General features: G+C 32.8%; 3 protein-coding genes across 3 annotated transcripts; 1 reads left to right on the top strand and 2 right to left on the bottom strand.

The window, feature by feature from the left end:
• Positions 1 to 8329: 8329 nt before the first annotated feature.
• Positions 8330 to 24327, top strand: LOC106709689 (muscarinic acetylcholine receptor DM1). The gene is made up of 4 exons (XM_045680106.1): positions 8330 to 9159; positions 19428 to 19536; positions 23052 to 23227; positions 23538 to 24327. The coding sequence occupies exons 1-4, from the start codon at positions 8330 to 8332 to the stop codon at positions 24325 to 24327; spliced, it is 1905 nt and encodes a 634-aa protein (XP_045536062.1).
• Positions 24328 to 37256: 12929 nt separating this feature from the next.
• LOC106709721 (cuticle protein 64) lies at positions 37257 to 39226 on the bottom strand. Its single transcript, XM_014501574.2, has 3 exons — positions 39169 to 39226; positions 37946 to 38015; positions 37257 to 37631 (listed from the first exon to the last, which is right to left on the bottom strand). The coding sequence occupies exons 1-3, from the start codon at positions 39184 to 39186 to the stop codon at positions 37318 to 37320; spliced, it is 402 nt and encodes a 133-aa protein (XP_014357060.1). The 5' UTR covers positions 39187 to 39226; the 3' UTR covers positions 37257 to 37317.
• A 6142-nt stretch (positions 39227 to 45368) lies between these two features.
• LOC106709691 lies at positions 45369 to 46758 on the bottom strand. Its single transcript, XM_014501540.2, has 4 exons — positions 46596 to 46758; positions 46022 to 46179; positions 45761 to 45850; positions 45369 to 45446 (listed from the first exon to the last, which is right to left on the bottom strand). The coding sequence occupies exons 1-4, from the start codon at positions 46747 to 46749 to the stop codon at positions 45369 to 45371; spliced, it is 480 nt and encodes a 159-aa protein (XP_014357026.2). The 5' UTR covers positions 46750 to 46758.
• Between the last annotated feature and the right edge of the window lie 21393 nt (positions 46759 to 68151).

Raw genomic sequence — 68151 nt, 5'->3', positions numbered from 1 at the left:
TGATAATACTTGATTAAATCTGAATCTATTATTACATTGACTTGGTGACGGTTTTGCTTTTTCTATCCATTAATTTCTAGAACACGTATTACATGGATTAAGCAAAGTAATTAAAACTTCTATGAATTGTATGAAATAAAAAATTCGCACGCATCGAATATGAAGGTTTTTTTAAACCCGCAATTAAAATTCAACAAGCGTCTTGTAAAACAACTATTACTTAATCCCTATTACTCTTTGATAGAAAACATTATATTTTGATCGAAAACTAGTTCCTTTATTTTTATAGTTTCACCAAATTTAACGATAAAAAATTGTTTTTTATAATACTTTTTATATACCACTAGAAAGGTAGAAGAAGACCAAAGAAACTATGGATAAATTGTGTGAAAAAGGATATGCGTAAGAATGGAGTGAATTCAGATATGACTGCTGATAGAGATGAATAGAAGAGTAGTATAGTAGTATACTGGACCTTCCGTAGCGAAAATTGTAGAACAATTATTACTTTGAGTACCTCCACTCATAGGATAATACGTATCGAACGGAAATTAACTTTAAAAAACAAGTGAACACATACATATATACTCGTACTTACTTATACTTATATACCTCTGATAAACATGTTACTGTGAGTTTCTAAGACTGAAATCCCCATTTAAAACATATTGTTATCTCTGTTTTGTCAAAGATAATGACAGAGACGATATGTTTTATACAAAGATTTTAGCCTCAGAAACCAACGGTAATTCGGACAAAAACTAAAGTAATTGCAAAAACTTATTTAATTAAAGCACAATCCTGATGATAGAACATTATTACTCGAAAAATCCGTCTAGCGTTGTCTCAGATATAATTAATGTTATTAAGCCGGCGACACACCTACACTTTAAACTGCACAGTTTTAACTGAACAGTCGAACTATTCAGTTTTAACTTCGTGTCTAGGCAAAACTGAAAACTTTACAGTATAACTGACGGCTAGAATTTGATATATAACTTCAAACTTTCGTGGTTTTTACTAATATACTGTTGTTTACACATTCCGGCCCGTACCGGTTTTCGATATATAACTTCAAACTTTCGTGGTTTTTACTAATATACTGTTTGTTTACACAGTCCGGCCCGTACCGGTCTTCGATATATAACTTCACTAACCCGTGAACATGGCGCATGCAACTGTGCCGAAATATCGGGAGCTCAAACAGCCTAATCGTGGTAAGAATCCCGTATCTTACGAACAGGCTAGAATTTGGCCTACACAGGTAAGTTTTAACTGTACGGTCCAATTGTTCAGTTAAAACTGTGCAGTTACAAGTAAAGGTGTGTAGCGGGCTTTCACTGTACTGTCCGCCTGTTCATTTAAAACTGTGCAGGTAGAACTGAAGGTGTGTAGCAGGCTTAAGATGCTAATGCAAATTCATTTGTTTTTGTGACAGCTCATGTTTTTGCTCGTGTTTTTCCATAGAAGCCCGTGGTATGACCGTCTCGTTTTGTGTTTCAAATTGAAATCCCAGGTTAACACTGTTTGTAAATATCACTAAAAAAGATAAAACAGGGAAAAATCTGTGATCATAAATCGGTATAGGTTTTATTCGATTTATGTTATAACTTTCGTTCTTTATATTAACTGATTTTATAAAATTGGTCTCATAACAGCACGAAAGAAATAAATAATTTTTAAGTCTAATTTTTTTCCGACCGAAATAAATATTTTTGTGTACTAAAAAAAAGTATTACTTTACTCTAACGTAGGTACTTTTTCAGTCAATTAGCCAATTATTTTTTTGTTATTAAAACTGTTATTAAAATGTTTCTTGTTTACGTTTGTTTTGTTACTTTCGAAAAAGCCATTTGAAGAAATGTTTTTTCGCGGGCAAAGGAAAATAAGACCGGCGACTAAAAACCCGCATTCGTTTGTTTGATGACCAGGGGTCAACTTAGCTTGGTGACAGTTAAATAATTGATTTATACTAGACGAAGTATGGACTGATGTGTATATCTGTAATACCAAGTAAATACTAAACATTTTTTTTAAAATTAGTATAAATTACTTACATAAAATAATGTTAAACTATATATGTTAAAACTTAAAAATCTTGTCATACCAAGAGCAAAGACCAGGGCCCTCCAAAGGCATGGTTTAAAAAGAGGGCGTCATAGAAATATCGCCCAGGGCGTTAGTAAAGCAAAAAACGATACTGGCAGATAATATATTATGTAGTTATTTTCTAATAGCATTATGAATGTCCTTCACAAAATCTTTATGTTCATGCATTAGTTACTGCAGAGCGCATTCCCACACTGCGCGTATTAATAATCTCATTTTCTTAAAAGCTTTCGAATGCGGATTGAAGCTTTGAAAACACCGATATTTCGAATTTTATGCTTTATCATTTCTGTATTTAAGTAGCTCTTATTCCGATGCCTTATACTATCGTTTACTTTTTTATATCATAAGGTGGTAAAAGAATACGCCATAATAGGGCAGCGATCGCTGCCCGCAGACATCCGCAATTCTATATGCGTCGCCTACCTTTAATCGACAGAGAAGGGAATGAACAGAAAGAAGATATATCCGCTTCCTATCCGTCCCCTCCACCGTCAAATCCACTTCCCCTTCCCATTCCTTCCTATAAGAAAAGGGACTAAAATTAGGACTCCGGCACGCACACTCATCAGACGAAACGCGGAATTGCTTCGATTTGACGCCTTTTTTCCGTGCGCTTTCACCGGGCGAGCCGGCCAATTCGTGCAACAGATGTTGTTTTTGCTGTACAATATTTACTTTTAACACTTATAAATATTATAGTTTAAGAGTTAATACATTTGTGTAAATTATATATATCGTATACATAATCTATAGCAATTGCCATTGTCGAATAGATATGATCTTACTTCGATTAAATGAGTTCCATTATCACTGCATTCTTTCAAAATGATTAACTAATGTTAAGTTGTGATGTGATCGAAAAATGGTACGCGCTACTTGAAGAAGTGCCTATTCCCCACCTTTGAGGGAAATCGTAACGCTACTAGATATTTCATATTGTTTTTAAAATATATTTTGTACTAAACTTTATAAAATAACAAATTATTCTTCAATCAGAATTTTAGTATTCCTTCATTTTATTCGGTCTTACCATTTAGAAGTTAATTTTAAAATTAACATTTAAAGCGCAATGAAATTTACAAAATCAACTCTCACTTAAACCGTTCACAGCCAACTGTGGGCCAGAGGTAATTTTTTTTTATACTACGAACGCTCTCTAGTAAAGTTTTCATGAATAAAATACAGAATTCAATGGACCTTTTCCGGGTCATTTCAAGTTGCACTTCGGTCTCACTGGAAATGCATCATTTCGTTATATTTAAAGCACTTTGAATTTTAACTGGTCACTAGTTCGTCTGCTCTGTAAGTAAAACGTATAAAATTGGTTAAATTTTATAAATTTGAATATTTGAATTCTTAAACGAACAAAAAACATTAGTTTACATATTTTATAGATAATTATAAGAAGGAAGACAATACAAACAATAACACGAATCGAAATAAAACCGTTAACTATTATATTAAAATTCAGAAAGAAATTAGCTGTCGCCCGAGACTTCGTCCGCGCGGAGTAAATTTTTTTTAAATACGTAGCCTATGTGTTTTTCCAGACTATGTTCTACATCTATGCCAATTTTCATCAAGATTCCGTTTAGGAGACACCTTTAAACAAACATCCATCTATCCATCCAAACATTCGCATTTATAATATTAGTAAGAAGTAAGATATTCATGATTAAAAAGTTTAATTTTTTTTTATATTACACGATGGCAAACGAGCAAGCAGTCGCCAGAATTTGCCTAAATAGCGAAGAGACCATGGCCCATAGACATCTGTAATTACAGATGCGTTACCTTTAATCGACAGAGGACGATATATAATCGCGGCGACGCACAGTACGAGGAAATTTTACCTTCCTATGCGTCCCCTCCTTCGTTTAATCCACTTTACTTACAAGAAAAGGATAGGAAAGGAACGTGGGCTAAAATTAGGCCATTTACCGGTCGACAGCAAATATTGTTCCAGGATCTACCTCTGGTAATAAATAAAAAATTAAACAAAATGTGATTACTAGGAATATTATGAGGAAATATACGGTAATTTTTACAGAAACGGTGTTGAAAGAATGCTGCTAATAAACATCTACATTCGATTCTGTATTTGCAATATGTGTTCCATTGGGGCCGGGGCTGCAGCCGGAACTTGGCACCTCGCCAGGGTCCAGCCAGGAGCTCGCCAGGGGCCCGTTAGTGCCGCGCGGTAATAACCGGAGATACTAAATCATAGCTCACTACCGCTTCGGATAGAAAACGGATTTCGATTCAAGTTTACAAAGCCGTCCCTTCCGCTGTAATATTTAGTATATTTTGACAATGTAAGGTGATAATTTGAAAGAGATTTTTACCAGCATACTAGTAAGGAAATGTTCATGCTTTATGATTTTTTAAAGGTATATTATTAATTATTTCTAAGGGAATTAAACTTATTTACTTAGATAATACAATAAATGATAAATGTAAATTCATTTTTTTTTAATTTTTTGATGAATTGTAAATTTAAATTACAATAATTTCCAAGAATTTTTGCGAGATATTTTTGTGTTTTTTTTTACGAGAAATAATGTATGCTTAAAAGTCTAATTTCAACTTTCGAAAAACTTGTATAAATACATTCGCAAAACAGTTTGGAAACAGAGATAATGTTTTGACAGTAGGGTTGGACAGGCGGCCTACCGTAAAAAATAAAACTTTAAGTTTTATAAAACCTTGTGTGCCGACCCTCGCAATTGTAATAAGACCAAGGAGGTGATGATAGTGAATATGTTTTGTAAATTTGAGCTATGGAAACTCATAACGTACAAAACAACAAATATAAAAAAAATGTAGGATTTGCAGCAAGTAACAAATTCTCTTCAATAAGATGTAAACAAAAAGATAAAAGAGATTGAGTGTGCAAACAACGAATTCATTTTCAATGACAGACGTTACAGCTGCGAACCGCGGAAATGTGTCAAGGTTTAACTCAATACTGACACTCCCCAAAGCATCGTCTTATATTTTTAAAAGGCACGCATCGTATTTATTTTATTCTTATCTGACTTATTATAGGTTATACGAAGATATTTACAAATCTTACCTAATATTATAATATGCGAATGTTTAGATGGACGGATGTTTATTCAAAGGTATCTCAGGAACGGCTGAACGGATCTTGATGAAGTTTGGCACACATGTAGAATGTAGTCTGGAAGAACACATTTTTTTGATTACTTAAGCGGTGTTCGGTAATTTATTTATACAGCTGTTGTCAGCTATTAATTTTTTTTATGAATTTTCAATTTTCATTTATCACTTTCCAATGATTTAACACCGCAAGGTATTTTATTTTAAACCATTTTAGGCGGACAAAGTCGTTAAAGTTGTTTACTTCGCATCTAAAACTCCTGTAAATTAATTATATAAATTTGGCTTCAAAATTTTGTAAACAAACTTTATCAAACTTTTATTAAGAAGTTTTATCTACGAGGTAACAATGTCGAGGGATTAAGTTACAAATTTATAACAATTTAAGAAAAGTTTTAATACAGAATAATAATTAGGATAAAAAACTTTGTAATACGGTTCATTTTGTTTTTTAAGTGAAACGTTGTCAAACAATAGAGGAGTTAAAGATAATAAAGTAATATTTATTAATTAGTGAACTTATAATTTACTAAATACAAAATAATAATATAACTTTTTAGAGAATTGCAAATAAAATAGAAAATTATAAAATACATAAACAGAAAGGTTTAATTTCAGTAATCACAGTAAATCTTTCGTAGAAATTCCGGCAAAATTATTTCCTAACGGATATTAAATCAAAAAGGGCTTAATTATAATTTTACAAAGCTTAATTTAGTACGCCTCAAAAAATGTTTAGGGATGTTTTTTTGTAGAAAACAATTCGATGTTCAAGATAAAAGTCCTGCGTAAGATGAGCACGAAATAACGCTATTGTTTTCCTCTAGTAAGAAAATGTTTAAAGGGAAAATAAACATTTTATTTTAACAAAAATTTCAAAGTGATAGCATTTGTTTAAGCGTTCCCTATTCCTTATTGGTGAAAAAGGTTTATTTAATTTGGTTATATTGATAGGTGAATGAAATAAAATTGATTAGATTATGTCCCTGGTTTTTGTAGTATAGTACATACATAGTAGAAACGAGCTAGTAGCTACACAAATTCGGTAAAGCAGCAAAGCGACTACTACCCACACATTTGGAGATGCGTAACCTTTATTCGACAAAGAAGGGTACGCACAGCATCTCTGACCTCTCCTACAAGAAAAGTATAGGAAAGGGAAGAAAACCAAAATTATGCCTCTGGTAAGTACATAAGATCGCTTTACATAAAACCTCAGCGTACTTTAATTAAACCACAACGATTCTATCTATTTCATTTCTATATAATATACTCCTCTGTGGTTAGCCTGGCTATTTAATATTCATCAAATTCCACTGCAACAATCTGGCAATAATTACTGAGTAATTAAAATCTATGTTACATAACTAAATACATAAATTGTACATAATATTATTGTTATATACAAATAATTCCTGACTATTTTGTGTTATAATTTAGAAAAGATTTGAAACAGTTTAAAATGTTTATTTTATTTTATGGTCAAAAATATCTTACGTTATTTTTTTTTTGATTATCTATATATTTGTCGACGTTTTTGTAATATCGATGTAATGTTTTCATTTCTTCTTAATTATTCGCTAAGATTACATTTAAATTAAATATTTTCAGTAATTACAACTTCAAAAATAAACATACTTGAGTTCTGTTACATCGGAATATAAAAGATTCTTGTGAATTTACATTTATGTTAGTGAAGTACTTGGGTGTCGTTCGCAAACAGAGCTCGCTTCTCCCCGAAGCGTCGCAAACTGCGCGAGATATCGTTGCAAAGTGTTCCTGATATCGAATTGATTCTATACGATTGGAGTAATATTTGCCGAAGAACGAACACTATTCCCATTTAAACATTTAACTACGTTTATTTAATGTCTACAGCGTATAAAAAAAATAATTACAAATACCATGGATGTATTTTAGAAATCGGCTTTAATTTCTTAGTTAACTAGAAGTTAATTAAAATTATCGTACTTAAAGTTAATGAGTAATTACTTAAGCTTAATCTTTAGACTTTTAATGAATATTAACCTCGACCCTGAGTATGACAGTAACAAACTCTGCCTTCGTATTTTCCGAGAAACATCACAATCTTGTCAGTCTGTCAAAAAGGTTTCGGTTAAACAAATAAGAGAAGATTTTAATTTAAAGTCAGAGCGCAGGTGGTAAGCTGTAAGCGTACGGTTCACCGACGTGTTATATGCGATTACAATAACAGAAAATGAAATACAACATGGCGACACATTTTACGAGAGAGCCAGTACTGAAGCGTTAACTCTACAGATGTTACCCCGTTTGGAGATATCATTTTATTAAACATTTTACTGCTAGAATCTATTTGAGAATATGCATGGTGGACTTTTTAGGGTTCCGTACGAAAAGGTAAAAAAAACGAAACCCTTGTAGGATCACTTTGTTGTTCTTCAGTCTGTATGTCTGTCAAGACCCTTTTTCTTAAGAACGCATGGAGGCATCAAGCTGAAATTTCTACTCAGTTCTACTGTCCACGGGTGATGTGAAAAAAATCAAACTTTTAAGCCAACGTAAAGTCCTCAACTTTGTTACTTTATAATATTACTAATCATATTGTGATATGGGTCCCAATATTTGTGATACACATTGAATTATGTCACACGTGTAAAACAGAAGCGAATCGCGTTTCGGTTTACACGTGTCTGAGCTCGTTTGTACACGGACAGACAAACTACGTTCAGTTTAATGAACAAATATTGTTCCGGTACTGGCACTTGAATCAACCTGAGACTGTCATTTGAAAATACTAGATGCAATTCGAACCGTATGCTAAATGTTTTGGGTTCTATTTCGTCTGTAGTAACGTAGGAAATAGCAAACTCGTGATCTAATAAAGCCTTGGTTTCTATTCAACGAATCTAATGGACACTTCGGAGGCGACAACAAATTGAATTCTAACGAACCTGACAACCTTACTATTGAACTTTATTTTGTTAATAACTTTCATAATTAAGAAAATAATTACTGTAATTGTAAATCAAAACTAATTTCAACATGTCTTCGCTTTTGTAAACTTCAAAGGGTAAAATCATATTAGTATTAATGACCTACAATCAAGAGCGTAATGTCTAAATTTACTGTTGTTTGTCCACAGGCGGTTCGGCTCTGGGTCGGCGTAAGAGCCGGGGCGGAGCGGGGGCCTTGGGCTCGCCGAGTTGACGTCATGCTCAACGACTCCTCCGTGCCAGCCAACCTGACCGAGCTCGCCGCCGCCCTGCCCGCCAGCCCCTACAGCCTGGCGCAGACCATAGTCATCGCCATCGTGGGCAGCGTGCTCTCCGTGCTCACCGTCGTCGGCAACTCCATGGTCATGATCAGCATCAAGATCGACAAGCAGCTGCAGACCATCAGCAACTACTTCCTGTTCTCGCTCGCCGTAGCCGACTTCGCGGTTGGCCTCATATCCATGCCGCTCTTCACCATGTTCACGATCTTCGGCTACTGGCCGCTCGGGCCGCACATCTGCGACACCTGGTTGGCACTCGACTATCTCGCTTCTAACGCCTCCGTGCTCAACCTGCTTATCATAAGTTTCGATAGGTACTTCAGTGTGACACGGCCGCTGACGTACCGCGCCAAAAGGACTACACGTCGTGCCAAGGTGATGATAGGCGGGGCGTGGGGCTTCAGCCTCGTGCTGTGGCCGCCGTGGATATACGCGTGGCCGTACATCGACGGCGAGCGCAAGGTGCCCCCGCACGAGTGCTACATTCAATTCATTGAGACCAATCAGTTCATTACGTTCGGGACCGCAATCGCCGCATTCTATGTGCCCGTTACAGTGATGTGTATATTGTACTATAAGATATGGCGGGAAACGAAGAAACGGCAGAAGGATCTGCCGAACCTCCAGGGCGGCAAGAAACACGACTCATCGAAAAGATCTAATTCGAGGTGAGTGACTCTTTGTACTTCTTTTGTACTGTTATATTAGTAGTAGTCCAGTATTTTATAACAGTCTTCACTCAATCAATTACATACATCAAATACACAATGAATTACTATCATCAGATTAGGATGTTATCTTACTTACTTTAAACGTGCAAGTTCGCATGTAGCTTTCGGCTTCTACATCGAAAGTTGTTGAGATTTTAGACATTAATAGACTGAATCCCGCCTATTTCTCGTCGAGGAATTGTAATGGCAGTTTTTACTTGCTCCCTCTTGACGTGAAAGCGGTTACCAAATGACTTTTGTACGCCGACAATGGTAAATCATTCAAACTTCTAACCCGGAGTATACGAACTCTTACTACCGTAGTATTCTTCTACATCTTGGAAATTTGTAGCTGTAAAAAGGACCTAACCTTAAGTAAAGTTTTTTGTTTTGAGTACGATGTCATTACATCGATTATAATAAACCTTAGCAACACACTGTAGTTTTTATCGTCAGAGAACAAAGGTGCAAATGTATAAGGCACTTGAAATAATTTATCTGGGATTTGTACTTAATTTGCCGGTTAAGTAAATATGTTCTTCATCACCAAATAGGCGACGTAATTCTTAGTTTAGGGCATTAACCTTCTAATGATTATTTCTTTTTTAATAAAGTTCTATTGCGAATAAATTTAAGTTAATTGGTTATAGAGGAGTCTACGCTTCGGCGAAAGTAATTTGCATATAAATTAAGTCGTATTTTTACTCACGGAATACGTATACGTTAAAGTTAGTGAAGTTAACTTTGTCATAGAAGGGGAGGGGGCTTAGAGGGTAAAGTGGGAAGATGTTTGTTCCTTAATTACTGTACGTCGCTCAAGCGCTCGTGTACCGATTCGTTTACGTCGATTTCAAGATGGTTTTATCGTTCATCTGCTCGTTTTAAAAGGTATTTCGTGTAAATCGAAGGTTCATGGAATAAATATATCTAAACATTACTTTGGTTTCTGTATGCTTTATTTGTTTTTCATACGTTTTTTAATGTAAACGCAAGTTTCCACTCCACAAGTACCAAAACATGATTGTCACAGCTTCCATAACGAATGGAAAGATTTCGCTTATTCTTACTAGCTGTTATTATTTTTTGCTAAGTTGTAACTTTTGAGAAATTACTTAACCAATATTATCTTATTTTAATAGGAAATAAATAATAAATTCTTGTAATCCTGGAGATTTGCCAGATGTTATATCTATTGTACTTCCGATTTTTTTTATCGAGTTACTTAATTCTGACATGAATGGAAACTGTCTGTCATTTATAAAGATATTTTACTTGTGGCATTAATAGGATTTTCTTGTATATTCTAGAACTAGGCTAGTTTTTGTTATGTAGTAGTTATCCTTGTTAAGTAGACTAGAACATTAAAATATTATTTTGTTTTTTTTTAATCATACGATGTTTATTATTACAATATTAAATAGACCAATTGTTATGAGACCAAGAAACTAGTTTGAAACATATTCTTATCTTTGTTTATGTCAAAGATAATGACAGAGATGACGGTATGTTTTATACAGAGATTTTGGCCGCAGAAAAAAACGGTAATTCGGACAAAAACTAAAGTGATTGTAAAAACTAAGTTTAATTTCTGAGAGAAACCAACTTTAAGTTAAATTATTTGTTGTTTTTGACTATTTAAATTATTCTACTTCATTCTACATGATGTAGGCATTTTTTATAATCTAAAAGCCTGCAGAAGCCTTATGTCATAACTCTTCAGGCCTTCATACGTATAGAGCAATGTCTCTACTCCGGGCGAGTGGGCCGGTTGCGGAGTGGGGGTGTGAATGTGCCTCAGTAGGGTGGGTATGAAAGGGGGTGAATTTTTAGGAGCTATAAGTGAATGATATTTTTCATTGCTGTCGTTTTAGATGAATGATATTACCTTGTAACTTTTTTATGAGATTTTTTTTTATAAATACATGGAATGTGTGTCTTGTATGTTGAACTTACACGTGTCAGGTATTTCTAAGATATAAGGTAGAAAGTTTATATGAACCTCACATTTTTTCTTTCATCTACAGACTCTTTGGCTACTTGGACTGTTATGTTAAATGACAGTAGTGATTTTTAAATGTAAAAGGTTTATTATTATTTTTTTTTTATTTACAAAAAACAGTGGTCATGAAGGTAGGAACTTCACATTTAGCAGAACAACGGATTCAATATGAATGGTCTGACATATGTAAAACCTTTTTGCGCTATATTCTTCTGTTTTGACATGTCATAGAGTTCCAATTCCAATGACTCAGTTACGGCTTTTTTTATTTTATTGCAGATACTCAAGAAGGCGCCGGAGCTTAGAATAATATAGAATATCGCTGCCTATCTTTGTGAATAAGGTCGTGATGACTTATTACATTTTTTTTGTTTCATCATTCCTCCTTTGAATATTCACCATCATTTGATTAATACCCTTATTCTGTTTTGACAGTTATTAAAGTATTTTTTTTTAAAGCCGGGTATAAAAAACGCTCTGTCATTAAAGTGTACGGGCTTTTTGTTTTATCAAAAGATGCTTTCCCTTATTTGACTCAGCGCAAAATATTTTTAAATACATTTAGATATAAAAGAGCACTTTAGAAATATTTTAAAGGAAAGAGTGAATGCTCGAAACTTGCTATGAATAAAATTCAAGTTGTCTTTAAGTTAATGAAACTCAGCAACTTTAAAAGTACTATGTCTACATAAGTGTTAACTAGGTATTTACCAGATCCTCATAAAAAATATATGATTCAGTTTTGTTTGCAATAGATAAAATTATTCACCATTGGGATTTACCAAATCATTTGCAATTCAAAATTAACGTTATTTATAATTCCACAATGTTTTTTTCGATTTTCGATTTACATTTGAACATTTATCCGACGTTCTTACGTTGAAGGAAAACATCGTGATGCAACCTGCACATAACGGTCATAGTGATTGACTATGGCCTAGTCACCACTAACTTAGTTTAGACTCCGAACCCCCCAGTGGTGACGTATAGTGATGTCTTATACATCTTAGTCAATAAAACAACAATCAATTACGTACACTCAAACTGTTATGGCTTAATAGATGGTTATATGTTCAGTTGCACTTGATGTCATTTATACTGGATACGTAACACTGATCGATGTGACGTGCCATCCGCTTGTGTGCGCCAGTGTACACCCGGGTATTGTGTACAGTCGTGTACATAAACTATATTATTTCAATAGAATTTAGTATACAGTTATGAGGAAATGTTTACTTCAAATATTATATTTGAGGAATAACAATCCATACAATTAATAACATTGAAGTGTTTGTATGCAATCCATCCATTCAGCCTCGTTACACCTACTGCTGAGCATAGGCCTCCCCCAAAGATCGCCACGATGATCGGTCCTGTGCAACCCGCATCCATGAGTATGCCATATCGAAAAAAAAATAAAGTTTTTGTCTGTCTTACTGTAAGTCTGTCTGCAAGTCCGCATTTGTTTCGGGGTAATCTCCGAAACGACTAGGCCTATTTTGATGGGTTTTTGGGAGTAGCTATTTTTACAATCAACATCATCTCCCTGGCCTTATCCCACTTACGTGGGGTCGGCACACAAGGTTTTATGAACCTTAAAGTTTTAGCTTAAGTTTTTACAGCCGGCCGCCTGCCAACCCTACTTGGGAGGAATTTTTAAAATTAAATATAACATAATAGCTAAATAATATAAAAATTAATTCTAAAAATACACCAAAAATAAAAATTAATAATAAAAACTTGTAAATAGAACACAACTTGTCTTGATAATCGTCCTGTGTGTCTTTCAAAACATTATTCACTCCAATAGATGAGGTCGATCTGGTGATTCAAAGTGGCAGCTATTTTTACAATGTATTATAGAAATATTTGAATATTATTCTATGTAGTGATTGTTAGTAAGCCAACTGTAGCTTAATGGCTCAGTAATTATTTGTCTGGTACATTCCTATCCTAATGTTCAATATCTATCGTAACCATTTCACATTGATTCATCCATTCAACTGATGACATATATCTTACGGATCCTTCACTTATACTATTAGCATGCTACAATACTAGTGTTAAGAGAAATTAAGACACAGTGCAGAATTAACTAGGCCTTTTCGTTCAGCACTTGAGACTGGTGGCGACAATTTGTCACGTGTCCACGGCTCTTGCAATTGTGGCTGATTAATGACGCGACGCCATCTTGTTTCGACATTTATTAAAAAGAAAAACACTTTCCACGTCCACCCTTGTTAAGTCAAAAGGCGTCTCGTTAAAATATGCAGAGAGCGAGCGTATTTTTTTTAATGAAAGATGTTTGTTAACCGCTTTGTTGAAATGTAACTTTTTGTGTTCTGGTAATTCTAAGATGCTTATGTCATCATAGATCTATGAACATTTAGACCTCTCGCGTAATCCCTTCACAAACTAAAAAGATGAAATTAATTTCAACATAGAAATCGAATCCTTTGAAGTTTGCATTGGTAAAGAAATTATATCCTTGTAGGAAATTAATAGCATATATGTTAGTGGGCACTGCGCTGGGCGCCATGCCTTGGGAGCAAATTATGCATCTGTCAAAACCAATGTTAACGTGTGGACGTATTCCCACGGCTAGGGTTGTCAACTTGTAAAAATAATTTTCTTAATAAAAATCAACGAATAAAAAAAGTTTGTTGCAAGAAATCTGTGTCATTAGACACTAATAAATTTTATACTAAGCCGAGGTAGTAGTATTCCATTTTGTTTAGTCACTTAGTAAATACTGTATGACTTTTAGTAATGAGTTTTCACGTTCTGACTCATATTTGAGAAATAAATGTGTTGAATAACTTTTTTGTCTGAATAATTTTTACCTTTTTGGTTCGTTCACTTTGTAATAAAGTTAATATATAATTTTTTATTTTATCTATGTCGACAACCCTAACTGAGAGCTTCAGGAAAAATGATATTGCGCCTCAAAAGAATGAGTCTCGAGTACAATTGTAATTTCTCAGAGTTACAACATGCTGTCACTTGTTCAGCATAGACGAGTTTACGTGTACTATATTAGTGTCATTCGTGAATTTAGAGCAGTGCCATACGTGCGAAATACTTTCTTGAACGCATACTTACATTATTTTGATATTTACACGGACTTTAGACTTATGTTTGGCTTAAACTTGACTAAATAAATTATACAAAGGAAAACATAACCCTGATATTTTCTGCAACTCTTTACACAAATTAAAAAAAAATATTTTTTACACCACCAAAGACGCAGACTGAGATGCATACAATGTTGTATTAATTTTTTTTTGTTTTGTTTTTTGTTTGTTTTCTATCAATGTTGTACACCTGTAATTGGATAAAGTATCAGTTTTGTTGTCTTGTTAATTGTATTAATTTTGTGACTGTTGTATAATTTATCTGTGGTGTGCACATGTATAAATTATTAAATAAATAAACTAACTTTTTACTTAAATAACTAACTCTTAAATCTGGCATTGCTTGCAGGCTTCGGCTCATATATGCAAATAAAAATCAATGACTGTCCCTTAAACATAATTCTAAAAGCATAGAACATAATGCAATGACGCTTTGGAATTGTTCCGAAGACGTTAAGAAAGTGTTGTGTCTATCATTTTAAGTTTGTTTTGCGTGTCGTAGGCATAACTTTAGTCCACGTTCTCTTCCCACCCTTTGGTTAAAAGGAAATGTTTGGAAGGGGAAGTGGATTTGGCGATGGAAGGGCATGGGAAGGGGAAATATCATCTTTCGGAGCGTTCCTTTTTCCGTTGATTAAAGGCCACCTCTTAAAATGAAAAAAAAAAAACATGGAATTGCAACGCATTTAGCTAACAATAAAGAAATAGGTATTATTGTTTTAAAGTACACTTTATCAGTAAGCTGTTCGTCTTGCTATTGCTAGAACGTAGAGTTTAAAGATAAACGGACAATACAGATTTGAAGAGGGCCGATAAAACAAAATCCTCAAGCAGGCCGTGAGAGCGATCGAGCACTCGCTTCGAGAGGGTTGTGGAGAGTTTTAAAGACGAGAGTTACATGAAAATTGTTAAACATCGATACTTACGTCCTTGAAATATTTTTAAAGTTTAGCAGTTGAATTTGTTCTTTATCCAGCTATTTATTTAAATTGCGATACATATTTAAAAAAATAAGAGAAAAAGTGACATTAAATCTAAAGTGTCTAATCTAGTGTAATGGTAGAATTAGTCTAAGACACTTACGGTAAACTCAGTGTATAGAAAAATATGTCGCAATTTATGTCGTAGTCTATTAGTATTTTAATTCCGGATGTATGGATTAATTTATTTGAAATTAGATTAACGAATTAATACATAACGCATTTAATAGTTTTAATACAAAAAAGCTACAACCTTTAACATCCAAATATTTTGATTAAAGGTAGGCAATGTATCTGCATTTGCGGATGTCTATGGGCAATGGTCGCCTTCGCTATTTCGACGAATTGGTTCGCTCGTTTGCCACCTTTTGATATAAAAAAAACATGAATTCTGTTAAGCTTAATAATAGTACGTACTAAATAAGATTTTTAGTTTTTACTTTTGTGAAAAAAAGTAATTGAAAAAGTAATTGAAAAAGTAATTGTTGTGTTAAAAGATAGTTATTTTAAATTATACATTTTATAAATAATGGGTCCTATTGGATATTCATTTGCTTATAATCTCTTCCGATTAACGATTTCCTATCACTATCTCTGGAGTATTATTGTCTACCACTGAAAGATTTCTCTGGGAGTGATTTATCAACGTCTCTGTAACGGGTCCATCCGAAATGCGGACAAATGGCTGCAAGAGATGAAGATTGAGTGAAAATTTTTCATTTCAAATGCACGATGAATTCAGTAGTTTTTAACCAAATACACACATAAATATGAGTGTTTTTGATTTAAAATAGGTAAATATGTAGGCTATTGGTGTTATTTAAAAATAAACCCATCAACTTTTAGACAAATTTTCATTTATATATTTTTGTTAAGATTTTTCATTACATAACTCTACTAGCTGTCGCCCGCGACTCTGTCCGCGTTGAATTAAAAAAAATAAAATTACAAGTAGCTTATGTGATCTTCCAGACTATTTTCTACATCTATACCAAATTTCATAGAGATCCGTTCAGCCAATTTGGAGATACCTTCAAACAAACAACCATCCATCCATCCATCTAAACATTCGCATTTATAATATTACTATGATTCACTTCCAATCTCCATATTAGTTGTGAATATATAATATTTAATAAAATCACTATTTATTTCTAAAGAGAAACTGTGAATTGACCAACCAATAAGTAAAAAAGATAGCCAGAAATAAGAAATCTTGAATTAACACAAGAGTAAAAATATCCAATAGATTCACTCCGGAATGCAAAATAAATTTAAACAGGAGATATCTTGTAACGGTTGCTCGACAAACAGGAAATTCCATTGAAATAGGAAAATGGAAATAAAATACGCTCAAAGCATCGGTTCCCGGGGAAACGGGAAATTGTATATACACAGCTAAACCGCACCAAAGTAATTTTCAACGGGACAAAGTTTTTGCACCGACAACTCGGATCCAAAACTGATTTCAGATAACTTCTCGCATCTAAACGTCTTAGATTTATCATAATAAAATCTCGCGTACGTCTGTCCGTTCAAATACAAGCGATGTAATCTAATTCATCCGAGTTGTTTATTTGAGTCATCTCCAAGATATTACATTCAATTTATTCGGCAAGATTCTAAAGAAAATGGTCTGTGATCCGCAAACAAAATTACAAAGGTGCAGAAAGTTAGCTACGGAGAGGTACTTATTGGGTTAGTTGGTATAATCTATATATATAAAAGAAAGTCGTGTTAGTTACACTATTTATAACTCAAGAACGGCTGAATCGATTTGACTGAAAATTCGTGGGCAGGTAGCTTAGAACCAGGAAACGGATAGAGGATAATTTTTACCCCGTTTTCTATATATATTCCGCGCGGACGGAGTCGCGGGTAAAAGCTAGTATTTAATATTATAACATGTGTAAATAATACATATAGCTAGTGAATGACAAAATATATATACACTAGCTTTTACCCGCGACTCCGTCCGCGCGGAATATATATAGAAAACGGGGTAAAAATTATCCTCTATCCGTTTCCTGGTTCTAAGCTACCTGCTCACCAATTTTCAGTCAAATCGATTCAGCCGTTCTTGAGTTATAAATGGTGTAACTAACACAACTTTCTTTTATATATATAGATTTATAAATAGAAACATTCCATTACTAGTATAAAACGTATCACATGTTCACAAAGCCCGCCATATCTATTGACATCTGTTCCCCATTCAATGCTCTGAAACTGTCACTTCGATACGATCAGCTGGTCCATTGTGGCCAACGGAAGAACGTGTCATCGAGAGGGACGGCATTATGCCGTTGTCACACGAGTAAATGGAACGACATGTGTCATTGTGTTGCGCTTCAATTGTACCAAGCTTGTATGCAGAAAGGAAACTGCCATTGTGTCGGATAGTGTATATTGCTTGAATGTTTCGTATGATTTTACTTGAATTTTACTGGGCTAGGAAACTACTCTGGCATCGATTTGACAGGGGAGGGTACTTTTTCTATTGTCTTACCTCTTTTCCAATAAAAGTGGTAGTTTTTTAGCCAATTTATTCTTAATTATTTACATGAGCCGAGATTTCAATTGAAAAAAAAATTGATTTATGGAATAATTATAATTCCGAATCAAGCAAAGCATGTTTTCTTATTCCACCTTAATTATAATCTGAGTTCCCTTGCAAATAAACAAGGTAATTAATTCCATTTGCGAAATTCAATTAAGCGGAACAACGATTAGCGTGAAGTCGACAAAGTTTACGGCGTATTCATATATCCTTACGCAATACCCTATTAGAAACGTTACCGTTAAATCTCCAACTCGTACCCCCTTGAAACCCCATCCTCGTACTCCTGCTTCTAACATACTTTCATCTCTTGTTTCATATCTCGAATACTTGCAAGCTTTCACTGCCTCAACCTATGTTTATGGCTTCTTAAAATGACTTTTATTCTGGTCCTTATTCCATCGAATTAGAGTTTATTTCCCAGTGAATATTCAAAGTTATATGTCAATCAAAAATGAACTTACAGTGATTTGGAATAAAAGTGATAATTGCTTGTGTACCCTATTTCGAATTGAACCGATTTGGCTGGTTTCTTGTCAAAGGATTTCCACCAAACTAAATGTTTCTTACTTTGATCATAATATTTTTAATAAAATTTGTTAAAACCAGTGCTTTTAGACACTTTAAAAGCTGGGAAAAATCTTCAAAATCCGTATAAAACGGAACACACTCATTGTAATATAAAAATACGTTTTCTACGGACTTGAAATTTTAGACTAACGTTTTCTGTTACAAAGACAAATTAAGAAAGAACTTAGAATTACAATACGCTAGAGGCGATTTTTCACTAGTCAGCCACTTTCATCACGCAAACGGAATCGTCTACAAGACGTATGAAAATTTAGTATAGAGTCTGCGGGAAACATCTGCCGGCCGGGCGAGCGCATTGTATCGATCCTACCGTAAGTCGCTTTAGAACTCGCTTTGTTTATTTGCAAATGCTCAAACTTTTCTCCTACCTAATGAATTTCAAATTTGTAGAGGAAGTTTTGGTTTTCTTTCGTTATTGTTTTATTTCGAAGAACTAGAAAGGAGACAAAAGACCAAATTTAAATGAAAATATTATTTATTTACTAACGGAAAAAATCTTGGTATCTGTACATGTAAACAATTCCTAGTAGCCATAATATATACGGGGTGCACGAGTATGTTGGATGATACCGCAAAAGCTGCCACCTTAATACGCCGAAATAGTGATACGACCGTTGCCGATAGACATCTGCAATTTCGATTACGTTGCCTACCTCTGATCGATACATTTCTGAAAGATAATATTTCCCCTTCCTATGCATTCCCTTCTCCGTCAAATCTAATTCCATCACGTGAGAAGGAAGGAAGGGAAAGAGATATAAGTAGAGATTGCGTGTAACATAAATATAGTAACATTATTAGTAAGATACTGATGATTGGAACTACGAAAGATTAATCGATTTTTAAGACGAAATCTTGTTAAACCAAAGCTAGAAAGCTAGAAAGCCAGACATGATGATGTATTGTTAAATAAATATGATGCATTTCTGTGAATTTTCTCTAACATGACGTGACATTTACAGCGACGAAACACGCGAGGTGGACGGGCGCGCGCGTTCGGAGTCCGGAGACGCGGATTCAGTGTACCATGTACGGGGCGCACTGCACGACGCACGCTGGAGGGACAATCAGGTATAGTCACGTACAATCTCTATGACACACTATCACTCTAGACGTAAAATATAACTTGAGGTATTGGAAAATCTTATTGTTAGAACGGGACCAACCGCATTAAGTTTACTAGGTGTTTATGCTCACACGCCTTCTATGGATATCCGCTAGCCAGGTTACTGCTTGAAAATGACTCTTGCTTTATTTCGACTTAAAAGCGTTCAGCTAATTCTATCTCCATTATGTGCTCGAGTTTCCGATACCTCTACCAACCGCTGTCGTCAGCTCTAAAATACGGAAAATCAAATAGGCATAAAATATCACGGTTTATAACCTGTCCAGAATATAAAGGTCAATGGTCCGAAGTTAACCACGAACCTAATAGTTACATATCAAAAGGTTGTTTGAATTATTTGAAGTACAACATTACAGATGACGTAATCGTATGAATTAAGTATCTTGTGTTATGTACCCCTGGTACTATTAATGAGTTTTCCACTATTTGATTGTGTATTACTAATGTGAGTTTCGACTACCGAAACATCTGTAAAGAAATATCCCTGTCGTTCTCCTTAAAAGAACTGAGAAAGATGTTTTTGTAGTTTGTGAGAAATATGTGTTACTAAAATCTGTATTTTGTTACCTCCTACGTAATCACAGGTGTAAACATTTTTCTTCTATTCATGTTTTTTCGAATAAATTTCACATAACAGTTGTAAAAGTAAAAACGTCGAGTTACATAAATGGGTAAAAGCGTGAAATCCATACGAAACAAATTGAGTTAGTGAACTGCGCACGAAGTTAGCGCGCGAAGTTGTCCGGCACAAATTAGAGCCAATTCAACCTCGCATTTTATATGGAAACTTTATATCTGCGCGAAAATGTTCTATTAAAAAAAGCAGTTTATTTATATATATTTAATTTTATGATTTATAATGTTTTGTTGCACTGTAAATAAACAAAAATGTTTTAACAAAATAAAAACGTATATTTCAAATTTAGAATTTCTGCAACAAAATAATTTTTGTATATTTTGTAATAATTTTTTTTAATGCTAATTTAAACTCCTTTTAAATGCCTGTACTTTGATATTTAAAGGTGTGAATAAGTGAGCGTATAAAATTGCTGAGGACTTTTTTGTACACTTTAGTTAAGGATGCTTATTAATGGAAATTAATTTAACAATATTTTAAATACGTACGTATGATGTAATGTAAAAGGTTAAACTACAAATTTTGCTTGAATTACATTTATCTACAACTAGCTGTCGCCTGCGAAGCCGTCCGCGCGAAATAAAAAATAAAACTTAATTAGTAGCCTACGTGTTCTTCCAGACTATATTACATATATGCCAAATTTCATCGAGATCCGTTGACCCGTTCTGGAAATACCTTCTAACAAACATCCATTCATCTATACATATCTAAACTTTCACATTAATAAACATTAGTAAGTAGTAAGATATTATGATTGAACAATATTAATTTGGCCTTTGTTATTATTTTTAATTTATCATAGCTGGAATTAGTTGTGGTATTAGTAGTTTTTAACAAAGCATCCATTTGTACGAACGGAATTAAAAAAAAAACACAAAAAAAACTTCAATTTTCGGCTAAAGTAAAACGTTTAATATGATGAATTTTCCGAGCGAGAGAACGCTCATCAGAAGATAGGGTTGCAGACTTCATAAAATTTAGACTCAAATACAGATGGGTGAAAAAAAATACCTGTGACTTGTCAACACTTGACTCCGTCGTTATCGATGAAAAACTACATGTAAAATTTTTAACAGTTGCCGAAAAATAACAATATCCAGTGACTTGCAAACGCATCCATTCTCATCTTAAGACGTAGTAGACGAACCAGTAGGATCGACGCAAACATAAAGAATTTGGATTACCAAAGAATTTTGGTCAATCTCGAAGAGATGACAACCCTATTAATTGAGCGTCGTATACTTAAAACGAAAACTTTTCTTTTGCTTCTCTTTAACTAGATGAAATACGAATTAATTTCATACGTTAGCTCTCAAACGATTTCCCAGAAGTTTAAATGTGAACGACTCGATAGGAACAAAGTTCGTTTATATAGCTAATTAAAACTTAATTAAGAAAAAAGTAATTACGACTAATTTTCCGAATTTCCGGCTAAATGTTTAAGAGTGGTAGACGCCAGCAACATCAGTTGAATGGGTCTAACGTCTACGTTAATGTTCTACATCTATACCAGATTTCATCCAGTTCCATGCAGCCGTTCTGGATATACCTTCAAACAAACATCCATCCATCCATCCATCTAAAACTTTTATTTCTAATAATAATAAGATAAAATTTTACCTACCGTATTTTCATCTTTTTTTTACTTTTCAAATACTTTCGAGAATTTATTCGAGACTAAAAAGTTTTCATTTAATTTTCTTCAGTTAAATGTTCTGTAATTAAAAACACTTAGAGAACGTTTTCATTCCATGTAGAACCTTCCCAACGGAACCGGACGTAAGACGGTCAAGGTTAGCTACGTATCTTACTATTACAACACTAAAGCTTCTGTCAGTTCTTTACACAGAACTAAGACAATACAACCAGCATTTTATATACAGAGCAAGTCAATATACAAGAAAAGAAATATTAAATTCTTGCACAAAGCAGCGGTGAACTGGACAAGTTATATAAAGAAAATGTCACGCATGCTATTCAATTGCTAATATCACAAATCTGCAACGCAGGTTCATCTAATATATAAAATTCTCGTGTCACAGTTTTCGTTCCCGTACTTCTCCGAAACGGCTTGACCGATTCACATGAAATTTTGTGAGCATATTTAGTAGGTCTGAGAATCGGCCAACATCTATTTTTCATTTTTTTTAACTGCGCGCGGACGTAGTCGCGGGCGACAGCTAGTATAGTAATATAATTTTTGGATTAACATTGATTTAGCACCGGTCCAGTCTTGGCTGTATTGGACAGTTAGTAATACGCTGTAAGTCAGAAATTGTAATCCAAAGGAATTTAAATGCAAAGTCTTGGAATGGAAACCACGTATGGTAATTAGAGCGTGGCCTATGTTCAGACAGTGGCATTACGATGACAGGCTGATATTTTAAAACAGAATATTGTACAATTCAATTTTAAATATTTGTTAATTTATTTATTATAACATTCCGTAATAACTCGTTTATTCTAAACTCGTACTTAGTGACCCAGTTCGAAACATTGGTTCACCTTTAAGTGCCATTTGAGCTAATATATATTGAAGATGGACTAAGTTTGTGCTAAGATCGCACGCAAACTTTAAGTACTAAAGCGTACTATTGGCTATTCTTGGCCAACAGAGAGACTTAAGTAAGAGTTTTCTATAATATATGAAATGATCAACGGTAGTTTTACTTAGTAGAGAAGACCAAGGAAAAATAGACGCTAAGTGACCATTTAACTGCTCTTAGTTAGGCAGTAAGAGATTAATATTTATATGTATCATGGTAGTGATGGTCAATATATTAATAATGAGTAATATGTACCTTATTTCTTTTCACTTAGGTTGCAAATTCGCGTAGCACGAAGCGCGGTTGGAAAGCTATCCAGTCGTGGTGCATCGCCTGGTGGCATTCCGGGCGCGAGGACCCCGAGGACACGGAGCCGGAAGAGGAGCCCTCGGACGCGGGCTACGCCACACCAGTGTCCGTCGAGACACCGCTGCAGAGTTCTGTGTCCAGGTGAGATAATGATAATAAGCAGGAAAGACGTAATAATTATGACCACTTTAAAGAATAGTTCCTTTTGTATATAATTCTAGAATCATAGGTAGAAATTTATATTAAAAGCTTTTAAAAAAGATTCCCAATGCTAAAGCATAAGTAGTTTGCGGTTCCTTCTACATGTTTTATGTTATGTTGTATTATTTATTATTGACATTTCGGAACTTCGCTGAGAAGCGCCAGAAAGCCTAGCTAAATTCTCACCTTGATAGTATCAATACATATCTATCAGCTATAGGTAGGAAATAACTGACAGCGTGTTTTGCAGGTGCACATCCTTGAATGTTATTAGAGATCCGTACACGTCTCGCGGAGGATCTGGTGGATCAAGTGGCGGCGACGGAGGTACATCACCTCTGCGGAGGACATACGAGAATCCTACAGCTCCCATACCCGCGGCTAGAGACAGTCGCTCCCTCCCACCCAACACCAGAATCAATACCACCACCTCAACCGCACCAAAATCCGCGTCCGCCGACTCAGTCTACACTATCCTCATTAGACTACCAGATGCTGATACCGAAAGACCGAGTATAAAAATGATAACAGAGGAATCACCTCCGTCTAACGCTAGATCTCACTACCGACCACCGGCTAGAGGAGATTCTGAACTAAATCTTCACCCTGGAGGACACGGTGCACTAACGAGAAGAACATCCCATTTACAGGATGTTAGAATACCATTGAATGCTAAGATAATACCTAAACAACTAGCAGGCAAAGGCATCACATCCAAACAGCCAAAAAAGAAAAAAACACAGGAGAAGAAACAAGAGTCAAAAGCGGCAAAGACCCTCTCCGCAATATTGTTATCTTTCATCATCACGTGGACGCCTTATAACATTCTAGTTTTGCTGAAGCCTTTAACAGCGTGCACCAAGTGTATTCCAGATGAACTTTGGTCTTTCTTCTACGCTTTATGTTATATAAATTCTACGATTAATCCTGTTTGCTACGCTCTCTGTAACGCTACGTTTAGAAGAACGTATGTCAGGATTTTAACGTGTAAATGGCACAATAGAAATAGGGAAGCTATGACTAGAGGTGTGTACAATTAAATATTAACTGTGTACATAATACGTTTATTTCAAATCGATTTGTTCTACTAAATAAACTTTTTATACCAAAATTTTATTGCCCAATTTTGGTATTTTAAAGTTGAAAGTAATATTTAATACTTGGCGAGTTGAATACTCTCGTTTAAAAAAAATCAAATCACTAATTTGATATTTTACGAATGAATAAAATATAAAAATGCTTCTATAATTAAAAAACGAAACTGATTCGAGTAATCACATTTTGCACATATTAATAAAATGAAGTGTTCTTATAACAACGATTATTGAATTTTATTTACGCTTCGGTGTACAATTTTCACAACACACTATTGTTTTATCGTGCGTTCTCATTATAGAAACAGTTGTACAAAACATATTGCTTACTCTGCCTTTTCTAAGGGAATAAGAGAGCTGAGAAAGTGTTAACAACAGATGTTTCGTCAGTGGGAACTCACGATATTCGTTGAATCTAAATTCCAATTTTAGTTAGTGATTTACTTATCCCGTCCATCAGTAGATTTATTATTTGTAGTATACCGTTTTTTGTGATACGTCTCGTAATAAGTTTATTTCAGTTTTAAATTCACCAATCTTCTGTTGTAAGAAGATATCCGAACAAAAGTGGAACTGAATTACACAGTATAGTACTAGCTCACGAGTTGGCACGGCGGACAAGATTGTTTCCGACGTGCCAACTAACGATGGCTCCTAGGCATATAGTCGTAATAGGAAAAATGCGATTAATACAGCATTTTAATAATATAGAAGTATTCCAATTTTAAGATTATAATCCATTTAAAATCTTTTAATTTAAAAACAGATTTAATATAAAACAAGGTATTTAAAATTCTTGTTCCAGGAATAGAAATGTGATCGTACAATATTTTGAAGAACACACAAAATCATTTTCTCCAAATATAAATATAGTTACGACTTTGTGCGTAAGATCCATTGATTGCTAGTTACTATATCGGAGTATTAAAAACGAAGTTGAGTAAATAACACTGAGTAATGTAAATATTGAAAAATAAATATTTAAAATCTCTTTCGAATATTTTGATAAAGTGTGAGCTTTTAGGATTAAAATCGTCGAATTTAGAGCGTGTATTATTATTTTATTTATAACGCTTTATTATTTTATTTATATATCTTATGTTTTATGGCTGATAAATAAAATGTTATGTACAATTTACGTACATACGCTTGATGTTATTTAAGCTTAACATTTTATTTGATAGCTAGTGACAGTTGTGAAGCAAAGTTTTATGTGAAAAGACCAAAGTTAGATGTGCTAATGCCGGTTTAGATGTAATTTGAATATTAAATCTTTTAAGACAATTCTTCGAGAGAGAACTGTGAGCCTTGATTTTCCAATACTATGTCTGTTTATCTTGAATAAGATTCGTAATGTGTAGAAGTTTTAAGCACTATTAACAAATCCATTATGAGATATTTATTACTGTGGTTTGTGATGTGTTAATAAGAAATTCTTATGTAAACGAATACACTTCCATTTTCACCTATCTACTGTATAAATTTAATTTAATTTAAATGTAAATATATATTAAATAAATTAATATTTAATATTTAATATTATACAACGATTATGAAATATTTAGATGTGATTCCCTTTCTAAAACTCACTCGGTCTTTATTTTTTACTGTAGGTTACGACTGCAGTGACATTGTATTGACACATATTGCCATCACTTACATTTTCATTAATAAAAAAGAGACAACAATATGTATTAAAACAAGAGCTACTGCAATTAAACTTAAAGTTAAACGACATTACGAAACAAACACGTAAAAATTCTTATGTATAACTTTTGTAATTTTTACAATGAAAATTAAATGAATTCAAACATCGATATATATTTTGGTAGATTAATTCTTTCGTACAAAATCAAACGTCAAATGTAACACCAGCGTCACGTATAGTGTGAGTATTGCCCTAATAAAATATGACCAGGCTATTAAACTGCCACGCATACAAGTCATTACTGATATTTTTGTTGTTTCGTTATCGCTAATAGATAACGTAGCAAGTGTGAAAGAAACAGATGCGTAAAACACGTCCGCGTACTCGCGCAGTCAAATAACGACGGACAACAAAAGAATTTTGCAAATCAATTCTTTCCTTGTTTCGGTGGTTCCATTTTTCCAGCTCTAATCGTGAATCTACTAAAATATGTATCGATAATAATTATTGACTATAACCCTGTGTATATTAAATATGAAATTCTAAATATGTAATTAATAAGTTCATTTTACAAGAGTCATTCTGGAACGAAAATCCATATCAAACGAAGTAAAGTTTATTGTGAATATTTATTTTCATAACTTGAAGTTTATAACACGATATCTATTGAAATATAAATAGCAAATTGTCTTTTAAATTATTTTTAATTTCAATAAACATTTCTGTTCATGCTGCTCTTGTAAAATAAACTAGTTTGTATTTTAAAAACTTGAAAATAATGTAAATATTACTGTTAAATTAATCATTTGTAACATTACATTTGTATCAATATTATATTATTAAAAGTGAAAGTTTTATTTAAAAATTATTATATACAAGTAAAGTGTATGTGTGTAAGTTTACATTATGTATTTATAACATGCACATCAAATCTATGTGTCGTACAACGTTCCTTTGTTAAAAAGGTTTTAATAACCTATTTATTAATATATACGTTTAGATAACTAGATATATTGTAAAGATAAATTATATATACATAAAATAAATCCCAAATTCCTGATACAACTAACTTTTATGTGAATTGCGCATTTTTAATTAGTCTTTTTATTTATATTACTAGTCATAGTTATTTCTCTTAGTTATTTAACTTATTACACACAGTTTCTTTTTCACGCACTTTTCTACAATTGACAACTAACACTCGGTGCTCGATTTTCGTGAAGTTTATGTACTAAAATTATGTACTTCATATTTTTCCAAATTTCCTTATAAATAAATGAAGTGTGGATATAATATTACACACCTTCACAAAGTAACACGGCTGCGCCATTTCACGCGTAGTGTGACCATGCGTTGCATAATTAATTATTTAACTTTCGGTTAAGCTTACTCATCAGTTAATTAAATAGTCCATACTCGAATATCGTTATTATCTCACCAATCACAAAATAATAATAATAACAAAATAATTTTATTGTGTTCTTTTTTGAAGACCAAATGATTAAATCAGCAATTGTCATTTATTATGAATGATTTAAATGTCATGAAGTAAAAGTTACAAATGCGTAATTCAAATTAATTAAAACCGACATGATTATTATCAAATACAAATAAACGAATTTCGTCTATATTTGCACAAAATTCGATCCTTGGATTCTTCTAAAAATGAACATTACATTTCATTGTGCTATATATTTACTTTAAAGAAAAAAACTTTTGTTGCTATATTTACATACATATACCGTAATATACGAGATTACAGAAAACACTAATGAAAGCAGAACGCAATAGACGAATATTTTCGGCAGCTTTAATTGTAACACGTCTTGTGTTACAATTAAAGAATTATTTTAATTTTTTTAAGAATTAAAAAATGTTACAACACAAGACGTGTTACAATTGAAGACTGCCGCAAAAATTTTTGACATCCTGTATAATGTGTAACCATTAAAGTTTAATATTAAAATTTGTATTACGAAACTCGTGTAAATTGTATTTGTTATATAACTCGATCGAATATTATAACTCCTAATATTATTGTCAAAGCGCACAGTAAACTAGAAACTTTTTTGATCTCATTTGTGGATGTCCTTTCGTTTTTTCTTTGTAGATTTACACGTAGTGTCTTAAGTATTATAGTGTCTTAAGATAAGAAGAGGAAGAAGTAATTATTGGTTAATTTTCGCATACCATAGATATTCAATAAATACAGATTATAAACTATATTACAAACATTTCATTTTGTTTATTGTTCATTTGAAAATAGAACAAAATTCTGCCCCAGGCCTGTATTTAATTATTGTTAACCGGTGTCACAATTTAACAGTACAAATGCTTTTAAATACCCACATAAATATGTGATTAATTGTGGCAGAGTAAATAACCACAGATTAAATTCGAATATATATAATAATTTCTAATTTCGATTTCGATTGAATTCGACTAAAAAGTTACTTGGGACTTGTACAAAATATTCCAGTTTTGGGAGCTGTTTACAAATTAGTCCCTTGATATAAAATGACATACACGTTTATAATCAAATTCAACAGAAGTCGAAATGAGAAATTATATCTACTTATTTCACTAACTGAATCATTTATTGTCTGTGGATTCATTTTGGAAAGTTATGATGTTTAAAATATTGATACAAACATGTCTGTTCTTAATAAGTCTGTGATTACAGAGTTATAAAGATAACTTAATTTATAGATAGGTTTGTTATGATTTCTTATTTCAATTGAATTCTATAATACAATTGTTGATTATTACAGTGAGAAGGTAAAGCTAGAGCAATATATATATCATTTATATTTTTATAAATAATTATAAATAATTTCTTTACTCTACCACTTTTAAATCACAAAAATACAAAGCCAAAGATTATAATGTTATGTTTTATTTTAAACTATATAAAATGTATTAATAAATAAGATAAGTATTGTGTATTTCATTTCAGTTTAGTGGTAGTAACCTCAAATATTCGTATGAATGTAATTATATTAAAGTATGCTAAGTTTTCCATTGATCCTGAATAAAGAGGTTTAATTCATCTTACTAATATTTTAAATAAGAATGTTTAGATGGATGTATGTTTGTTTGATGGTATCTCCAGAACTGCTCAACGGATCTTGATGAAACATGTTGTAGAACATAGTCTGGAAGAACACATAGGTTACTTATAAAGTTTATTTACAATGCCGCGCGGACAGAATCGCGGGCGACAGCTAGTTATTTTGTAAATGTAATAAATGGCATATAAACAATAGCTAGGCGATTATTATAATAATGTAAAAGATTAAATCATTGCTTTTTCATATAACATATAATACCATATACCTGTTTGTACATTATGTACTTGCTCACACCACGTGTCTTTATATATATTTTAATTAACTATGTACAATAACGGAACCGAATAAATGCTCAATAATATTTGAGGTTTCTACATTTTAGTAATCCAAAGTTTAGATATATGTGTTTTAGATGTGAATTTTTAAATAATAAAAATAAAATGAACAAAATAAAATGAACTGAGGTATGTTATAAAAATAATTGTGTATTTGTAGTATTAATAAAACTTGTGGTAATTAAAATGTTAAATTGGCACATACTGTATTTCCGAAAATACAACAAATTTAGCTTTTTATTGTTGCAAAAAATATTATATGCATCGTATTTTAGTTTATGTATTTTAAATTGAAATTTTTTAATGTAAATTTTTAGTTTATCGTTTCGTATTAATTATTAAAAGTTAACCATTAAATTAAAGAAGATATTTAATAAATTACTATCATTCATGTGCCAAATTAATTATATCATATATCTATTATTACAAATTAATAATATTAAAATTGGTTATTATTTTTATATTTTGGTTACTTTGATATTATTCATATATGAATTGTTTACGTTTTTAAATGTAACAGTCACTTGTTTGTGCTTAAAATTTGAACCAAGTTCAGTTATTATGTTACACATGAAGGTTCCTGGTTTTGTCCGTCTGTCACCAGAGGGCATGATAATTACCTCTTAATAACACTTTAGGGTTAATTTAATAAATTATTCCAACACTTTTATCGCTTCTCATGTTTATTATTACCGTTACGATATTCAGAGTATTACGAATATTTATTTCTAAGTATTAATAATTGTAAAATATTTAATGTAATATGTGTATGTATAAATTATTATGTTCATTTTTTTACGTATATTATGTATGTTGTGCTGATTGTGCCAAATATTTAAAAAATGTCTTAAATAACAATTTTTATTATTATCAATGTACAAGATTAGAATTCACAACGTGTTTATGAAAATAAATAAATGTGTTTTTGTAAGTTATTTTAAATATTAATCCATGTTTTTGTATAACCAAAGACAATAAAAATTTAACTAAAACAAAATTTATTATTCGAGGATTAAAACAATGTGGGATCACGCAATTTGTGCTTTGTGAAAACAGCAATTGACAAAGGCATTTATATTAAAATGCTTAAAAAAAGAGTAAAAAAGGGGTACCATTAAGTTTCGAATTAAAAAAAATCATATTTTTATCATAAAGTTATTCCTTACTCATATATCACAATATTATCGACAAGTAAATTAAAGCAATTCAAAGACAAAATACATTTAATTTTACAAACTCTACTTATAATCTGACTTCTGCTATTATTCGATATTTTTTTTATAATATAAGGTGGCAAAAGAGCAAGCGGCCAGCTAAAGCGAGCGCTGCGCTACTCTTAGACATCCGTAATTACAAATGAGTTACCCACTTTAATCGACGGAGGAGGGGATGCACCGTAAGAGTATATTTCACCTTTTTTTGCGTCTTTTCTTTCGTCATATCCACTTTCCCTTTCCATCCTTTCTTTATAAGAAAAGTATGGGAAGAAAAAGAGGACTAAAATTAGGGCTAAGTTACGCAAAATATTAAATCGTATTACATTAAAATATAAGTAAGTTATTAATTTATTTCGATATTCATTTTTCTTGTTGAAAAGTAACATATCTCTCGAGCATTGTGACTAATGTAAGATGTGTTGAGAAGTTTCTAGTTTTTTTTAATTAACACCGAAAACTATTGTTTTAAAATTATTTTGTGCCCAAAAATTTAAAGAGCATTTATTACTCTCAATAAAAAATCTATATATATAAAAGAAAGTCGTGTTAGTTACACTATTTATAACTCAAGATCGGCTGAATCGATTTGACTGAAAATTGGTGGGCAGGTAGCTTAGAACCAGGAAACGGACATAGGATAATTTTTATCCCGTTTTCTATTTTTTATTCCGCGCGGACGGAGTCGCGGGTAAAAGCTAGTATGAAATAAAATGGTCTAGAAATGTTGGAATTAACATTTAAGAAGTAACGATAGTATAAGATACGAGGAGAAGATCCGGAAAGCACATAAAATTGTGAGACTACGTCGTACATCTTGCAAGGAAGTTTAGAACAAAGAGGCGTTTGCAGTAAATCCGCCTTTCCCACGAATTCTCACAAAGTTCACTTGAATCTAGGTTAAGTTAGAATTGTGAGGGATCTTGGTATTAGGTGTCCGCAAGGGAATTCAATACTTTAAGTTTTAAAAGTGAGAGAAAATTTGAGATAATAGAGAGATATATATAATGGACAACTATGTTGCATTGATTATTACTGTGAGTTATTAATTATTATTATTACCAAAAGATACGTTTAGTAAAAGATTACACTTTTCAGTGTAAAGGAAAATATTTCTTAAAGATAAACTATTACAGTTGTCTTTTATATAAAGTATATAATTTGCTGACAAAACTATAAAGGATTTTGTGCAAAATTCTTATAAAGTTTTGTTAAAATCTTCAAAAACTTTATTGTTTAGCAATAAAATTGAAAGAAGGAAAAATATTTATTAACACACAAAAAAGTACTACAAAAAGGGAAGTAAATAAAAGGGAAAGTAATGAACACACAAAAGAAGCAAAGATAAACTGAATTCGTAACATTTTACAAACTCTTGCATCATCCTGACACAAGTATGTATTTACTTAAAAGGGTGCCTCAACCTAAAATTTGTTTGTTATAATTGTGTTTTGAAATAAATAAAATTTATTATTATTATTATTTATTATTCGTCGGGAAACAATTTAAGTTAAGAGGTTAAGTGCTAGTAAATCCGTATATTTGAAAATGTATTTTACTGCGTTAAAAAGAAGTGTGTTTACGCTTTATTACTTTAGTATAGATAAATCTAATTAAACTTTGTAAAAAGCTTAAATCTCGACTGAACTCTCAGGAGGTTTTCATTTGTGAGCATTACATTAACTTTTAGAGATAATATGCTTAAGGGGCAGTCTTCTTTTGTATAAAATTTAATTTAAAAAAAAATATAAAAGTAACAAATGAATTAATTAACCTCAATCATGTCTTTTACTAGTTCTCTACCGCTGAAACATTTGTTCAGAATTATTTTCTTTCCTATCATTGTCTTTGGTTAAAATGAGATAATGACAGATAACAGCAGCTGTGAAAATTCACCGCAAGATACTATTTTTATACAACTTTTATAATTGGCTTTTAATATAATCATATAATAGACACCCTTGTATCAGAATGCTAAATGCGTAATGACTGAAAGCTCAAGCCGAAGTCCCCTCTCGCTAGCGGGCCTTTGAACCCAATCACTTTATGAAGCATCCACCGACGCGACCTTAGAGCCTTAGAGCTTCCCAGTCCAGTATTAATAACGAAGTAACAGCCGCGGCTCCTTAGGGAGTCCTCGAGCCTAGTTAGTCTTAAACGAGGTTTAGGCCATCTGCTCCCAGCCACCTTAAACCCGGTGGCAAAAACCAAGGCAAAGTGAGAAGCTCAGTCATAAAAAAAATTGCTTTCAACCTGCGATATTATAATTAAAACAAGCCACAGGCACGAAAAGAACTCCGTATAATTAACAGACTACTTTAGAATTTCAATTAACGTCGTACAAAATAACAAGTTTTCTTACTCGTTCACTTCAAAGCGTTCTGTTGTTGAAGTATGCTAATGAAAATTCAGATTCACTTAATTAATGCTATTTCAAAGCTTAAGTTACATGTTATAACATCGCATCGCTGCATTTTAGCTTTCAATGGCGCTGGGAATGGAGTTTTTCTTTTTTTTATACATTAATTTATAAACTATTACCATAAGTTATTGTTGTATGTGACATTATTTTGTATTAAGTTTATATTATACTAGCTGCCGTCCGCGACTCCGTCCGCGCGGAGTTAAAACCGTTGAGCTGTTCTGGAGATACCTTCAAAAAAATACATCCATCCATCCAAACATTCGCATTTATAATATTAGTAAGAATCTACAGTTATACATTAAATTTGTAGTGTACTACAATTACCAAGAAATATTTTGTTTTTATGTATAAATACATTTAACATTGATGGTGTTTTGTTTTTCATATTTTTTTTTAATTTCATTCAATCCCATTTGCAATTTCAATCGACAGAATATTACTGAGGAATTGTGAAATGGCAGCTGATTAGGAAAGCCGATACGCCGCCACACCACGAGCGATGCAGAAAGAGAGAATATTATCGAGGAATTTCACAATTCATTATAAAAAAAACATTAACAATGTTTTTATATTCCCATTTATTGCAAAGTTTTGTTTTGATTTAACAGAACGCACTCGTGGGAAGCTTCTAGAGACAGGAGGGGAGGAGGGACGGGGCGGGGGGGATGACAAATGCGAATTTTCAACTACTTCCCAACTTATAATAACTTCATCCTTGTACCAGCTTTGTTCCGTACAACTTCTGGATATGCTTTCACGAACATTATTTAGTAAATAATTATAAACTTGTTCTCAAATAAAATAAAAAAAATTGAAAAGAAATGTATTTGGATTACCCTAGTTGCGGCAACCCCAGGGCCGGTGTTGTCGCTACTACTACCCAATGATTAGGTCTTAGTCAACTACGCTAGGCCAGTGCCTGTTGGTTGACTTTACACACGTCTATGAATTTCTTCACAGATACGTGCAAGTTGCATCACGATGTTTTTCTTCATCGTAAGAAAATCAGATAAATGTAGATATGAAAGCCGGAAATCAAAAAACACGTCGCGAATTGGCGAGATCGAATCCAGAACTTGTTGATGAACCAGTGCTAAAACACTACGCCACTGACGCTTTCTCAGCTTAGATTATGGAATTAAAAAGTATTGTTTATTTTCTTTCCATTGAAGAATGGAACTACCAAAAACAATTTAATGATTTAAATAAACAAAATTATACCCAATAAAAAAAATTAAAGCCATGCATAAATGAAATTTCAATTCCATTTTTAGTGAGCATATCAAGTTGTGAAACGCCTGAAAGTTTTTTATTTACATGTAAATAGTGTTAAAGCGTTTTTATTTAAACGCTGAGACGCCTTTTGTTCTATGTTCAACATTATCCACTCTATTGTTTTCATTTCATTGTTTTTATTGTTTACAATTTCAAAATGCTGATTGTTCTGTAGACAACGTTTAGTTTCAACTTCGTATGCAAAAAGCTTATTAACATAACTACTTTTTTATTTCTTTTCTACTAAGAGAAACTGTTTTAGAAAATGTTATCGCATATTTTCAAAACTGTTATAAAATATTATATGGAGTACCTCACTTAAATTATAAATGCGAATGTTTGGATGGATGGATGTTTGTTGGAACACGTAGGCTACAAATTAAGTTTTTTATTTTTAATTCCACGCGGATGAAGTCGCGGGCGATAGCTATTGTGTAATAACAACGTTTAATAAAAGCATAATAATAAAAAATATCGGTTAATTATTTAATTACTTTGATTAACTACGCATTATTTTTCGAAGTTAATTAAAAGGTCACAACATAATAGAAATTTTTCCTATAACCGTCGACATCCACTGTTGTAAAACTTATACAAAAAGGTATATTAAATATTAACGTATCAATCTCCTTGAACAATTCTTCGATAAAATTATGAAAAAACATATATTTATTACACTATATATCAACATAAAACTTATTTTATGTTGATATTTCAGGACTGCAAATTCATGACAAAATAACAATAAACAAATGATATTTAGCATAAGCAAAAATCTTACTTAATCGTTCTTCTTACTAATATTATATATGTTTAGATGGATGTTTGAAGGTATCTCCATTACGGCAAAACCGATCTTGATAAAATTTGGCACAGATGTAGAACATAGTCTGGAAGAATACATAGTCTACATATACTATACTACATAGGCTATAAGTTTTTATATTAATTCCGCGCGGACGGACTCGCGGGCGACAGCTAGTAATTAATAATTATACTGAATTGTTTAATCACAAAAAAAATGACTGGATACCTAATAAATTGAATGAATTCATTTCGCGATGTCGTCGCACCATTGCCAAGGCTCTAATTAAATTCCTAAGCTCTTTTATACTGGATTAAAGTCAAAATAAAGTATGACATTTGAACTTCCTTTGTTCTTGCCCTCTCAATTACCGGTATTTTACATTTATTAAATTACTAGCTGTTGCCCGCGACTCCGTCCGCGCGGAAGTAAAAAAAAACGTAATAAGTTTCCGCAGGTACCTTCAAACAAACATCCATCCATCCATCCATCCATCTAAACATTCGCATTTATAATATTAATAAGATGATGTTTACATAAGAATAAAGTAAACATTTTTAATAGGGCTATTAATAAAGTAGGTTCTTTGACAAAAAGAGAGGTAAGTATTGTTTTTGTAGATGTTTCGGCAGTGGAAATGCCTGGATGTTGCCATACGTCAGCAAAGTACCAGGGCATCATAAAATCGGGTATACACACTTAACTCGGAGCGGAAAAGCAATAAAGTTAATTGTTAGCGATCTTTACGACACAACTTCTGTTATTCCGCTGATTTAGCTCCATATAAAGTTACCTGGTTCAGTAAGGTCTTTGACTTTTAAAAAGACAGGACCTGACATATATAAGCACGCATTCCTTCTTGTCAAATAAAAATGAATAATACGTTCTAAATTAGCTTGCTTGTGTACGTGTAAATTTTTTCATCAGTATGCGTTAATTCTGAAGTGATTTTTATCCTTACCTAAACCCTTTGGGATAAGTGGCAGAATTTATTTAGTACAATGGCGGTTCCTTGGTAGTCTAGTCCGTTTCTCTATACTCAAAGGGTTAAAGATGACTCACTTGCAACTTGTAATGGAGATAATTCCCCCAATAACTTGGGAAATGAGGTAAGTTATATTTTAAGAGGTCGATATTATTAAGGTTTCTTTTGGGTATATAATCCGAGGATGAAAAACAAATTAGAATTTACTGTTTTTGTTCAATTGTTTTTCTTTTTTTTAGTTTAAGGAAAATGTAACTAGATGGCGTTGTCATTAAAAAGAGCTACATGAAACATATCACACACAAGCCCATTTAATAATGTCACCATATTAAATATTTCATGCTAACATAACTTTCGTATTTAATCCTTGCAATTTCAATAGAATACGGCGCTATTTCCGAAATTAATTTCTACATACAAAGGAATAGTGTGACGGCAAATTAAAGTTCAAATAACTCTGTAATTAACAGTTTGTTTAAAATATGCAAAGCGGAACGTTTCTGTCAACAGCATAGCTGCATTGGAGTTGTTAATCTGTCCACAAAGAGCTTGTTTATATCTTTATATTTTAATTCGTAAACAATTTGAAAACGCAAATAGATTAATAATCCATAAGAATCATTTATTGTCGATAAAAAGAATGTGTGTAAAACAAAATAAAATCCTCTTGTAGTTTAAATGTGGTCTAAATTTAGACAATAGAAAATATAATGCGAAACTTATTTTAAACTCGAAATCAAATTTGTTACGTAAAGCATTTTCTTCAATAACATTTTACTAATGTTTATATGCGAAAGTTTAGATGTATGGATGGATAGATGAATGTTAGTTTGTTGGTATCTCCGGAACGGCTCAACGGATCTTGTTGAAATTTGTCACAGATGTAGAACATAGTCTGGAAGAACACATAGACTCCAAATAAAGTTTTTTTTAATACCACACGAATGAAGTCTTGAGCGACAGCTAGCTAAGATGCAATATTAATATTTCTTTTAAGTTTTTTATTTTATAACATAAAAAGAAATATACTTATAGTTTTATAAATTGATCTATTCCAATATGAGACATGAACGTCGAATTAAAGAAATAAAAGCAAAAAATAACATGTGAATGCTTTATTCAGTGCATGGACAAAGGGACAGGAATGGGATACACAATTACTTCGTCTAATACATTATTTAGTGCTTGCCCAAGTAGCCGCCATATCCACTGAGACCGTATCCGCCGTATCCGCTAAGACCGTATCCTCCAAGGCCGTGTCCTCCAAGACTGTATCCTCCAAGACCGTATCCTCCTAGGCTGTATCCAGATGAAATGATGGGAGTGGAAACAGTCTTAAGGATTGGGGCTGAGATTATGGGAGCAATAGGCGCTGAGATGATGGGAGCTGATACGGTCTTGATGATGGGGATGGGGGCAGCCTTAATCAGATTGGCGGTGGAGATCGCGGGAGCTGTGTAGATGGGGGCTGTGATTATCGGCGCTGAGTATCCTGTTGACAAGAAATACATCGAACTATTAAAGAAAAATATATTTGTAAGAGAAACGAGATTATTTCGGTGGTTTAAGCCATATCTTTTATATACTATGTAGTACCAGATAGTATATATTTATGTAAGTACAAATTCTCTAGATAAAAAATATTCATAAATTAATACCTAGGTTATACTTAAATATATCTGGTATTAGTTCTTACTTATTGTACTTCTTATGAAATAAAACATATGTTGTAAATGTTTCAGTAAACTCGACGTATTAATATAATTGATACTGACTCTATCTTAGTAATGAACTTGTTTTACTCACCATAACTTAAACCACCATATCCGCCATAGGCAGAAGGAGCACCTTGCGCAACAGCCAACAGGCAAGCGGCCTGAAAATATTACAAAAAAAATTATTTACACCAGTAGCTTTAAAGTAGCGAATTTCCTAATGCTATAAAAATGAAATGTGAATCATTGATTCAATTTACAAAAAAAGATATAATTAGTTTTAAAATGCAATAATAAATTAAACAATGATTTCATTTCTTTCACAATTTAACTTGTTTTTGCTTGATCGATTTATTACAACAATTACTCGAATATTAAGTAAGTATTTACTACGTAGTCATGCTCTACATGCGCTAAACATTATGTATATATGTCGTAGTAGGGCTAATGTTTTTTTTTTCATCACTTATAAAATGGTATTATTAACTAGCTGTCGCCCGAGACTCCGTCCGCGCGGAATTTCAAAAAAAAGTGTGAAAATGTGTTTTTCCAGACTGTGTTCTACATCTATGCCAAATTTCATCGCGATCCGTTGAATCGTTCTGGAGATACCTTCAAACAAACAACCATCCATCTAAACATTCGCATTTATAATATTAGTGAGATTATAAGATTTATAACTTCTAAGAAGATTTTTTTTGTTTATTTAAGAGTAACATTTTGTTTTTTTAATATTAATCTTCGTACTGTGGGTTTCTCCGTACTGTGGGTCACTGTATGAAACATATCGTTATTCTTGTCATTATCTTTAACAAAACGGTATATTTTATACGGAGATTTTGTACTCAGTAAACCCAGGGTCAATATAAAATTAAATTACAAAAATGACCGATAAATCATTGGTTTCGGAGAAAAAAAATCCTTGTAAATACAATCTTCTCCCTGTTTTAGCAAACATAATGAGAGGGATATCGATATATTTTACAAATGTATTTTGGTCTCAGAAGCCAACTATAAGCCATTTTTGCTTTTGATATTTTTATATCAATGATTATTAAACCATTAATTATCAAGACTAAGTAATATGACACACATATAAATAAAAAATAATTTCTAACTACGAGTAGATATAGCAGTGATTAAATTAATAATTATTAATTAATAAATAATTATTGTCAAATTAAAAAAAAAAAACTTTTTTATACATATCAAATTTAAGATCCAAAATCCATACTAAGTGCAAAATAACAAAATAAATATGATTTTACGAAGGAATAATATTAGATTAACAATATCATATAATTGTGTACTTACAGCTATGTAGGCGAACATGTTTCTTATGTTTCTTCAGACGAAGTATACTGTTGTTTGTGGATTGCAAAGTATTTATAATGCTATGATTTCCTGCGACCGCCGAAATACATGCAAAATGTTGCAATATCGACCTGTTGTGGTAATTTACATCAACCATCCTTGTTACTGTTACGTTGAACGACGGAAAAGTTTTCTTTTGTCAACCTTTTTTTTTGTCGTACTTTGTTAATTTAATAAAAAAGTTAGTGAATTGTTACTGTCGTAAATGGGTACAGAAAAATTTTATCAGCTTGTATCAAATTGACTGTAGTGTAGTTTTGAGAATGTGCGTTACATTTAGTATTTTAAAATACATTTTTTGAGAAAAATGTAATCTTATTAAACTAATGTTATAAATGCGAATGTTTAGATGGATGGATGTTTGTTAGAAGGTATCTCCAGAACTGCTCAACGGATTTTGATGAAATTTGGCACAGATGTAAACCATAGTCTGGAAGAACACATAGGCTACTTATTTAGTTTTTTTTTTAACTCCGCGCTGACAGAGTCGCGGGCGACAGCTAGTTTATTATAATTAATAAAGCAATAATTTAGATGGATGGATGCTTGTTAGAATGTATTCCGGAACGGTTCAACGGATCTTGATGAAATTTAACACAAATGTAGAACATAGTCTGGAAGAACACATAGGCGACTTATTTTTTTTTTATACCGCGCGGACGGAGTCGGGTAAATGATAATTAATAATAAATTTTTTGTAGGAATATTCCGTATTTTTTATTAACTATGTGTCAACATTACAGTTAATTCTTCAATGAGTCAAGTTACTGATTTCCTAGGATTTCACTTAAACAATATACTTTAAGTTATAGTAGAGTTAATTTCTTAATGCGGACTTTTCTAGTTAATGATTCGCAAACAATTTTAATTATAAAATAACAGTTCTTTGAAGCGTTAAAAAGCAGTTATAATTATACAAATGAATAACTTTCATTAAAATAATTAAAAGTGCTTAATTAATATAAGAAGATCTCGTTTTACTAATTCTAGGGATTTGTCTTACTTTGGAAAAATTGTCTGACTTGTAATGTTCAAACTTAATGTGTTAATCAATGTTTAAATTAAATTAGATTATTTGAAGATCTTTAAAAATTATGAAATCGTAATAACTTTAACGCAAATAATCTTTAAGGCATTTTAATTATTGTATTGTGTAGACAACATTTTAAGATCGAGTCAAACCAAAATGCGCAACGAAAGATTCACTAATAATCGTTAAACTTATTACATAATTAATCTATTAACGTTTCTTCTCGTTTTATAAACTAACAAAAGTTGAATCATTTATAATTAATTAAAAAGTTATTTTATTAATTTAATTTTAATCTAATATTATAAATGTGAATGTTCAATAAATATTAAACCAATAAGTTTCCAAGTAATATAATAAAAATCGTGAACGCCATTCTTAAATAAATATCAAAGAGTTTATTTTTTTCAATCTGCGTCCAAAGACCACAAGTTACGATTGGCTATACATAAGCACCGCCTACAATATTAACAGAGATCCCAAGTGAGTTGGGACAATTTAATTCTGACTGAATCTATAGAGATTTTTTTTCACAATATTTTGATCAATTGAGTAGAAACTTGGAAGCCATTGGAGTGTATAAAACTTTGGAAGGATAAATGCCAGTACAGTAACTTTAATTTTGAGATAAGATATAACTTGAGGTCTATTTTATATTTAAATTTAAATCAATAACAATTATACTTGATTTTATTAATGATTAGGATGTATTAAAAAGAACCTGTTATTTTTTTTTTACATTACAAGGTAGCAAACGAGCAAGCAGCCACATGAATTCGCCGAAATGGCTAAGCGACCGCTGCCCATAGACATTGGCAAGTGCATTGCCTACCCCCAATCGACCAAGGAGGGGACGCGCAAAAAGAGAATATTTAAACTTCCTATGCATCTCCTCCTCCATCAAATCCACAACACACTCTTTTCTTATAAGAAAAGGGTGGGAAGGGAAAGAGGACTAAAATTAGGTATGTTAATAACAAAGTTTTTCACAATTTGTAAATTTCAGCATTGCGGATAACTGTTATGAATTATTCCCTCCTGTGTTTATAAATATAAACTTATGAATAAAATTTTAATCGTAGTACTAAACGTTGCACAGCAATAGGAAAAGATTAATTATCGTATGTCCCGGGAAAAACAATCTTACTGTTACCGTTTCCATTGAAGAACAACGGTGTAAAAACATGTATCGTTATCTCTATTTTTAAAAGGTAATTGAAGAAAGATCATAATATGTTTTTGTACATGTTTTCTGACAATGGAAATTTACAGAGACACAGAATTTATGTAAAGAAGACATCGAACGAAGCGCAGTGTTCAATGATCCGTTAAAATATTCGATGTTTAACGATTATTCAAAGTTATCGATAAATCGATTTAATTACGATTCGATTTTCTATATATGTGCTAAAATTTATCATTCGAATTATGTTAAAGCATTTGTTTTTTAATTACGATAATGCACCTAATTTGTTAGTGAATTCCTCACGCAACTATTACGTCATTTGAAATTAAAGATCTGCAGTGTTTTGTTTTAATGCATATTGAAAATATGTGTCCTTGAACAAAATATTAATTTGTTTTTAGCACAGTGCACATTCAATTCATATAACAATGCAATGGCAGCAAATCTTACTTATAAATGCGAAAGTTTTAGATGGATTGTTGTTTGGTTGAAGGTATCTCCGGAACGGCTCAACGGATCTTGATGAAATTTCGCACAGATGTAGAACATAGTCTGGAAGGACACATAGGCTACTTATTAAGTTTTTTTAGTTCCGTTCGGAAGGAGTCGCGGACAAAAGCTAGTTTACTAATATTTTTTGTAGCATTCTAACTAAGCTCTAAGGCTTTACGATTTACGACAATAGTCCAATGGCGGGTTTCAAACCCACGATTACGTGATTGGAAATCCGTACAATTAACCGTTAAGATATTGGTGCTTCTGGTGATTACTATTACTGTTAGTACATACCTCTATTATTAGTGAAAGTTCTTTTTATGTTTTGTTTAAATAATAACCTTTTGGAGGCATCACAATAAGTAATGGCTAACGCAACTAAGAAGATCTACAGATCAGCTCACGGTTCACGTATATAAAGCAGATCAGTGAACCGGTTCGTAGCTTAGCTCAATTTATACCTACATAGAGTAAAGATTTACATTTCGAGCTGAGAACTGTGAGTCATCAGGTAACTCACGGCTTATCGACTCACACACTTATAGTATAAGCTGTCACTAGTTGTTGACCTGTAACTCAACAGTTCAAGATTATGTGAGCTGATCTCTTGAATCGGTTCAGAGCTGATCTACACATGTCTAATCTCAAAATCATTTTTACAAATATAATGAAGACGGTGATGACTTAATATTCGATTGTATTTATTATATGCATTAGCAATATGCCACGCTTGGCTTGACGCGATTTCCACTCAATAAACAACGTCGGTGAGGAACGGTACATTAATTATTTGCTAATAGTTACTATTGCTTTGTACATAAGTGTATGATAAATTAATTTAACATTGTGCACGCCACTCTGATATTGAGATTTCTAGTTGAATTATAGGTTAAAGATACGAATGGAATATGCCAAAAATTGCGATATTAATGTCTGTACTATTTATAATTGTACGGATGAATCAAGAGACACTAGTTTTCATACAAACTTCGATGTAGTATACCGTATATAGTGTATTTCTAATTCTACCATAACAGTAAATATCGACGCCCCCATCGAATAATCCTGTAATGCACTCTTACCGGGTTCTTGCTTTTCCCTCGAATTCGGCTCTAAAGGTGCTATTACACGTATTACGGAGATAAAAAGTCATTAATGAAACAGATTTTTTTTTCCGGTATTATCATTTTTCCTTCATAGCACAGAATACGCCCGGAATACATGAATAAAAATTAAATACAATGAAGCTATAAAAATTAGCTTTATTTTGGTATCTAAAAGATTCTTGTAGAATAATTATTGATGACGTTATTAAAGAAATACGGTTTTTTGCTTTGAAAAAAAAAATTGATTTTTCCTATTACGTGGTTATTCGGTGGGGGCGTCGATATTAGCTTTGTGTTTTTGTATGTCGTAGTCGCGAAAGATTGGGTAGAAGAGCCACATGTCTTTTGACTAGACGTCAAAATATTTGACAAATTATTGCAGCTAATTTTCAACTCTCACTTTTTACATTCAGCATTTGATGAAGCTACTTAGCTGTGATATCTCATTTGTCGACGATATAATGCAGTAGGAAATAAGTAAGAATTAAATAAAATTACCAACGATAAAACGAGGTTTTAATACGAGCCATTTACATTTATTTATTTATTGTTTTTTTTTTTGTTTTGTGTACGTGTACTTTTTAATTGTATGTTTTCGTGATTTCACACAAATAAATTCGAACTTTAAATAGTGAAAATATTTATGTAACATTACTTGGAACTGTGAACACAATTTGTCGTGACTATCTATTTATGAAGACCATTAGTACGTATAAAGTAATTATTTTAACGTAGAAATGGACCTGCACCCAGAACGTCTGATATCTTGTAAATTAACTGAAATTAGAATTTGATAAGTTTAATTAACTTATACGTTTGCATAATTTATCTCAAAATAAAATATTATTAGAAAACATTTTGTCCATATTTGCATTAATAAAAGCAGATTCAAATAATATTAACTTTCTTACATTCAACGAGTCGAATAATTCAAAGCTTTCTATTATATCTGTACAAAGAGCAAGCTTTTCTCACTAAGAAATGAAATTACAACAATCTCTGTGCACAGCGGGCGGCAGTGGAGTACGTAGGAAATGAACAGAGCGCTTGAGAATTTTAATTAGCACTTCACGTTGACCACTTTGCTGTTTGCACAGCTCCTGCAGCGCTTTATTACTAAGTGTTTTAAATGTTTATTTATTAAAAAAAAGACTGTACAAAAGTTAATTTCTATTCAATGAAAAACATTACTACAAATTCAACGGCTATATTAGTAGTGTATTATTCTATCTATTAACTTCCGTTTTATGCTCGAGAAGGGATGAAAGAGGCTCTAGGGAGGCTGTGCATTAAGCTAGGTAACGGTGTAATCGATGAGGCGGATACGACTCTAATGGAATTCCTTATTTGTTGATTCTTCAGATGTTTTTCCCAGTTTTTTTTTAATTATTTTTGATTCATGTTACAGTACGTTTTATTGCGTATGGTACAATTATAGTTCCATCTCTTTATGTATTTTTTTATCTAGAAGTATTAGAAGTTATTAAATAAGTTAATAAGTATACCTTTTACGAGGAAAAAAACTTTTTTTTCTAAATGTCTAAAGTAAGCAAAGGACTTTTGCTTCGTGTCTGCCAGAGAAAATAAAAAAGGGGAATAAAAATCCCGCACAAAGGCTGACACCCTGAGGGAAATAAGTAGCGACTAGTAAATTGTTTCCGAAGCGAGGGTGGATTTAAAATTCATTACATATCTACCACCCCCAGAGACGTCGTTGAGCTTGAATATAATACATTTTATAGCGACCAAATTTTTATAATTGTATGTAATCTTACACACACATATTTCAGCATCTTACTATAGTTGATAATTGTTCTAAAACAAAAATTTGCGAACGAAAATCACAACATTTTTATTAAAATCACTCTCAATGTCTACGGTTCATAAAAATCCACATTTAAGGGCACCTCAGTGATCATTTAACTATTAAGTAGTGTAAATAGAAGCCCGTTAAGTGTGCTTAGTTTATAAATAAATAATCCATCGTCTGAGCGCAGCTCTCTATAAGGCTTTCACTGATCCCGCACTTACACTGTGATTAAACACCGCACAATATAATACTAATTGTAAGACTGTAAGGTTTTAACATTTTTATTTTTAAAATACTGTAGTAATTCATAAATATCTTAAAATTTCATATTAAATGTATATTTATGTATGTACATAATAGATGTAAAATGGGTAACGGATTAAAATTAATTTAAGTAAAATAAATGGATTAAAATTAGTTTGACGTTTTTATTTTAATTATAAAGTTTAATTAATTATAATTATAAAGTTTAATTAATTAATTATAATTATAAAGTTTAATTAATTTATTTAATCATATATTCTTGTCTTCGCAGACCCCGGGTTCAGGAGGAATAGGCAGGGTGTTCGGTCCGTGCTTTCCTTCTGTGTTCTGAAAATTATAAAGAAATAAATAATCTAACCGTTGGTTTCCGAGACCCATATCTTTGTATCATATCGTCGCCCCAGTCACTATCTTCATCGAAACAGAGGTAACAATAACAAACGGGAACTTTTGTTTTAGAAACCTACGATTAGTTTAATGTTTATAAACATAATTTCCTTCTTATTGACGTAAAACCTGTAGAAGTGTGTAAAAAACACACAAGCAATGATGCTCAGACATAATAGATGGTCTCTACACAGTATAGGTGAAAGTTTAAGAAGCAGCAAGAGCAAATTAGTCAAGTATCAATTATTGTTTACCTGTATCATATCTAAGTTGCCACTATCGGGCATTGATCGCATTGTCTTCTGGATACGTTTTTGTGCCGAATTTGCTCGCTGTTGAAGTATCTGAAGTAAACAAGCGGCTTATGAATAAATTATTAATATAGAGTTTGTAGCGAGACTTATTTCCACTGGTGCGACTGCGACTGCGACTGCAACTGCTAAATAAAGGTTAGAAGTAGTTGGAAACAGGTCTTTTAAAATAAGGAAGTAATAAGGAAAGAAAGAAGTCTTCACCGTTAATCTTCTCTGCTCCGCTTCTGCGAGCTTCTCCTCAATGCGTGGTAGAGAGATGTCTGCGCTGGGGGGCTGCAGGAGACGCTGCAGATGCGGTGGTGGGGAAGCGGCTGGCCGACCATCAGTGAACTCTTCTAGAGGGATCTCGTAAGCTACCGCTGTGAAAACAATTAATTTCAAAATAATTGTTTTTAATCGATGTAAAAACTAAAAAAAACAATTCTTCTATCTAAAAATAACATAATGAAAAACAAGATAATGCAATTTAACAGTGTCAGTGTTAGAAGATAAATACTGATATCTAAATATGTGATATTTAATAAGTTTTATTTTGTAATTTTAGCCCAATTTATTTTTGTTTCATTGTAACTTATATTTTTTAGTGTATGAGATTTTATTGTTGTAAATTTTTTTATATTAGTAATTTATAGAAGTAAAAAAAAATGTTATATAATTATTTTGAAAAAGGTGGCGCAGTTGAAAGAGATGACGGAATAGCGTCACTCAGTTAAATCTTCTAATCTCAATGAAAGGAATCTTTGCGATACCTTATATCTTAAGATATATTACTCACGAGGTTTCGGTTTAACAGGCGTGTCGGGCAGCACTACAGTCGGCAGTTCGTTGTCATGGTGACCATTGTTGACGTGTTTGCCGTTGCTATTACCTTCCCTATTCTTGTCCGTATCTTGACTTGATATAACCTGACCTGACGACCCACAACCCATTGTAATGTTCAACACAATACACAAATTGACTTTTATTTAAAATATATAGTCTAGGTCAGTTAAGGATTGCCTTTTCAATAATGAAATGCTACATTATGAGCTGTAAGTAACTAGAAATATAGAAGATGTTTATTAATTTTAATTAATTTACTAATTTTGTAATATAAAAAAAATTGAGTATCATTTCCACTGTAATGCTCTGTTTTAAAAAAGACCGCAAAGTACCTACAGAACGAAGTGCCAAATTTCATCAATATTCATGCAGCCGTTCTGGAGCTACCTTAAAACAAACATCCATCCATCCATCCAACTATCTAAACATTCGCATTTATAATATTAGTAATATAAATACGTCAATCATTCCCATTTTTTACTATTAATTAAGTAATTACTTATTATTTTTATTAAAAAACAACACGTAGCAATCTACACGAATTTATACCATATTTATTTAAAATTACTAAAACACCTCACTTTATAAATCTGATCGAAAAGAAATTGTAAATCTGTGGCGTAGCGGAATTGTTTATCCTTTTTTCCGCATCTGACTGATTGGCGCTGTGGACTAATCAGGAAATATAGCCGGCTATCCGTCCTGTTCCCCTTGTTTACGAGAGATGGGATCGCATTTACAATGTGCGCAATGTTTATGCACGGATTTTTTTAATCTATCCAACGGTTTTTATTTCCTGCCAGTAGCGTTTCAAACGTAGGTATTAAAAATAAAATTTTTAGTAGTCTATACGCTATTTTAGATAGTAACCATGACAACGTACATTCAAACTTTCGCATTTATTACATTAGTGGTATAATTGTTATGTTTTTATATAACACTACAGATCATTTATTTATTTGGTTTATGCTGATGACATCGTGCTGTGGAAGATGAATGCGAGGTGCAGAGCAGGGTGGAAAAATGGCGAGATAAATTGGTGAGAGCTGGTCTTAAAATCAGTAGGACTAAAACTGAAAATTTGTTCTGTGATTTTGGTGGTCCGACCAGCTTTTCTCTAATCTCTTTACCTCTCTACCTTGGTTCACTCATCCAATACGACGGTTGTGTTGTCCGGGATGTGAAAAGCCGAATAAATGCAGGTTGGATGAAATGGCGACAGTTCACCGGTGTGACTTGTGATCCAAGAATGCCACTCAAGCTTAAGGGACAGATCTACAAGTCAATCGTTAGACCTGTCTTATTGTACGGATCTGAATGTTGGGACACCAAGGTTTCGGATGAAAGAAGATTTCATGTAGCAGAGATGCGTATGCTAAGATGGTTGTGTGGTGTGACAAGAAAAGATAGAGTTAAGAATGGGAATATCAGAGGAAGTTTGAAGGTAACGCCAGTTATCGAGAAATTGAGGAGCAGAAGGTTAGCGTGTTTTGGACACGTTATGCGGAGGGATGATGATCATATAAACAAAACAAGTAATGAGATTGAATGTGGATGGCTATAAAGGTAGAGGAAGACCAAAGAAAGTATGGATGGATTGTGTAAAAGAGGATATGCGTAAGAAGGGGGTAAATTCAGATATGACGGCTGATAGAGATGTATGGACGAGTAGTACATACTGTGCCGGCCCTCCATAGGGATATGGGCAGGTTGATGATGATCATTGACGTGTAGCCTTGACTATAAATTGATCACAATTTTATTTTACCGTGAGAACTTTCAGCCGACATTAAAGAAAATATGACATATGTATGCTTCATACATTCATATTTAATTAATACTAGAATATAGTGAAAACATGATTATAAATAAAAGACTTGTGCGTTGTAAATTATAAAGTGTAATGAAAAGGTAATGAAAAATGAAAACTAATACAGAAAAAATTCACTCTTTTTACAAGATGCCTGACATAGAAATAATGTTTTTAGTATCTATGATTGTGTATTTTAACATAGTCAAGATTGAATCTTACTAATAATATAATGTTTAGATGGATGTTTATCCATCCATCTAAACATTCGCATTTCTGTTCGTTTCATTCGCGCGGATAAATTCGCGGGCTACAGCTAGTTATAAGTGTTTCACTTCACAATTTAAATTACCGAGATATCAACATACGAATGGTCAATCATGATTTTGAAATATAACTTTATAATATTTCAAAAACAACAAATTTGAAAAACAAAATGTACCCCGAGAAATCATGTGGCAACTGACTACGGACAGTCGTGCGACACGCCGCGGCTCGTGACAGACACTATCCGATTACTTTCATTATATAGGTTTTATTTTCACCTGCTCACATTTACTTTCAGTAGTCGATAGTGTCATGTCAGGATTCATATATCTTGATACTTTGTTTTTTTAGAACAAGATGTCAAAGGACAATCGACTACTAGTTCTCGCTAAAAGTGACTCCTACCCGTAGACATCTGCAATGAGTTAAACAGACTTTCATCAATGGATAGAAGAGGAAAGATATCCACTTTCCCTTTCCATTCTTACCTTGTTAAAAAGACTTGGGTTGGGGAAGTCGACTTAAATTTGGCCTTTATATTCGGTCTTGATTTGATTTTATAGTTTCTTTTTTTTTAATTAAAAAAACAATCTGTATTTATCTTCAGTGAAATTGTGTTTCAATTTAAATTAAAAATAATTTTATTGTAAAGTATCAAGGTACATTGTGCCACACACATTCAGGACTCTAACAATGCTTGTACTGAAATTACTAGCGCACTGGAACGCAAAGACCAACCCTACCCACAATCACAGGGAAACACGTGGAGACGAAACTTAATAATTCTAAATAAAATTATATATTCTTTATATAATAAGGTGAATAAATCAATAACAATCCATCGGAAAATATCTATATTTCGCAATAAGAAGTAGAAATCAATTTGAATATATTAGAATACTCGAAGAGACTTGAATGATGTCCACCGGACGTCTATCATTCTGGAAATAGGTATCGTTGCAAAACCATTCTTCTACATGAGCTTTTGGAAATAATTATTGTGGTGTGAAATTTTTGAGTGAATCTCTTTGTAGTCTGTCCGCAAGGCCGCATTTCCTATGGGTATTTAAGGAGCGGTTGCACACATGGGCATAATATAGACTTTTTTAATCTTGCGTTGACAAGTCGCGGACGATCTCTGGTTTAATTATAAAAAACTGATTAAATAGACAATTTAGTTTTATTTTCTTAAAAAAATAATTTCACTTTGGTATTGTAGATGTACGGTATACAGATTTTATACCTTACAAGAATATTTTCTTTCGACAGTGGAAACCTACGGTTAGGAAGTTGAATTATTACCGGTAAAAATCTGTATCCAATCTAGTTACAGAATATGTATAAATAAAAATATCTGAACATAAATTTCGAAGTTTTTATAGGTCGTATGGATAAGATGAAGGAATTTTATTACTTTGCAAAGGAGTTAAAGAAGTTTTATTTATCTGTGTTACTTAGATAGTCTTATTTTTGTTTTTATCTAATGTTGGTTACGAACTTGAAAAGGCTTCTGTCAAGTTATTGATTTTCTGTTATCTTTGACAACTGCTCGACTTAACGGCAATTAACTATTTATTGCCTTCGTCCGATTACAAAAAGAAATAAATTTTAATACTATTCTTACGAATTAATGTTTTTTTAAATTACAGAAACTGATCTTTAAAAAAAGTTCCTCTTCCTATGAATTAACGAAGCCACTCTCAATTTAACATTATGTTCGTTAGATTATTAAAATTACATAGGCAAAATGATTTTAACGCCTGTCAGTTTTATTATAGCAAATTCTTCATAAGTATACTTTTATTCGAATAATTTAAGGCAGTCTCACTGTTCTTAGACAATTTAATTAAAAAAATTAAATATATAGCCACTCTATTCCATTTAACAATAACTCTACACAGTTTGGCCAACAATCATCGACCAACACCTACCGTTGATTGCCCCCTACATAATGCATAGACAACCACCCCTTCGACCCACTGCTTTGAATTACTCAACCTACCAATATATCCTGACCTTCTGTTAAAATAAACGTAAAACTAGTTAAATATCAGAACATACCTTTGGAAGTCCATAAAATACTGGCTACATGTCTCTTTACATTGGTTATTAAATGCATGTCACTAGTTTTGAATCGATTTTAATAATTATTATTTATTACAATGAGTACATAAAGTTTTATGCGGAATTAATATGAGTAATACTACAAAAGTCGTATATAAAATAACCAGTTCCTAAAATTTATAATAACGAATTAAGTCTCACTATAGAATGAGTGTATCAGTACATAAATTCTTACCACAAAATAAAACCGCCTGTGACCAACGAATAGCAATTTATTTAAACAGTAAAAAAGTAGGTAATCAAGCTTTAGATGATGACGAAGTTATACCAACAAGTTATTTTTATTAGAAGGGCGAAAAAAACATTTTAATAAAAACCTGATTATACCGTCTCTTCATTTAATGTTACATTAAAGAATTCTTTTCAGCTTTTTAACAAATGTTTTTACAATGTTGTAAAAATAAATTTCTTAGACCTTTACCAATGATTCGTATTTTTCGAAAAGTATATCTTTGTAAACTTTTTAATTATAAAATAATAAAAAAATATATTTCTCGCTTATTATCATTTTACACACCACAAAAAATTTGGAATTGAACATTTGCTATAAATATTTTCACAGGCGCTTCATCAAAAAAAGGATGAAGTCTTTTAAGTTACTAATACTTCTTATTATAATTTAAGTATCAATTTTTCTCTTGATGATATATCGTAACTTGAACATATATCCATGTAATAATACTAAATTATTCTCACATAATAACATTCCATTAAATAGTTTAATTTGTAGCTTTAGTAAATATAGTGAAGCTTCAGTCTTGACAGGTAATAAATTTAACCGTTCAATTTATGACCAGGCGAGTTGCCTAAAAGCCCTGACACTAGGTGAAAGACCTAATAAATAACACATGCGGCCTGCGACGGGTCGTGACCGAGTTTGGGATTAACTAAGGGCGTTATGTTATTTATTTGATTCCATGTCACGTGTTCCCGTCTAAAAAATATCGACAATAAGGTAAAGTCTTAATTAAATGTAATTTAACGTGCACTTTATAAAATTAATCCTTTGGTTTCAAATACTGTAATTAAATTTTTTCTGTTTAATTATTAGTATTAGCGCCATCTACCGACCGCTTTTAATTAAAAACTTTTATTGGGAAAAGAATGTAGTTTTGAGATTGCACTGATAGATGGCAGTATAGGTTCTAAATACGCACTTGAAAGGTATCCTTAATTCTTTTTTTTTTTTTTTGGGGTTGGACAGAGATATCTATATCCATTCATTTTTCTAAAACTCAATTAGAATTAGATAAAAATGCTATGTTACATTCGAAAATGGCAATATTCAGTTTGTGATTTTATCGTGAACACTTTTATATCAAAATTTAAAACAAATAACCATATTTTATAGAGATGTAGTCGTCATATAGTTAAAAGCATTATTAATTAAAATTTAAAAACTTTTATCTTATTTTTTAAGTACTAAACATATATTTTTTATGTTTATAATTTTTTCATGTCAATTTTATTCAGAAATATTACTGTACTAGATGTCGCACGCGACTCCGTCCGCACGGAATTGAAAAAAAACAACCTATTTGTTCTTCCAGACTATGTTCTACATCAGTGCCAAATTTCATCAAGATCCGTTGAACCATTCTGGAGATATCTTAAAACAAACATCCATCCATCCATTCATCTAAACATTCGAAGTAGAAGAAAATGGAGATATGTATTAAAAAATCCTTGAATTGTATTTTACAGCTAACAAGTGACAATGATTATAATATAACTAAATAAATACGATAGATTATAAATCTATCGCATACAGCTACTCTGACGATAAAATTTCCTAATAAATCCGGTAATATAAAAGCAAAATAACAGTTCGACTGTAGGCAGTGGGTATATTTGCGTCGTTCTCAACCACGCAATTTACTTTAAAAGGTGGATTTTAGGGTCTGCGATTCGATGACGAAAACACACAGAGTTCATCGACCGGTTAACGGATATCCTGAGGCTTAAAGCTTCAAAGAGTTGCAAATAAATACCTGATGTTTGTAGAACAAGTGAAAGAAGAAAACTTTGAAGTTTTTGAATAACATCAAATCAGTTAACGACTTTTAACGACCTATGGAGACTTGTCAAATAAAACCATATTTAAATATTTAAATGATAAAGTTACTTACTTTTTTAGCAATAATTTCTTAGTATTATATATTTATTGTCATTATTTTCTATGATGTCCTAATTATTACCCGCGAAACTAAAGCGAACTCAAATCTTTCTAATATTTTACCTCTAAATGCGACTGTTTAGATGGATGGATGTTTGTTTGAATGTATCTCCGGAACGGCTCAACGGATCTTGACGAAATTCGGTACAGATGCTACTTATTAAGTTAACAACAGAGGCTACTTATTAAGTTTTTTTTTTAATTGCGCGCGGACGGTGTCGCGGGCAAAAGCTACTATTCTACTAGGATGGATCTGCTTCGGTTCTGATTCTCTTTCGTAGCAATGTACTGGAGACCTAACGCTTAGGATACACAAGCTGAATCGATTTTACATAAATTATATTTGAAAGATGTTGATAAATCTAGAAAAACGGTTCTTTAATTAATGATGCAGGGATAGATTTGGGACTAACCGTAGGTTTCTAAGACCAAAATGTCTATATAAAACAAATTTTCATCCCCTATCTTTGACTAAATAAAGATAACATTATTTTTTAAATGGATATTTTGGTCTCAGAAATCCACTGTCAGTGACATAATCTATATATATAAAAGAAAGTCGTGTTAGTTACACCATTTATAACTCAAGAACGGCTGAATCAATTTGACTGAAAATTGGTGGACAGGTAGCTTAGAACCAGGAAACGGACATAGGATAATTTTTACCCCGTTTTCTATTTTTTATTCCTTGCGGACGGAGTCGCGGGTAAAAGCTAGTATACAATAAAATCTTTACTATTGTCAAAGTTTAGCGAAGATGTTAGTATTATAAACGAAATAGACTTTGTGATCGATGGTAAATCAGCAAAAGTTCGTAAGATAGAAGGAGTTTGTTGGGCATAGACAATGTAGCCTCTACAACTATTAACCACAAACAAAAGGAGCGAAGATGGACGAAGTTTTTATGTGGCAATGCACGTTTATTTTTATTTATTTCGCTCCATTTGCTTATATGAACGTTGATTTTTTTTTATGTTTTTGTTTTCCGAACTATCCGAGTAAATTTTTATAGCGAAAATTTTTCTAGCAATAAACTTTTTGATGAATAGCTAATAAATAAAAATACTTTGTAAAATAGTTTCTGTTCTATGTAAGATCTACATCAATATAAAGAATGAATTTTTGTTTTGTAACTTTTTTTAACATACATAAAAACGACTGAATCCATTTAAACAAGGTGTAAGAAACCTCAAGAATAGCTTCCTGCAAAACTAATAAGGAAGGATGGATGGATGGATGGATGGATGTTTGAATGTATCTCCGGAACGACTCGACCGATCTTGATGAAATGTGGCACAGGTGTAGAACACAATCTGGAAGAACACATATTTATTATGTTTTTTTTAATTCTGCACGGACGGAGTTGCGGGCGGCAGCTAATTTAGTATAATGTTAAAAAAATCCACCCGTGGGAATCTGAAATAGTTCTCTAGGCTTTATAATTTTTATTCCGAACCAACAGTCTACTTTATTTAAACTAGTCCACGTCATATATGCTAATTGAATGTATTTAAAGTGAATCAATTTATTTCTAAAAGGACAACACTACTCAGAAAAAACAGTTAAACGTCAACAAACCGTTAACATCTAGTTTCCCTAAAAATGGCAAATTTTCCTAACGCCAGAGAAATCGTAAACGACCGAAAAAGGTTAGACAGCAGTAAAGAGGGCGTTGATTCGAAAACACTAATATACATATAATTTTGGCTAAAACAGCGCTCTCTGAATTGATTTAAACCGACTGACTTAACTGACCCGGTGATCATAAGTAAAACTAAATTTTAACACCTAATTAGCCCCTAAACGCTGTCAATTTAAAAAAAGAATCACGAAATCCTTTCCAGACTATAGCTGCTGTCTTCTTATGTGTGTAATTTTCTATACTACGTAAGTTTTACATATTTTTTTACAGAACCAATCGCGATAGCATCGTCTCTAACCGGACCAGATAAATTTGTCGCACTACAGTTATTGTTAGTGGAAGATCTTTGTGTCTGTGTGACAGACTAATGCACAGAGTAAACATCTTGTTATTTATAATCTATAATAGGTATATTTTGTTGTTACATTGGTTATATAACAGATTGCCACAAAGAATATGTTTGGAACAATGCAAGTTATCAGCAGTATTAGGCACTTCGTACACAAGGCAACAAAAATGTTCGAAACCGGGAGAGTTTAGTCGTTATAAAAATGCAATACAATATCATAGATCTTAGTACACGGACATGCGTCGCTGATATTTTGTTCTTTCGTCGACAAAACCAGTCGCATGCGACATGTTTGTGAAAACCGTCGTGAGGAAAGTCGCTAATATTTCCAAGATGGCGGAGCAAATCTATCCAGTATACAGTTGACATGTAGACGATATGCATGTATTGACCGAGTAGACTACTCGAGTCTCCGATACTAGCGACGAACGGATATAGTTATAGTTCATAGTTCATAGTCATATATAGATATAGTTCATAGGAATAGTATTAGTAACAGTATAAGAAATTTTGGTCCCGAAGGCCTAATTTTAGTCCTCTTTCTACTTTCCCACCCTTTTCTTATTAGGAAAGGATGGGAAGGGGAAGTGGATTTGGCGGAAGAGGAGACGCATAGGAAGGAGAAATATCCTCTTTCTGTGCTCCCCTTCTTCATTGATTAAAGGTAGGCAATGCATCTGTATTTGCGGATGTCTATGGACAACGGTCGCCTCGCTATTTCGGCGTATCCAGGTGACCGTTTACTCGTTTGCCACCTTTTGATATAAAAAAAATATATATATATTTTCAAAGATTTACGTTGCGTATACGAAAGATTAAAAGTTTATTTAATGTAACACGTTATAAAGTATAAGATTCAATTATAAATTATGGAAATTTAAGAAAATAACACAAAGTACAATTAAACACTATCGATAATATAAAAATACTATAAATACTTTAGTTTTTAACAACGAACGAGAAGAAATTATTCAGAAAATGCAAAGCATAATGCTGGTAAAAATATAGTTAGAATAGTAGTACGTAAACAAAGACGAAACTATCTACTGATGACGTCACATGTAAGTACGAGTAACATTGAAAAGTTTCCCGCGACAACAATTGAATGTCAAGTTACCTATGTGAGGAAATTAGTCCCGAAGTAATTAGAGGGTAGTCACAAAAAGCGCACGCCATATCGGGCGTCACCAAATTGTGTGGTCAAACAACGTATTTGGTGATGCGAATTGGTCACCAAACTTTGTTACAATTGATAAAAATTGTGCTAAGTGAATTGCGTCATGCAAGGACTTTGTTTTTTATTTCGTAATATACTTATTTAGTGTTGGCTCTAGTTTTAAATATTTTGTTTGATGTTTATTTCTAGTTTTAGTATCTATTTCCACTGCGACTAGCCATTCGAATCCGGTTGCGTGCGACTTTAGAAAAAAAATCCCAACCACATCAATGCAAATACACATTGTCTTGAAGTATTTTTAAAACTTATTTTTTTTTATTGTTATATAAAATCTGATTTAGATTTTAAATTAGGATTTTCGACTTAACCCTTAAGCTAGTGTATACTTGAAACCTTTGCCTTTAACACCGGAACAGACCTCTACAATTGTCATCTTACTAATATTATAAATGCGAAAGTTTAGATGGATGGATGGATGTTTGTTTGAAGGTATCTCCAGAACGGCTAAACGGATCTTGATGAAATTTGGCACAGATGTAGAACAAAGTCTGGAAGAACACATAGGCTTTTTGTTAAGTTTCTTTTTAACTCGGCGCAGACGGAGTCGCGGGCAACAGATAGTAAGTCATAAATATCATCATTTTTGATGTACTAGTCATCGCGGCAAGGAAACCCCTGCATCAGACACCACGTGCACCACCTTAAGCGCTTCCCGACCATAATTTTGGAGTCAATCCATAACGAAACTTACCCGAAGCGACACCTTACCTCACTTACATTACATATTTAGAGTCGGCCATCTCGGTAAGGCCGGGGACCTTAAGTGGTACTCTAAAGATGTTCTTTTATGTACAGTACGACTTATATTGGTCTCCATTGCCCCCAAATGGAGTGAAGCCACCGTTACATAATACTCGAGTGTTTACCTTCCCTTTTGAGACGTCTCTCGGCAATAGTATGGTAATGTTGAGGGAACTGTCGAAGCCAGTTTTTAACACTTATTCGAGATCGTTTAAGGTTTGTTTACTAGATGTTTTTGTGTTAATATACCTATTGTGGCGATTAATTTGTGTAGTTGCAAATATGTTTTATTTATTATCTTTGAAACATACTCACGTGATCAAAATATTATCGTATCGTTACAGCCGTAGGTCTCTGCTACGAAAACATCCATATAAAAACATCGTCATACCTCCAATTCGATTTAAAATAAAAACCTTTACTCCAAAACAAAAGACTGCTTTGTATTTACTTTGATATTACTTGTAAAGTTTAAAATTATCTGTTGTTAGAAATTGCCACAGTCAAAACTGGTTGCCTTATTGTCTGTCTGTCCCACTATCTGTCCGCAAGTCCGCTTATGTTCCGGGTAATCTCTGGAAAGACTTTTAAGGGAAAAATAGCTTATGTAGCAGTAAAACAGTCTTTTTTACGGAATTGAAATTACTATAAAATGTCTATTCCACGTCAACAGTACGCACAAAATTACCCTTAACATAAACTCAGTTAAACCTTTTTCAACGTACTATATTCTTCAACCTAAGTAAAAAATCATAGTAGATTCAGGTCATCGCGCCTTTGTTGGCATCCTTCCGCAAGATGCCGATTGTTATGCAATTGGCGCGAAAGTAACTGTACACGTCCTTCCTGTCGAAACGGAAGTGACAAGAAATAAAATGGCCGCCGCATTTGCCTGCTGCACACGTCGCAAACCAACGGACCTGGAATATAGCGAATGACATTGAAATATTAAATTAATATTTTGATATACATTGATAAATTTGTATGCTAGAGGACTACATTTGGTATCCGGTACTTTGATATAGATTTTATTCGATCTTGCATTATGGGACTCATATCCTTAAAGCAACCTGCACATATCTGCGAAAAAAAAATCAAAAATAGGTGTGAAGTCAACCAACCCGCACCAGGCTTGACTGGTAGTTGACTATGGCCTAGTCACCTCTGACTTAGGTTAGGATCCGAGCCCCTCAGTGGGTATGTATTATGAGGTGATGATGATCGAACTCTTAAGTGGGTGTAGAGTATGGCAAAGTAGTCATTACTGCATGTAAAGATTGCTGTTACAAATTATAGCGCTTTATTAATGGTACCCAGTTTGAGTTATTATAGGACACAATTACTAAATAAAAAACATTATATAATATGCTGCATAATATGCTTCGCATAGAATTTTATTGATTTCATTATTCATCCATACAAGATAAAGTAAAACATGTAAACAACTCTAATGAGTACATCAGGTGTTATTTAATTAGAAAGAACAATAGATAAATAGACTTCTCATTTACAACACAATCAATTATTGAACAAAAAAAAAGTTACATAATCGCTTATTTACATCGATTTACATAAAAATTATAAACATAAATATATCAGTGGCAACTGCTATTAACACATATATTGTGGTCAGCAGTGACAATATTCAAGTATCACGGCAGTGAAAACCGACTGTAATTATATGTGATAAACATGCGCGTGATCACGTGACCGCGATGTCTAGGCCTAAACGTAGAACGGGGCGCGTCCGCCGGATGTCAGAAGTAAAGTAAGCTGATAGGTACCTTATAGGGGGCGCGCATGTCGCAACGACCGCCTGCCGCAACGACACGTGTCTTTGACAACCTATCACGTTTGCAGGGTTCAGATGGTGACAGGCTGACAGGAGTACAGTGATCGCTTAACATTATATGAATTTGGAAATCTCAACGCGAGACCTACTGCGTTGGTAACGAGATTTAAAATACATTTTAACGGGCTTAACACAAATTAAAGTTAAAGGTAGAGAGCGTCGGTGACTCAGGAGTTAAGCGCTTGTCTTGCAATCTGCAGGTCCTTGGTTCGAAACCCGCCATGTACCAATGTGTTTTTCGATTTTCGATTTACATACGTATATTTATCCGACGTTCTTACGGTGAAGGAAAACCAACTAACCCGCACTAGGCCAGCGTGGTTGACTATGGGATAGTTACCCCTAATTTGGGGTAGGCTCCGAGCCCCTCGATAGGGACGCATAGTGTGCTGAGCTAATGATGAAGGTAAAGCAGTAGTTAGTAAAAAAACAATAGGTGAAGCCCTAAGACGCAAATGAAGACTACGAATCATAGTTCAATCATCAAAAATACCTCCGGTAATATGAAACAGACTGATATGAGTGCTGGTGAAAAAAACTACCCTCATGTAAATCTGGAAAGAATACAGGATGATTTTGAATTGAACTTCTTTTATCAGCTTTGTCGATAAAAACTTTCGAATTAAAAAAGATCCGAAATTGGAAAAACAAACGAAAGTTACAATGATATTTCAAAGGCGAATTGAATTACGGAAACATAGAACTATGTCTTTCTTAAATTATATGTTCCTTACTATAAAAACTTGGACAGTGTTTCAAATACATGTCATCTTAAACATACGTCAACCCTTTTATACTGTGACTAGTGCCCGGAGCAGATTTGTGACAAATAATGGTTATTGAAACATTATTACTAACTTGCGAAATGCGATCTTTAACAATAAATAATGAAGTACGGTAAAACATATAACCACGTTGACAATAAGACAATAGACAATCAAAGGCGATCAAAGGGTTAAAACACATTTTTAACTAAACAGTGTGTAACAGTATTTTTGAAGTAATACAGTATTATCTACTTTATAGAATGTACCATCCTGTGAACACTACATTAAGCCATTTTAAACAAATTGAATGGGCTCATAACATTAAATGTATGACAATAATTGTGTTTTACATGTTTACATGTAATAAACATATATGGCTTAAGTAGTATTACTTACAATATACAAATATATAACTTAAAATTACTTAATCCGTTAATTATGTTCAGCAAGCAATAATTAGCTTGGATAACAAAATTCCTTTTAAATTTAAAAAAATTATTGCATTATTATGTTTTTATGCTAGTAGTCGATTTATGAGAAGGTATTATGTATTCAATTTTCAAATAATTATACTTTCAAATAGATTTATATTACTTTGTAATGAGGCACAAATTATCCAACAACTAACCAGTATATATACGACGTTATTTTCGATTAAAAATACTTGATAATAATTAACTATATATTTCTTTTTACCCCACTATCGAGATGTAAGTTCTAGTACATAACTAGTATATACATGGGCAGTGGCTAGGAGGTGTGTCGTGTACAGGTGTAACTCTAGTCCCCTCCCTTTATAAATGCCAATACAACATTAAACTAGATGCAAGTCGAATCAAAATTCGCGACACGCAGGCCACACATGTTTTTTACCAAACAGTCCTCGTAGGAATCTCCCGTAAATTCCTGCGAATGCATTAAAATTGTATAGGATATTCGTTTTTACTGTCACATCGTATGTGACGGTTCTTGTTACGATAGGCGAAACGGTGAACAATTAGATTGATAATAATAATCATGCAAATATCATCTTTATAGAAAGGACATATTGTTCATTTTCGAATTGTGTTTTCCAATCGTAAGGTTGCCTCTCTTCGGTGTGTTGTACAAGTATATAATTGTAATTAACATAAGATTTCCCGTAATAACCGGAGAGTGCGCGCGCGCGTCCAAAATGGCGGCGTCCAGTTTTTGTGAGGCGCGCGTACGCTGAATATCATAAGCTACGTGCGTGGCCCCAGACACACGGCGGCATTTTTCCAAGAGAAAAAAATCTTACTCTGATAGTTATTAAAAATTAAAATATTTCAAAACAAATATGAGACGAGTTTAACTTGATTCTTATAAAAAAATTAGAAGTCATAAAGTCATGTAATATTAGTCTAAAAAAAAGTTTAAACAAAACTATGGCAATAACTAGATGAGAGGAAATATAGGCAGAGTATATGTCTGTAAGCATCTTTACAATTCAATATCTTCAAAAATAAATAAGTTAAACAACAAAACCTTTTACAAAAATCATGTAATGTGAACGTGTTGGTGTCGGGGGAGACAGAGCTTCGCCCCTTGTGCCTGCAGACGAGCTGCCATCTTACTACAAGTGGGGCCCACTTACAGCTACGCGACGGACACGATACGACTTTTATGAACAACACTGGACGCAAATGAAACCAATTTCTAATAGTCTATTTATTAGTCTTCAGGACATGAATAAGGTATTAGACGTACCGATTAAATCTGGTTACATTTGTATTTATATATAAGAAGAAGTACACTTGAAGGTCAAGATTGGTTTTCTTCTGTATTATGTTGGGTATAAAAGCGAGCACACACAAGTGGTCAACTGGTTGCGTACGTCGCGCGTTCAGTTTTTGCCGATGCCCGTAACACGATCGGTCCATCTCGTAATTTTAGCTTTTTTTTCATCCGATCCTGTCCCGGCCTTATTAAGCCACCGATCGATACCTTGATTACGAACGCCGTACAGGAATGATATACGTTCGCTGTACTTTTATGCAAGGAATAGAAATAGATGTGAGAATATTTACCACTCTGTGTTTATGCTCTCCTGGTAATTCTAACGGTGAATTATTTTTTTTAGAGAACGAACACATTTTAGAGAAACCAGAAACGAACAGCATTCAAACAAACCGTACGTATGTTCTAACGCTCTGTCTTTTACAAGCTAGTATCCGAATGGTCATGAGGTCAGCTTCCCGTATTAGTCTTCCCCTTCGCTCCGTCCTCTACATATTCGTCTGAGACTATGCAGACAAACATATCTTCCAGCACTACATTTTTCTACCTGCCTATCTTTTAACTATACCATGACCACACAGAAGACAGGCGGAAAGTGGAAGTAATTTAGCGTTTCGTCTGATGAGTGTGCCGAAGGAATAAATTAGGTCCTCTTTCTATTCCCACCCTTTTCTTATAAAGAAAGGATAGGACGGGAAGTGGATTTTACGAAGTAGGGAATGTATAGGAAGGGGAAATATTGTCTTTCTGTGCGTCCCGTCCTAACTCGATCATAGGTAGGCAACGCATCTGACATTGCTGATGTCTATGGGCAGCGGTCACTTCGCTATTCTACCGAATTCAGGTGGCCACTCGCTCGTTTGCCATCATCTTCTATATCTATATATATAAAAGAAAGTCGTGTTAGTTACACTATTTATAACTCAAGAACGGCTGAATCGATTTGACTGAAAATTGGTGGGCAGGTAGCTTAGAACCAGGAAACGGACATAGGATAACTTTTACCCCGTTTTCTATTTTTTATTCCGCGCGGACGGAGTCGCGGGTAAAAGCTAGTATGATATATAACATAAAACAGTGTATTTGTACGTATATTTGTACCACCTTTTTAAACGGTAGATTTTGATGAAAAAAAAAAATGTTGAGTGTATTAAAGTCGACATTTTTTTATATTCTAATCATTGGTTCAAATGTTCAATAACAATAAACATAGGTTAATCAATACAACAAAGAAAATCGATTATGTGTCGGGGTACTTTGAAAATCGTCCTTCAGCCGGCCAACGGGCAATTGGTACTTGGGACAATGAACACAGCCATACGCGGAGCGGACGCGACTCTTTAGGGGATCAACACCCAACACATACTAATTCAAATAATATAGTAAACATTTGCTTAATTGAACGACGGATTTTCTTTATCAAGTATATGATATTTTTACTTATATAATTTATTTTTATTCTGTAACGAATATACAAGCGAGAAATGTTTCACAGTCCCTTGGACACTCGCTTATCTAGGTTCGACTGTACTGACTTTACTATAGTACTAAACTAAATGGGGGTAAAAAATTAAGATTCAAGAATTAATTATCGACATGTTATGAACCAGAGATAAATAATTCAAGACAAACTTAAGTCATTTAGACTTTAATTAGTTCCGCATTTACTGCAGACTTGAGTAAGTTAGAGGTAAGTTAAAGCAAAGTTGAGCTTAAGTTATAAATTAAACACTTCAGATCCAAGCAGTGTTTGTATGCGATGAATAATCAAGAAATTGTTTTACTTTTTAATGAAAATTCTTATAAACTAGCGTTCGCCCGCGACTTCTTCAGCACACATGAACTACCATCCAGTGAAAGTCCCTTCAAAATTGGTTCAGCCGTTTCGAAGATTACCCGTAACAAACGCGATTTGCGTACAGATAGACAGACAGGAAAAAAATTAAAATTGTTTTTTCGTTATTGGTTAACACAAATTCATTACATACTCGAAAAAATTTTTTTAATAACATACCTACACTTCGATATTCTGGCTACAAAATTTGCATACAAAAGACATACAAATAGTCAAATACCATACTTTTATATCGGGAAATAGCTGAAAATTATAATTTGACGTTTGCCAAGATTTCAGTGATCATTTAAAAAGTTGTTATATTGATTGGTAATAAACGCCATACTTCTCTTTTAATGGACATGTTTTTTCTATATTTATTACTAAATCATTCGAGAAGTATTCGAAGTCTTACTTAATAGGGTTATGTACTTGATTTTTAAGTTAGAAGAGACATTTCCAAATAATACTTAAAAAAAAAACCGGCACTTTTGTAAAACTCGTGTTTATTTTACCGAAATTAATTATTATTAACAAATTAATTCATCAGGAATTATTTAGGAAAAATAAAATTATAAATCGAGCATTCTATATGAGCGTCGGTGGTTCATTCGATCTGCAGGTTTTCGGTTCGAATCCCGCCACGTACCAATGTGTTTTAAAATTTTCCATTTATATATGTACATTTATCCGACGTTCTTACGGTAAAGATAAAAAAACATCGTGATGCAACCTGCATTTATCTTCGAAGAAATTCAAAGGTATATGTGAAGTCAACCAACCCGCGCTTGGTCATCGTGGTTAGGCTCCGATTCCCTCTGTTAGGGTGCATAGTGAGCTGATGATGAACCAACTTATTTTTTATAATAAAACTGAATATTTCTAAGACATCTAAATTGTTATATCTTAGGTTTGACTGTAATAAATCTTTGTTTTTCTTTTATAAAGTACATGTATATCACTTTATAACCTATTAGAAATACAGTTCCTCAAACTGTAAAATTTCAGTATTTCAAGTCGTTATATATTTAAAGACGATGAAGTTACGAGTATAATAGCTAGGTCTTGTAAATTAGAAGTACCATGGTCACCCTATTTAAATTTGACGCGCGAACCCAATTATGGTGAGCATTATTAAAATAATACGGCCATAGAGCGACCGTTCGCAAAATATTTATGCGTATGAACACAGAATTGATAATGCCGACTTTTCTTACAATGCGCACCGCATGCGGAAAATTTCATATTAAATGTGTATGTTATTTTATATGCCTATATATTATATATCTAGTTTTTATAACCAGGAACAAAATACTTACTACCATATTTCTTAGTTACAGCTTTATTCAGTAGGAATATGAATAATTATTTCCTAGAGTAAGGTTACTAATACACGTCTACAGATTAAAATAAACGTGCGGATAGAGTACAATTAAATCATATTAATTAATATTTGTAAATTAAACTATGACCACATCAATTTTAGGTAAGTTAGGACAAATTTTTGGTAATAAGATTAACGTTTACTTAAAAAAAAAAAACTAATGACTGCACGAGATGAACTTTTAGTGATTTTAACGCCCAATGAGGATAACATGCATTTTATATACAAATAGACATCTGATTAATCGTGGGTTTCTGAGAGAAAAATCTCCGTTTAAATATACATATATACATATTTTTATTCTTAATTGTCAAAGATGACGATGGTATGTTTTATACAGAGATGTTGGAGTCAGATACCCACGCTAAGGCTTTCTAGTTGTAAATTAAGTATGCTTGTTTTCAATTGGTTGAAATGTAGGCAAGTAAAGTGAAAAGACTATCTTGTTGATATCCAAAGTAACTCATATATTTATTTAAACGCTAGCTGTCGCCCGCTACTCCGTCCGTGCGGAATTAAAAGAAAAACTTTATTAATAGCCAATGTGTTCTTCCACACTATGCTCTATACTCATCAAGCTCCGTTGAGCAGTTCCAGAGATACCTTCAAACAAACATCCATCTAAACATTCGCATTTATAATATTAGTAAGAAGTACAATATTAAAATCATCATCCCCCTGGCCTTATCCCACTTACGTAGGGTCGGCACACAAGGTTTTATGAACCTTAAAGTTTTGGCTTAAGTTTTTACGGCCGGCCGCCTGCCTGTCGCCAGCCCTACTTGGGAGGAATTTTTTAAAATTAAATATAGCATAATAGCTAAATAATATAAAAATTAATTCTAAAAATACACCAAAAATAAAAATTAAAAAGTACAATATTAAAATACTGTTTTAAAACTAACTTAAAATATTCATAAGTACTCTTAAACTTACCTAGTTTTTAGACTAGTTCCTAACTTGTGTAATGATGCAACGTTCAAGTTAAAGTTGACGACAAATCTTTTGTTTTATTGATGAGTTAACGGACAGGTCAAGTTGAATAAAGTTCTAACTTATATAGAGAGATAAGTTTACCGTCGTGAACTAGAATTATATAATTTTTTATGTTACAAAAATGTCCCAACAAACCAAAGATTGTAATATTGTGTTATCAACCTGCTCTTATCCCTAAAGAGGGTCGGCACAGTATGTACTTCTCCATACATCTCTATCAGCCGTCATATCTGAATTTACCCCCTTCTTACGCATATCCTCTTTCACACAATCCATTCATACTTTCTTTGGTCTTCCTCTACCTTTATTTTTTTTATTGTGTTTATATGATTATCACCCCTCCGTATAAAATGTCCAAACCACGCTAACCTTCTGCTCCTCAATTTCTCGATAACTGTCGCTACTTTCAAACTTCCTCTGATATACAAATAATAATGTAGTATTGTGTAATAATTATTATAAACTAGCTTTTACCCGCGACTACGTCCGCGCGGAATAAAAAAAAATAGAAAACGGGGTAAAAATTATCCTATGTCCTATTCCTGGTTCTAAGCTACCTGCCCACCAATTTTCAGTCAAATCGATTCAGCCGTTCTTGAGTTATAAATAGTGTAACTAACACGACTTTCTTTTATATATATAGATTATTGCGCGTATAAAAGTAAAAGAATTTAGATGACAAAAAGTCAGAACAACCAGAGGTAAGTGGAGAAATGAGTTGTCAATACTTAATGTTTGTTTGCATTGAATATACTATGAAACTACTGAACATATTGGAATTTTTTTTAACTGTTAGGACACTATTGCCGGATGACACAACCTATTTTTATTAATAGTTTTTTTTTATCTCACATGCAAATAGTCGCAGGCACCAGCTAGTGTTAAATAATAGTCAAATCACAGCAGTTATTTTTAAATTGAAATATATCTAACTATTGAGCTGTTTGTTAGTCCATCATATAGCTAAGTTTGCTTTTACTATAAAATATATTATAACTAGCTGTTGCCCGCGACTCCGGCCGCGCGCGGTTAAAAAAACTTAATAGGGGTATGAAAAATAGATGTTGGCCGATTCTTAGACCTACTGAATATGCTCACAAAATTTCATGAGAATCGGTCAAGCCGTTTCGGAGGAGTACGGGAACGAACATTGTGACATGGAAATTTTATATATAAGATATGTTGTTACGACCTTATTGATATTTTCTAATAATTGGCACAGATAAAAAATATCTTAAGGGAATCTAGCTGCTAATTACCGGAAACTTAACCTCGAAGCTTTAACCTCATTACTGCACTCAATTAGTAATGATTTACTTTTATATTTAACTAGCTTTTGCCCGCGAGTCTGTCCGCGCAGAATTTTAAAAAAAACTTTGTAAGTAGCGTCTGTATTCTTGCAGACTATGTTCTATATCTTTGCCAAATTTCATCAAGATCCGTTTAGCCGTTCCTAAGATACCTTCAAACAAACATCCATCTTAACTTTCGCATTTATAATATTAGTAAGATTACTTGTTTATATGCAACGCGAATTTAAATAAATATTTCAACTGTAATGAATCATAGATTTACTTGATTCATAGGGTGACAATTTATTGTAGAAATAATCTAGTCACTGAATTAAATAAAGAAAGAAAAAAAATTATCACCACACAAAGAACATAAAACAAAAAAAACACATACAAGGCACAAACTTGGTACAAAAGTGTAGCAAAAAGAAGCCTTAGCAAAATTCGTAATTCTAGTGCATTAGCAAAATAAAGAAATTCAACTTCCTAATAACAGGCAATAAATCAACACTAAATATTGTTGGTACAATTTTGAGTACGCGAATGATAGGTTAAGTAAGTTTTTATAAGCGGCTATTAATAAAAAATCTCTTTAAGTCCGAAATGGTTGTTAACTTAGTGACTTAACGTCCTACAATTTACAAACTATTCAAAGCATCTTGTCGCTTGGCATTTCAAATTTGCATGCTTTACTTTTAAAATTCTTGCATAGTCGTAGCGTGTTTTCTACATGGCGGTGCGGTATAAACACTCCTTACCTTAATATTAATTTATTAAAAAACTAGCTGTCGCCTAACGTCCTCGCCTGCTCGGAATTTAAAAAAAACTTAATTAGTAGCATATGTGTTCTTCTAGACTATGTTCTACATCTGTGCCAAATTTCATTGAGAGCCATTGAGCTGTTCTGCAGATACCTTTTAACAAATCCATCCATCTAAACATTCGCATTTATAATATTAGGAAGATAAATAAAACAACATATTATAATATGATAAGATTTTTTTCTTGTGAAATTATGTAGCTTTCATACACTTTCCTAACAGATCGTGTAGAAATAGTATTTGATATTCATGGTGCAGCCATCTTTTGATCAACTTCAAATATAGAGGCTCCGGTAGTTTTTCTTTTTATTTCAATTTATATATTTAAAAATGATCAACTAAATTGTAATACAAATCGACATTTAATTTCCCACAGTTTAGAACACTATATTTGTAGAAATATTCATGACCCGTTGACATTATTCAGTGTTGCCACACGTGTTTGTAATAAATTGAAAC

This window comes from Papilio machaon, chromosome 11 (genome assembly GCF_912999745.1).
Source record: "Papilio machaon chromosome 11, ilPapMach1.1, whole genome shotgun sequence".
In the NCBI taxonomy this organism is placed as follows: Eukaryota; Metazoa; Arthropoda; class Insecta; order Lepidoptera; family Papilionidae; genus Papilio; species Papilio machaon.
Note: the sequence above shows the minus strand (reverse complement) of the source record. Positions and strands in the feature narration are given on the sequence as shown.

Bases quoted from the DNA above. Each gene is read 5' to 3' on its own strand.
- LOC106709689 (XM_045680106.1), top strand. From the start codon at position 8,330: ATGTCTAAATTTACTGTTGTTTGTCCACAGGCGGTTCGGCTCTGGGTC. The intron at 9,160-19,427 runs GTGAGTGACTCT...TGACATTTACAG, and splicing joins TCGAAAAGATCTAATTCGAG to CGACGAAACACGCGAGGTGG. The intron at 23,228-23,537 runs GTGAGATAATGA...CGTGTTTTGCAG, and splicing joins CTGCAGAGTTCTGTGTCCAG to GTGCACATCCTTGAATGTTA.
- LOC106709721 (XM_014501574.2), bottom strand. The intron at 37,632-37,945 runs GTGAGTAAAACA...TCTTGTCAACAG, and splicing joins ATATGGTGGTTTAAGTTATG to GATACTCAGCGCCGATAATC.
- LOC106709691 (XM_014501540.2), bottom strand. From the start codon at position 46,749: ATGGGTTGTGGGTCGTCAGGTCAGGTTATATCAAGTCAAGATACGGAC. The intron at 46,180-46,595 runs GTGAGTAATATA...TTGTTTTCACAG, and splicing joins GCCTGTTAAACCGAAACCTC to CGGTAGCTTACGAGATCCCT. The intron at 45,851-46,021 runs GTGAAGACTTCT...TGTTTACTTCAG, and splicing joins CGGAGCAGAGAAGATTAACG to ATACTTCAACAGCGAGCAAA.